Below are 72,089 nucleotides of genomic sequence, written 5' to 3' on the forward strand. Positions count from 1 at the left end.
AGAAGAGTCTCTATTTTTGTACTTAAGGCGGCATTGTGCCTTTTGTATTTAATTCCGATGCGGTTTCTGTGTTTCATCGTCAATGTGAAGGTCCAAGGAATGCATTGAACCTGCAGTGGTGTATCGGAAACTAATACTGGTCTCACAGGGAATGCTCATAGCACCGACTTTAAGAAGAGTCTCTATTCTTGTACTTAAGATGGCATTGGCCTTTTGTATTTAATTCCGATGCGATTTCTGTGTTTCATCGTCATTGTGAAGGTCCTAGAAATACATTGAACCTGCAGTGGTGTATCAGAAACTAATACTGGTCTCACAGGGAATGCTCAAAGCACCGACTGTAAGAAGAGTCTCTATTCTTGTACTTAAGGCGGCATTGTGCCTTTTGTATTTAATTCCGATGCGGTTTCTGTGTTTCATCGTCAATGTGAAGGTCCAAGGAATACATTGAACCTGCAGTGGTGTATCGTGAACTAATACTGGTCTCACAGGGAATGCTCATAGCACCGACTGTAAGAAGAGTCTCTATTCTTGTACTTAAGATGGCATTGGCCTTTTTTATTTAATTCCGATGCGATTTCTGTGTTTCATCGTCAATGTAAAGGTCCAAGGGATACATTTAACCTGCAGTGGTGTATCGGAAACTAATACCGGTCTCACAGGGAATGCTCAAAGCACCGACTGTAAGATAGGCTCTATTCTTGTACTTATGACGGCATTGTGCCTTTTGTAATTAATTCCGATGCGATTTCTGTGTTTCATCGTCAATGTGAAGGTCCAAGGAATACATTGAACCTGCAGTGGTGTACCAGACACTAAAACTGGTCTCACAGAGAATGCTCAAAGCACCGACAGTAAGAAGAGTCTTTATTCTTGTACTTAAGGCGGGATTGTGCCTTTTGTATTTAACTGCGATGCGATTTCTGTGTTTCATAGTCAATGTGAAGGTCCTAGAAATACATTGAACCTGCAGTGGTATATCAGAAACTAATACTGGTCTCACAGGGAATGCTCAAAGCACCGACTGTAAGAAGGGTCACTATTCTTGTACTTAAGGCGGCATTGTGCCTTTTGAATTTAATTCCAATGCGATTTCTGTGTTTCATCGTCAATGTGAAGGTCCAAGGAATACATTGTGCCTGCAATGGTGTATCGGAAACTAATACTTGTCTCACAGGGAATGCTCAAAGCACCGACTGTAAGAATGGTCTCTATTCTTGTACTTAAGGCGGCATTGTGCCTTTTGAATTTAATTCCGATGCGAATTCTGTGTTTCATCGTCAATGTGACGGTCCAAGGGATACATTTAACCTGCAGTGGTGTATCGGAAACTAATACTGGTCTCACAGGGATTGCTCAAAGCACCGACTGTAAGAAGGGTCTCTATTCTTGTACTTAAAGCGGCATTGTGCCTTTTGAATTTAATTCCGATGGTGATTTCTGTGTTTCATCGTCAATGTGAAGGTCCAAGGAATATACTGTGCCTGCAATGGTGTATCGGAAACTAATACTTGTCTCACAGGAAATGCTCAAAGCACCGACTGTAAGAAGAGTCTCTATTCTTGTACTTAAGATGGCATTGTCCTTTTGTATTTAATTCCGATGCGATTTCTGTGTTTCATCGTCAATGTGAAGGTCCAAGGGATACATTTAACCTGCAGTGGTGTATCGGAAACTAATACCGGTCTCACAGGGAATGCTCAAAGCACCGACTGTAAGATAGGCTCTATTCTTGTACTTATGACGGCATTGTGCCTTTTGTAATTAATTCCGATGCGATTTCAGTGTTTCATCGTCAATGTGAACGTCCTAGAAATACATTGAACCTGCAGTGGTGTATCAGAAACTAATACTGGTCTCACAGGGAATGCTCAAAGCACCGACTGTAAGAAGAGTCTCTATTTTTGTACTTAAGGCGGCATTGTGCCTTTTGTATTTAATTCCGATGCGGTTTCTGTGTTTCATCGTCAATGTGAAGGTTCAAGGAATACATTGAACCTGCAGTGGTGTATCGGAAACTAGTACTGGTCTCACAGGGAATGCTCATAGCACCGACTTTAAGAAGAGTCTCTATTCTTGTACTTAAGATGGCATTGGGCTTTTGTATTTAATTCCGATGCGATTTCTGCGTTTCATCGTCAATGTGAAGGTCCAAGGGATACATTTAACCTGCAGTGGTGTATCGGAAACTAATACCGGTCTCACAGGGAATGCTCAAAGCACCGACTGTAAGATAGGCTCTATTCTTGTACTTATGACGGCATTGTGCCTTTTGTAATTAATGCCGATGCGATTTCTGTGTTTCATCGTCAATGTGAAGGTCCAAGGAATACATTAAACCTGCAGTGGTGTACCAGACACTCAAAACTGGTCTCACAGAGAATGCTCAAAGCACCGACAGTAAGAAGAGTCTTTATTCTTGTACTTAAGGCGGGATTGTGCCTTTTGTATTTAACTGCGATGCGATTTCTGTGTTTCATAGTCAATGTGAAGGTCCAAGGAATACATTGAACCTGCAGTGGTGTATCAGAAACTAATACTGGTCTCACAGGGAATGCTCAAAGCACCGACAGTAGGAAGAGTCTCTATTCTTGTACTTAAGCTGGCATTGCGCCTTTTGTAATTAATTCCGATGCGATTTCTGTGTTTCATCGTCAATGTGAAGGTCCAAGGAATACATTGATCCTGCAGTGGTGTATCGGAAACTAATACTGGTCTCACAGGGAATGCTCATGGCACCGACTGTAAAAAGAGTCTCCATTCTTGTACTTAAGGCGGCATTGTGCCTTTTGAATTTAATTCCGATGGTGATTTCTGTGTTTCATCGTCAATGTGAAGGTCCAAGGAATACATTGTGCCTGCAATGGTGTATCGGAAACTAATACTTGTCTCACAGGAAATGCTCAAAGCACCGACTGTAAGAAGAGTCTCTATTCTTGTACTTAAGATGGCATTGTCCTTTTGTATTTAATTCCGATGCGATTTCTGTGTTTCATCGTCAATGTGAAGGTCCAAGGGATACATTTAACCTGCAGTGGTGTATCGGAAACTAATACCGGTCTCACAGGGAATGCTCAAAACACCGACTGTAAGATAGGCTCTATTCTTGTACTTATGACGGCATTGTGCCTTTTAAATTAATTCCGATGCGATTTCAGTGTTTCATCGTCAATGTGAAGGTCCTAGAAATACATTGAACCTGCAGTGGTGTATCAGAAACTAATACTGGTCTCACAGGGAATGCTCAAAGCACCGACTGTAAGAAGAGTCTCTATTTTTGTACTTAAGGCGGCATTGTGCCTTTTGTATTTAATTCCGATGCGGTTTCTGTGTTTCATCGTCAATGTGAAGGTCCAAGGAATGCATTGAACCTGCAGTGGTGTATCGGAAACTAATACTGGTCTCACAGGGAATGCTCATAGCACCGACTTTAAGAAGAGTCTCTATTCTTGTACTTAAGATGGCATTGGCCTTTTGTATTTAATTCCGATGCGATTTCTGCGTTTCATCGTCAATGTGAAGGTCCAAGGGATACATTTAACCTGCAGTGGTGTATCGGAAACTAATACCGGTCTCACAGGGAATGCTCAAAGCACCGACTGTAAGATAGGCTCTATTCTTGTACTTATGACGGCATTGTGCCTTTTGTAATTAATGCCGATGCGATTTCTGTGTTTCATCGTCAATGTGAAGGTCCAAGGAATACATTGAACCTGCAGTGGTGTACCAGACACTAAAACTGGTCTCACAGAGAATGCTCAAAGCACCGACAGTAAGAAGAGTCTTTATTCTTGTACTTAAGGCGGGATTGTGCCTTTTGTATTTAACTGCGATGCGATTTCTGTGTTACATAGTCAATGTGAAGGTCCAAGGAATACATTGAACCTGCAGTGGTGTATCAGAAACTAATACTGGACTCACAGGGAATGCTCAAAGCACGGACTGTAAGAAGGGTCTCTATTCTTGTACGTAAGGCGGCATTGCGCCTTTTGTATTTAATTCCGATGCGATTTCTGTGTCTCATCGTCAATGTGTAGGTCCAAGGAATACATTGAACCTGCAGTGGTGTATCGGAAACTAATACCGGTCTCACAGGGATTGCTCAAAGCACCGACTGTAAGATAGGCTCTATTCTTGTACTTATGACGGCATTGTGCCTTTTGTAATTAATTCCGATGGGATTTCTGTGACTCATCGTCAATGTGAAGGTCCAAGGAATACATTGAACCTGCAGTGGTGTACCAGACACTAATACTGGTCTCACAGGGAATGCTCAAAGCACCGACAGTAAGAAGAGTCTTTATTCTTGTACTTAAGGCGGCATTGTGCCTTTTGTATTTAACTCCGATGCGATTTCTGTGTTTCATAGTCAATGTGAAGGTCCAAGGAATACATTGAACCTGCAGTGGTGTATCAGAAACTAAAACTGATCTGACAGGGAATGCTCAAAGCACCGACTGTAATAAGAGTCTCTATTCTTGTACTTAAAGTGGCATTGCGCCTTTCGTATTTAATTCCGATGCGATTTCTGTGTTTCAACGTCAATGTGAAGGTCCAAGGAATACACTGAACCTGCAGTGGTGCATCGGAAACTAATACTGGTCTCACAGGGAATACTCAAAGCACCGACAGTAAGAAGAGTCTCTATTCTTGTACCTCAGGCACCATTGTGCCATTTGTATTTAACTCCGATGCGATTTCTGTGTTTCATCGTCAATGTGAAGGTCCAAGGAATACACTGATATTGCAATGGTGTATCGGAAACTAATACTGGTCCCACAGGGAATTCTCATGGCACCGACTGTAAAAAGGGTCTCTATTCTTGTACTTAAGACAGCATTGTGCCTTTTGTATTTAATTCCGATGCGATTTCTGTGTTTCATCGTCAATGTGAAGGTCCTAGAAATACATTGAACCTGCAGTGGTGTATCAGAAACTAATACTGGTCTCACAGGGAATGCTCAAAGCACCGACTGTAAGAAGGGTCTCTATTCTTGTACTTATGACGGCATTGTGCCTTTTGTATTTAACTCCGATGCGATTTCTGTGTTTCATAGTCAATGTGAAGGTCCAAGGAATACATTGAACCTGCAGTGGTGTATCGGAAACTAATACTGGTCTCACAGGGAATGCTCAAAACACCGATTCTAAGACGAGTTTCTGTTCTTGTACATAAGGTGGCATTGTGCCTTTTGTACTTAATTCCGATGCGATATCTGTGTTTCATCGTCAATGTGAAGGTCCAAGGAATACATTGATCCTGCAGTGGTGTATCGGAAACTAATACTGGTCTCACAGGGAATGCTCAAAGCACCGACAGTAAGAAGAGTCTCTATTCTTGTACCTCAGGCACCATTGTGCCTTTTGTGTTTAACTCCGATGCGAATTCTGTATATCATCGTCAATGTGAAGGTCCAAGGAATACATTGATCCTGCAGTGGTGTATCGGAAACTAAAACTGGTCTCACAGGGAATTCTCATGGCACCGACTGTAAAAAGAGTCTCTATTCTTGTACTTAAGACAGCATTGTGCCTTTTGTATTTAATTCCGATGCGATTTCTGTGTTTCATCGTCAATGTGAACGTCCTAGAAATACATTGAACCTGCAGTGGTGTATCAGAAACTGATACTGGTCTCACAGGGAATGCTCAAAGCACCGACTGTAAGAAGAGTCTCTATTCTTGTACTTAAGGCGGCATTGTGCCTTTTGTATTTATTTCCGATGCGATTTCTGTGTTTCATCGTCAATGTGAAGGACCAAGGAATACATTGAACCTTCAGTGGTGTATCGGAAACTAATACTGGTCTCACAGGGAATGCTCAAAACACCGACTGTAAGACGAGTCTCTATTCTTGTACATAAGGTGGCATTGTGCCTTTTGTACTTAATTCCGATGCGATTTCTGTGTTTCATCGTCAATGTGAAGGTCCAAGGAATGCATTGAACCTTCAGTGGTGTATCGGAATGTAATACAGGTCTCACAGGGAATGCTCAAAGCACCGACTGTAAGAATGGTCTCTATTCTTGTACTTAAGGCGGCTTTTTCCTTTTAAATTTAATTCCGATGTCATTTCTGTGTTTCATCGTCAATGTGAAGGTCCAAGGAATACATTGTGCCTGCAATGGTGTATCGGAAACTAATACTTGTCTCACAGGAAATGTTCAAAGCACCGACTGTAAGAAGAGTCTCTATTCTTGTACTTACGGCGGCATTGCGCCTTTCGTATTTAATTCCGATGCGATTTCTGTGTTTCATCGTCAGTGTGAATGTCCAAGGAGTACATTGAACCTGCAGTGGTGTATCGGAAACTAATACTGGTCTCACAGGGAATGCTCATAGCACCGACTGTAAGAAGAGTCTCTATTCTTGTACTTAAGATGGCATTGGCCTTTTGTATTTAATTCCGATGCGATTTCTGTGTTTCATCGTGAATGTGAAGGTCCAAGGGATACATTTAACCTACAGTGGTGTATCGGTAACTAATACCGGTCTCACAGGAAATGCTCAAAGCACCGACTGTAAGATAGGCTCTATTCTTGTACTTGTGACGGCATTGTTCCTTTTGTAATTAATTCCGATGCGATTTCTGTGTTTCATCGTCAATGTGAAGGTCCAAGGAATACATCGAATCCGCAGTGGTGTATCTGAAACTAATACTGGTCTCACAGGGAATGCTCAAAGCACCGACTGTAAGAAGGGTCTCTATTCTTGTTCGTAAGGCGGCATTGCGCCTTTTGTATTTAATTCCGATGCGATTTCTGTGTCTCATCGTCAATGTGTAGGTCCAAGGAATCCATTGAACCTGCAGTGGTGTATCGGAAACTAATACCGGTCTCACAGGGAATGCTCAAAGCACCGACTGTAAGATAGGCTCTATTCTTGTACTTATGACGGCATTGTGCCTTTTGAAATTAATTCCGATGCGATTTCTGTGATTCATCGTCAATGTGAAGGTCCAAGGAATACATTGAACCTGCAGTGGTGTACCTGACACTAATACTGGTCTCACAGGGAATGCTCAAAGCACCGACAGTAAGAAGAGTCTTTATTCTTGTACTTAAGGCGGCATTGTGCCTTTTGTATTTAACTCCGATGCGATTTCTGTGTTTCATAGTCAATGTGAAGGTCCAAGGAATACATTGAACCTGCAGTGGTGTATCAGAAACTAAAACTGATCTCACAGGGAGTGCTCCAAGCACCGACTGTAATAAGAGTCTCTATTCTTGTACTTAAGGTGGCATTGCGCCATTTGTATTTAATTCCGATGCGATTACTGTGTTTCAACGTCAATGTGAAGGTCCAAGGAATACATTGAACCTGCAGTGGTGCATCGGAAACTAATACTGGTCTCACAGGGAATGCTCAAAGCACCGACAGTAAGAAGAGTCTCTATTCTTGTACCTCAGGCACCATTGTGCCATTTGTATTTAACTCCGATGCGTTTTCTGTGTTTCATCGTCAATGTGAAGGTCCAAGGAATACACTGATCCTGCAGTGGTGTATCGGAAACTAAAACTGGTCTCACAGGGTATTCTCATGGCACCGACTGTAAAAAGGGTCTCTATTCTTGTACTTAAGACAGCATTGTGCCTCTTGTATTTAATTCCGATGCGAATTCTGTGTTTCATCGTCAATGTGAAGGTCCAAGGGATACATTTAACCTGCAGTATTGTATCGGAAACTAATACAGGTCTCACAGGGATTGCTCAAAGCACGGACTGTAAGAAGGGTCTCTATTCTTGTACTTAAGGCGGCATTGTGCCTTTTGAATTTAATTCCGATGCGATTTCTGTGTTTCATCGTCAATGTGAAGGTCCAAGGAATACATTGTGCCTGCAATGGTGTATCGGAAACTCGTACTTGTCTCACAGGAAATGCTCAAAGCACCGACTGTAAGAAGAGTCTCTATTCTTGTACTTAAGATGGCATTGTCCTTTTGTATTTAATTCCGATGCGATTTCTGTGTTTCATCGTCAATGTGAAGGTCCAAGGGATACATTTAACCTGCAGTGGTGTATCGGAAACTAATACCGGTCTCACAGGGAAAGCTCAAAGCACCGACTGTAACATAGGCTCTATTCTTGTACTTATGACGGCATTGTGCCTTTTGTAATTAATTCCGATGCGATTTCTGGTATTCATCGTCAATGTGAAGGTCCTAGAAATACATTGAACCTGCAGTGGTGTATCAGAAACTAATACTGGTCTCACAGGGAATGCTCAAAGCATCGACTGTAAGAAGGGTCTCTATTCTTGTACTTAAGGCGGCATTGTGACTTTTGAATTTAATTCCGATGCGATTTCTGTGTTTTATCGTCAATGTGAAGGTCCAAGGAATACATTGTGCCTGCAATGGTGTATCGGAAACTAATACTTGTCTCACAGGGAATGCTCAAAGCACCGACTTTAAGAATGGTCTCTATTCTTGTACTTAAGGCGGCATTGTGCCTTTTGAATTTAATTCCGATGCGAATTCTGTGTTTCATCGTCAATGTGAAGGTCCAAGGGATACATTTAACCTGCAGTGGTGTATCGGAAACTAATACTGGTCTCACAGGGATTGCTCAAAGCATCGACTGTAAGAAGGGTCTCTATTCTTGTACTTAAGGCGGCATTGTGCCTTTTGAATTTAATTCCGATGCGATTTCTGTGTTTCATCGTCAATGTGAAGGTCCAAGGAATACATTGTGCCTGCAATGGTGTATCGGAAACTAATACTTGTCTCACAGGAAATGCTCAAAGCACCGACTGTAAGAAGAGTCTCTATTCTTGTACTTAAGATGGCATTGTCCTTTGTATTTAATTCCGATGCGATTTCTGTGTTTCATCGTCAATGTGAATGTCCAAGGGATACATTGAACCTGCAGTAATGTATCGGAAACTAATACCGGTCTCACAGGGAATGCTCAAAGCACCGACTGTAAGATAGGCTCTATTCTTGTACTTATGACGGCATTGTGCCTTTTGTAATTAATTCCGATGCGATTTCTGTGTTTCATCGTCAATGTGAAGGTCCTAGAAATACATTGAACCTGCAGTGGTGTATCAGAAACTAATACTGGTCTCACAGGGAATGCTCAAAGCACCGACTGTAAGAAGAGTCTCTATTCTTGTACTTAAGGCGGCATTGTGCCTTTTGTATTTAATTCCGATGCGGTTTCTGTGTTTCATCGTCAATGTGAGGGTCCAAGGAATACATTGAACCTGCAGTGGTGTATCGTAAACTAATACTGGTCTCACAGGGAATGCTCAAAGCACCGACTGTAAGAAGAGTCTCTATTCTTGTACTTAAGATGGCATTGGCCTTTTTTATTTAATTCCGATGCGATTTCTGTGTTTCATCGTCAATGTAAAGGTCCAAGGGATACATTTAACCTGCAGTGGTGTATCGGAAACTAATACCGGTCTCACAGGGAATGCTCAAAGCACCGACTGTAAGATAGGCTCTATTCTTGTACTTATGACGGCATTGTGCCTTTTGTAATTAATTCCGATGCGATTTCTGTGTTTCATCGTCAATGTGAAGGTCCAAGGAATACATTGAACCTGCAGTGGTGTACCAGACACTAAAACTGGTCTCACAGAGAATGCTCAAAGCACCGACAGTAAGAAGAGTCTTTATTCTTGTACTTAAGGTGCGATTGTGCCTTTTGTATTTAACTGCGATGCGATTTCTGTGTTTCATAGTCAATGTGAAGGTCCTAGAAATACATTGAACCTGCAGTGGTGTATCAGAAACTAATACTGGTCTCACAGGGAATGCTCAAAGCACCGACTGTAAGAAGGGTCACTATTCTTGTACTTAAGGCGGCATTGTGCCCTTTTGAATTTAATTCCGATGCGATTTCTGTGTTTCATCGTCAATGTGAAGGTCCAAGGAATACATTGTGCCTGCAATGGTGTATCGGAAACTAATACTTGTCTCACAGGGAATGCTCAAAGCACCGACTGTAAGAATGGTCTCTATTCTTGTACTTAAGGCGGCATTGTGCCTTTTGAATTTAATTCCGATGCGAATTCTGTGTTTCATCGTCAATGTGACGGTCCAAGGGATACATTTAACCTGCAGTGGTGTATCGGAAACTAATACTGGTCTCACAGGGATTGCTCAAAGCACCGACTGTAAGAAGGGTCTCTATTCTTGTACTTAAGGCGGCATTGTGCCTTTTGAATTTAATTCCGATGGTGATTTCAGTGTTTCATCGTCAATCTGAAGGTCCAAGGAATATATTGTGCCTGCAATGGTGTATCGGAAACTAATACTTGTCTCACAGGAAATGCTCAAAGCACCGACTGTAAGAAGAGTCTCTATTCTTGTACTTAAGATGGCATTGTCCTTTTGTATTTAATTCCGATGCGATTTCTGTGTTTCATCGTCAATGTGAAGGTCCAAGGGATACATTTAACCTGCAGTGGTGTATCGGAAACTAATACCGGTCTCACAGGGAATGCTCAAAGCACCGACTGTAAGATAGGCTCTATTCTTGTACTTATGACGGCGTTGTGCCTTTTGTAATTAATTCCGATGCGATTTCAGTGTTTCATCGTCAATGTGAAGGTCCTAGAAATACATTGAACCTGCAGTGGTGTATCGGAAACTAATACCGGTCTCACAGGGATTGCTCAAAGCACCGACTGTAAGATAGGCTCTATTCTTGTACTTATGACGGCATTGTGCCTTTTGTAATTAATTCCGATGCGATTTCTGTGACTCATCGTCAATGTGTAGGTCCAAGGAATACATTGAACCTGCAGTGGTGCATCGGAAACTAATACTGGTCTCACAGGGAATACTCAAAGCACCGACAGTAAGAAGAGTCTCTATTCTTGTACCTCAGGCACCATTGTGCCATTTGTATTTAACTCCGATGCGATTTCTGTGTTTCATCGTCAATGTGAAGGTCCAAGGAATACACTGATATTGCAATGGTGTATCGGAAACTAATACTGGTCCCACAGGGAATTCTCATGGCACCGACTGTAAAAAGGGTCTCTATTCTTGTACTTAAGACAGCATTGTGCCTTTTGTATTTAATTCCGATGCGATTTCTGTGTTTCATCGTCAATGTGAAGGTCCTAGAAATACATTGAACCTGCAGTGGTGTATCAGAAACTAATACTGGTCTCACAGGGAATGCTGAAAGCACCGACTGTAAGAAGAGTCTCTATTCTTGTACTTAAGGCGGCATTGTGCCTTTTGTATTCAATTCCGATGCGATTTCTGTGTTTCATCGTCAATGTGAAGGTCCGAGGAATGCATTGAACCTTCAGTGGTGTATTGGAAACTAATACTGGTCTCACAGGGAATGCCCAAAACATCGACTGTAAGACGAGTCTCTATTCTTGTACATAAGGTGGCATTGTGCCTTTTGTACTTAATTCAGATGCGATTTCTGTGTTTCATCGTCAATGTGAAGGTCCAAGGAATACATTGAACCTTCAGTGGTGTATCGGAAACTAATACAGGTCTCACAGGGAATGCTCAAAGCACCGACTGTAAGAATGGTCTCTATTCTTGTACTTAAGGCGGCATTGTGCCTTTTGAATTTAATTCCGATGCGAATTCTGTGTTTCATCGTCAATGTGAAGGTCCAAGGGATACATTTAACCTGCAGTGGTGTATCGGAAACTGATACTGGTCTCACAGGGATTGCTCAAAGCACCGACTGTAAGAAGGGTCTCTATTCCTGTACTTAAGGCGGCATTGTGCCTTTTGAATTTAATTCCGATGCGATTTCTGTGTTTCATCGTCAATGTGAAGGTCCAAAGAATACATTGTGCCTGCAATGGTGTATCGGAAACTAATACTTGTCTCACAGGAAATGCTCAAAGCACCGACTGTAAGAAGAGTCTCTATTCTTGTACTTAAGGCGGCATTGCGCCTTTCGTATTTAATTCCGATGCGATTTCTGTGTTTCATCGTCAATGTGAATGTCCAAGGAATACATTGAACCTGCAGTGTTGTATCGGAAACTAATACTGGTCTCACAGGGAATGCTCATAGCACCGACTGTAAGAAGAGTCTCTATTCTTGTACTTAAGATGGCATTGGCCTTTTGTATTTAATTCCGATGCGATTTCTGTGTTTCATCGTCAATGTGAAGGTCCAAGGGATACATTTATCCTGCAGTCATGTATCGGAAACTAATACCGGTCTCACAGGGAATGCTCAAAGCACCGACTGTAAGAAGAGTCTTTATTCTTGTACTTAAGGCGGGATTGTGCCTTTTGTATTTAACTGCGATGCGATTTCTGTGTTTCATAGTCAATGTGAAGGTCCAAGGAATACTTTGAACCTGCAGTGGTGTATCGGAAACTATTACTGGTCTCACAGGGAATGCTCAAAGCACCGACAGTAAGAAGTGTCTTTATTCTTGTACTTAAGGCGGCATTGTGCCTTTTCTATTTAACTCCGATGCGATTTCTGTGTTTCATAGTGAATGTGAAGGTCCAAGGAATACACTGAAACTGCAGTGGTGTATCAGAAACTAATACTGGTCTCACAGGGAATGCTCAAAGCACCGACAGTAGGAAGAGTCTCTAGTCTTGTACTTAAGCTGGCATTGCGACTTTTGTAATTAATTCCGATGCGATTTCTGTGTTTCATCGTCAATGTGAAGGTCCAAGGAATACATTGAACCTGCAGTGGTGTATCGGACACTAATACTGGTCTCACAGGGAATTCTCAAAGCACCGACTGTAAGAAGAGTCTCTATTCTTGTACTTAAGGCGGCATTGTGCCTTTTGTAATTAATACCGATGCGATTTCTGTGTTTCATCGTCAATGTCAGGGTCCAAGGAATACATTGAACCTGCAGTGGTGTATCGGAAACTAATATTGGTCTCACAGGGAATGCTCAAAGCCCCGACTGTAGGAAGAGTCTCTATTCTTGTACTTAAGACGGCATAGTGCCTTTTGAATTTAATTCCGATGCGATTTCTGTGTTTCATCGTCAATGTGAAGGTCCAAGGAATACATTGAACCTGCAGTGGTGTATCGGAAATTAATACTGGTCTCACAGGGAATGCTCAAAACACCGACTGTAAGAAGATTTTCTATTCTTGTACTTAAGGCGCCATTGTGCCGTTTGTATTTAATTCCGATGCGATTTCTGTGTTTCATCGTGAATGTGAAGGTCCAAGGAATACATTGAAACTGCAGTGGTGTATCAGAAACTAATACTGGTCTCACAGGGAATGCTCAGAGCACCGACTGTAAGAAGAGTCTCTATTCTTGTACTTAAGGGGGCATTTCGCCTTTTGTATTTAATTCCGATGTAATTTCTGTGTTTCATCGTCAATGAGAAGGTCCAAGGAATACAATGAACCGGCAGTGGTGTATCGGAAACTAATACTGGTCCCACAGGGAATGCTCAAAGCACCGACAGTAAGAAGAGTCTCTATTCATGTACTTAAGGCGGCATTGTGCCTTTTGTATTAAACTCCGAAGCGATTTCTGTGTTTCATCGTCAATGTGCAGGTCCAACGAATACATTGATCCTGCAGTGCTGTATCGGAAACTAATACCGGTCTCACAGGGAATGCTCAAAGCACCGACGGTAAGAAGAGTCTCTATTCTTGTACTTAAGGCGGCATTGTGCCTTTTGCATTTAATTCCGATGCGATTTCTGTGTTTCATCGTCAATGTGAAGGTCCTAGAAATACATTGAACCTGCAGTGGTGTATCAGAAACTAATACTGGTCTCACAGGGAATGCTCAAAGCACCGACTGTAAGAAGAGTCTCTATTCTTGTACTTAATGCGGCATTGTGCCTTTTGTATTTAATTCCGATGCGATTTCTGTGTTTCATCGTCAATGTGAAGGTCCAAGGAATACATTGAATCTTCAGTGGTGTATCGGAAACTAATACTGGTCTCACAGGGAATGCTCAAAACACCGACTGTAAAACGAGTCTCTATTCTTGTACATAAGGTGGCATTGTGCCTTTTGTACTTAATTCCGATGCGATTTCTGTGTTTCATCGTCAATGTGAAGGTCCAAGGAATACATTGAACCTTCAGTGGTGTATCGGAAACTAAAACAGGTCTCACAGGGAATGCTCAAAGCACTGACTGTAAGAATGGTCTCTATTCTAGTACTTAAAGCGGCATTGTGCCTTTTGAATTTAATTCCGATGTGAATTCTGTGTTTCATCGTCAATGTGAAGGTCCAAGGGATACATTTAACCTGCAGTGGTGTATCGGAAACTAATACTGGTCTCACAGGGATTGCTCAAAGCACCGACTGTAAGAAGGGTCTCTATTCCTGTACTTAAGGCGGCATTGTGCCTTTTGAATCTAATTCCGAGAAGATTTCTGTGTTTCATCGTCAATGTGAAGATCCAAGGAATACATTGTGAATGCAATGGTGTATCGGAAACTAATACTTGTGTCACAGGAAATGCTCAAAGCACCAACTGTAAGAAGAGTCTCTATTCTTGTACTTAAGGCGGCATTGCGCCTTTCGTATTTAATTCCGATGAGATTTCTGTGTTTCATCGTCAATGTGAATGTCCAAGGAATACATTGAACCTGCAGTGTTGTATCGGAAACTAATACTGGTCTCACAGGGAATGCTCATAGCACCGACTGTAAGAAGAGTCTCTGTTCTTGTACCTAAGATGGCATTGGCCTTTTGTATTTAATTCCGATGCGATTTCTGTGTTTCATCGTCAATGTGAAGGTCCAAGGGATACATTTAACCTGCAGTGGTGTATCGGAAACTAATACCGGTCTCACAGGGAATGCTCAAAGCACCGACTGTAAGATAGGCTCTATTCTTGTACTTATGACGGCATTGTGCCTTTTGTAATTAATTCCGATGCGATTTCTGTGTTTCATCGTCAATGTGAAGGTCCAAGGAATACATTGAACCTGCAGTGGTGTACCAGACACTAAAACTGGTCTCACAGAGAATGCTCAAAGCACCGACAGTAAGAAGAGTCTTTATTCTTGTACTTAAGGCGGGATTGTGCCTTTTGTATTTAACTCCGATGCGATTTCTGTGTTTCGTAGTGAATGTGAAGGTCCAAGGAATACATTGAACCTGCAGTGGTGTATCAGAGACAAATAATGGTCTCACAGGGAATGCTCAAAGCACCGACTGTAAGAAGAGTCTCTATTCCTGTACTTAAGACGGCATAGTGCCTTTTGAATTTAATTCCGATGCGATTTCTGTGTTTCATCGTCAATGTGAAGGTCCAAGGAATACATTGAAACTGCAGTGGTGTATCAGAAACTAATAGTGGTCTCACAGGGAATGCTCAGAGCACCGAATGTAAGAAGAGTCTCTATTCTTGTACTTAAGGGGGCATTTCGCCTTTTGTATTTAATTCCGATTCGATTTCTGTGTAACATCGTCAATGAGGAGGTCCAAGGAATACAATGAACCGGCAGTGGTGTATCGGAAACTAATACTGGTCTCACAGGGAATGCTCAAAGCACCGACAGTAAGAAGAGTCACTATTCTTGTACTTAAGGCGGCATTGTGCCTTTTGTATTAAACTCCGATGCAATTTCTGTGTTTCATCGTCAATGTGCAGGTCCAAGGAATACATTGATCCTGCAGTGCTGTATCGGAAACTAATACTGGTCTCACAGGGAATGCTCATGGCACCGACTGTAAAAAGAGTCTCTATTCTTCTACTTAAGACAGCATTGTGCCTTTTGTATTTAATTCCGATGCGATTTCTGCGTATCATCGTCAATGTGAAGGTCCAAGAAATACATTGAACTTGCAGTGGTGTATCAGAAACTAATACTGGTCTCACAGGGAATGCTCAAAGCACCGACTGTAAGAAGAGTCTCTCTTCTTGTACTTAAGGCGGCATTGCGCCTTTTGTATTTAATTCCGATGCGATTTCTGTGTTTCATCGTCAATGTGAAGGTCCTAGAAATACATTGAACCTGCAGTGGTGTATCAGAAACTAATACTGGTCTCACAGGGAATGCTCAAAGCACCGACTGTAAGAAGAGTCTCTATTCTTGTACTTAAGGCGGCATTGTGCCTTTTGTATTTAATTCCGATGCGATTTCTGTGTTTCATCGTCAATGTGAAGGTCCAAGGAATACATTGAACCTTCAGTGGTGTATCGGAAACTAATACTGGTCTCACAGGGAATGCTCAAAACACCGACTGTAAGACGAGTCTCTATTCTTGTACATAAGGTGGCATTGTGCCTTTTGTACTTAATTCCGATGCGATTTCTGTGTTTCATCGTCAATGTGAAGGTCCAAGGAATACATTGAACCTTCAGTGGTGTATCAGAAACTAATACAGGTCTCACAGGGAATGCTCAAAGCACTGACTGTAAGAATGGTCTCTATTCTTGTACTTAAAGCGGCATTGTGCCTTTTGAATTTAATTCCGATGTGAATTCTGTGTTTCATCGTCAATGTGAAGGTCCAAGGGATACATTTAACCTGCAGTGGTGTATCGGAAACTAATACTGGTCTCACAGGGATTGCTCAAAGCACCGACTGTAAGAAGGGTCTCTATTCCTGTACTTAAGGCGGCATTGTGCCTTTTGAATTTAATTCCGAGAAGATTTCTGTGTTTCATCGTCAATGTGAAGATCCAAGGAATACATTGTGAATGCAATGGTGTATCGGAAACTAATACTTGTGTCACAGGAAATGCTCAAAGCACCAACTGTAAGAAGAGTCTCTATTCTTGTACTTAAGGCGGCATTGCGCCTTTCGAATTTAATTCCGATGAGATTTCTGTGTTTCATCGTCAATGTGAATGTCCAAGGAATACATTGAACCTGCAGTGTTGTATCGGAAACTAATACTGGTCTCACAGGGAATGCTCATAGCACCGACTGTAAGAAGAGTCTCTATTCTTGTACCTAAGATGGCATTGGCCTTTTGTATTTAATTCCGATGCGATTTCTGTGTTTCATCGTCAATGTGAAGGTCCAAGGAATACATTGAAACTGCAGTGGTGTATCGGAAACTAATAGTGGTCTCACAGGGAATGCTCAGAGCACCGAATGTAAGAAGAGTCTCTATTCTTGTACTTAAGGGGGCATTTCGCCTTTTGTATTTAATTCCGATTCGATTTCTGTGTAACATCGTCAATGAGGAGGTCCAAGGAATACAATGAACCGGCAGTGGTGTATCAGAAACTAATACTGGTCTCACAGGGAATGCTCAAAGCACCGACAGTAAGAAGAGTCACTATTCTTGTACTTAAGGCGGCATTGTGCCTTTTGTATTAAACTCCGATGCGATTTCTGTGTTTCATCGTCAATGTGCAGGTCCAAGGAATACATTGATCCTGCAGTGCTGTATCGGAAACTAATACTGGTCTCACAGGGAATGCTCATGGCACCGACTGTAAAAAGAGTCTCTATTCTTCTACTTAAGACAGCATTGTGCCTTTTGTATTTAATTCCGATGCGATTTCTGTGTTTCATCGTCAATGTGAAGGTCCAAGAAATACATTGAACTTGCAGTGGTGTATCAGAAACTAATACTGGTCTCACAGGGAATGCTCAAAGCACCGACTGTAAGAAGAGTCTCTCTTCTTGTACTTAAGGCGGCATTGCGCCTTTTGTATTTAATTCCGATGCGATTTCTGTGTTTCATCGTCAATGTGAAGGTCCAAGGAATACATTGAACCTTCAGTGGTGTATCGGAAACTAATACAGGTCTCACAGGGAATGCTCAAAGCACCGACTGTAAGAATGGTCTCTATTCTTGTACTTAAGGCGGCATTGTGCCTTTTGAATTTAATTCCGATGCGAATTCTGTGTTTCATCGTCAATGTGAAGGTCCAAGGGATACATTTAACCGGCAGTGGTGTATCGGAAACTAATACTGGTCTCACAGGGATTGCTCAAAGCACCGACTGTAAGAAGGGTCTCTATTCCTGTACTTAAGGCGGCATTGTGCCTTTTGAATTTAATTCCGATGCGATTTCTGTGTTTCATCGTCAATGTGAAGGTCCAAGGAATACATTGTGCCTGCAATGGTGTATCGGAAACTAATACTTGTCTCACAGGAAATGCTCAAAGCACCGACTGTAAGAAGAGTCTCTATTCTTGTACTTAAGGCGGCATTGCGCCTTTCGTATTTAATTCCGATGCGATTTCTTTGTTTCATCGTCAATGTGAATGTCCAAGGAATACATTGAACCTGCAGTGTTGTATCGGAAATTAATACTGGTCTCACAGGGAATGCTCATAGCACCGACTGTAAGAAGAGTCTCTATTCTTGTACTTAAGATGGCATTGGCCTTTTGTATTTATTTCCGATGCGATTTCTGTGTTTCATCGTCAATGTGAAGGTCCAAGGGATACATTTATCCTGCAGTGGTGTATCGGAAACTAATACCGGTCTCACAGGGAATGCTCAAAGCACCGACTGTAAGATAGGCTCTATTCTTCTACTCATGACGGCATTGTGCCTTTTGTAAATAATTCCGATGCGATTTCTGTGTTTCATCGTCAATGTGATGGTCCAATGAATACATTGAACCTGCAGTGGTGTACCAGACACTAAAACTGGTCTCACAGAGAATGCTCAAAGCACCGACAGTAAGAAGAGTCTTTATTCTTGTACTTAAGGCGGGATTGTGCCTTTTGTATTTAACTGCGATGCGATTTCTGTGTTTCATAGTCAATGTGAAGGTCCAAGGAATACATTGAACCTGCAGTGGTGTATCGGAAACTAATACTGGTCTCACAGGGAATGCTCAAAGCACCGACAGTAAGAAGTGTCTTTATTCTTGTACTTAAGGCGGCATTGTGCCTTTTGTATTTAACTCCGATGCGATTTCTGTGTTTCATAGTGAATGTGAAGGTCCAAGAAATACACTGAAACTGCAGTGGTGTATCAGAAACTAATACTGGTCTCACAGGGAATGCTCAAAGCACCGACAGTAGGAAGAGTCTGTATTCTTGTACTTAAGCTGGCATTGCGACTTTTGTAATTAATTCCGATGCGATTTCTGTGTTTCATCGTCAATGTGAAGGTCCAAGGAATACATTGAACCTCCAGTGGTGTATTGGACACTAATACTGGTCTCACAGGGAATTCTCAAAGCACCGACTGTAAGAAGAGTCTCTATTCTTGTACTTAAGGCGGCATTGTGCCTTTTGTAATTAATACCGATGCGATTTCTGTGTTTCATCGTCAATGTCAGGGTCCAAGGAACACATTGAACCTGCAGTGGTGTATCGGAAACTAATAATGGTCTCACAGGGAATGCTCAAAGCACCGACTGTAAGAAGACTCTCTATTCTTGTACTTAAGACGGCATAGTGCCTTTTCAATTTAATTCCGATGCGATTTCTGTGTTTCATCGTCAATGTGAAGGTCCAAGGAATACATTGAACCTGCAGTGGTGTATCGGAAATTAATACTGGTCTCACAGGGAATGCTCAAAACACCGACTGTAAGAAGATTTTCTATTCTTGTACTTAAGGCGCCATTGTGCCGTTTGTATTTAATTCCGATGCGATTTCTGTGTTTCATCGTCAATGTGAAGGTCCAAGGAATACATTGAAACTGCAGTGGTGTATCAGAAACTAATACTGGTCTCCCAGGGAATGCTCAGAGCACCGACTGTAAGAAGAGTCTCTATTCTTGTACTTAAGGGGGCATTTCGCCTTTTGTATTTAATTCCGATGTAATTTCTGTGTTTCATCGTCAATGAGAAGGTCCAAGGAATACAATGAACCGGCAGTGGGGTATCGGAAACTAATACTGGTCTCACAGGGAATGCTCAAACCACCGACAGTAAGAAGAGTCTCTATTCATGTACTTAAGGCGGCATTGTGCCTTTTGTATTAAACTCCGAAGCGATTTCTGTGTTTCATCGTCAATGTGCAGGTCCAACGAATACATTGATCCTGCAGTGCTGTATCGGAAACTAATACTGGTCTCACAGGGAATGCTCAAAGCACCGACTGTAAGAAGAGTCTCTATTCTTGTACTTAAGGCGGCATTGTGCCTTTTGCATTTAATTCCGATGCGATTTCTGTGTTTCATCGTCAATGTGAAGGTCCTAGAAATACATTGAACCTGCAGTGGTGTATCAGAAACTAATACTGGTCTCACAGGGAATGCTCAAAGCACCGACTGTAAGAAGAGTCTCTATTCTTGTACTTAAGGCGGCATTGTGCCTTTTGTATTTAATTCCGATGCGATTTCTGTGTTTCATCGTCAATGTGAAGGTCCAAGGAATACATTGAACCTTCAGTGGTGTATCGGAAACTAATACTGGCCTCACAGGGAATGCTCAAAACACCGACTGTAAGACGAGTCTCTATTCTTGTACATAAGGTGGCATTGTGCCTTTTGTACTTAATTCCGATGCGATTTCTGTGTTTCATCGTCAATGTGAAGGTCCAAGGAATACATTGAACCTTCAGTGGTGTATCGGAAACTAATACAGGTCTCACAGGGAATGCTCAAAGCACTGACGGTAAGAATGGTCTCTATTCTTGTACTTAAGGCGGCATTGTGCCTTTTGAATTTAATTCCGATGTGAATTCTGTGTTTCATCGTCAATGTGAAGGTCCAAGGGATACATTTAACCTGCAGTGGTGTATCGGAAACTAATACTGGTCTCACAGGGATTGCTCAAAGCACCGACTGTAAGAAGGGTCTCTATTCCTGTACTTAAGGCGGCATTGTGCCTTTTGAATTTAATTCCGAGAAAATTTCTGTGTTTCATCGTCAATGTGAAGGTCCAAGGAATACATTGTGAATTCAATGGTGTATCGGAAACTAATACTTGTCTCACAGGAAATGCTCAAAGCACCAACTGTAAGAAGAGTCTCTATTCTTGTACTTAAGGCGGCATTGCGCCTTTCGTATTTAATTCCGATGCGATTTCTATGTTTCATCGTCAATGTGAATGTCCAAGGAATACATTGAACCTGCAGTGTTGTATCGGAAACTAATACTGGTCTCACAGGGAATGCTCATAGCACCGACTGTAAGAAGAGTCTCTATTCTTGTACCTAAGATGGCATTGGCCTTTTGTATTTAATTCCGATGCGATTTCTGTGTTTCATCGTCAATGTGAAGGTCCAAGGGATACATTTAACCTGCAGTGGTGTATCGGAAACTAATACCGGTCTCACAGGGAATGCTCAAAGCACCGACTGTAAGATAGGCTCTATTCTTGTACTTATGACGGCATTGTGCCTTTTGTAATTAATTCCGATGCGATTTCTGTGTTTCATCGTCAATGTGAAGGTCCAAGGAATACATTGAACCTGCAGTGGTGTACCAGACACTAAAACTGGTCTCACAGAGAATGCTCAAAGCACCGACAGTAAGAAGAGTCTCTATTCTTGTACTTAAGACGTCATAGTGCCTTTTGAATTTAATTCCGATGCGATTTCTGTGTTTCATCGTCAATGTGAAGGTCCAAGGAATACATTGAAACTGCAGTGGTGTATCGGAAATTAATACTGGTCTCACAGGGAATGCTCAAAACACCGACTGTAAGAAGATTTTCTATTCTTGTACTTAAGGCGGCATTGTGCCGTTTGTATTTAATTCCGATGCGATTTCTGTGTTTCATCGTCAATGTGAAGGTCCAAGGAATACATTGAAACTGCAGTGGTGTATCAGAAACTAATAGTGGTCTCACAGGGAATTCTCAGAGCACCGAATGTAAGAAGAGTCTCTATTCTTGTACTTAAGGGGGCATCTCGCCTTTTGTATTTAATTCCGATTCGATTTCTGTGTAACATCGTCAATGAGGAGGTCCAAGGAATACAATGAACCGGCAGTGGTGTATCGGAAACTAATACTGGTCTCACAGGGAATGCTCAAAGCACCGACAGTAAGAAGAGTCACTATTCTTGTACTTAAGGCGGCATTGTGCCTTTTGTATTAAACTCCGATGCGATTTCTGTGTTTCATCGTCAATGTGCAGGTCCAAGGAATACATTGATCCTGCAGTGCTGTATCGGAAACTAATACTGGTCTCACAGGGAATGCTCATGGCACCGACTGTAAAAAGAGTCTCTATTCTTCTACTTAAGACAGCATTGTGCCTTTTGTATTTAATTCCGATGCGATTTCTGTGTTTCATCGTCAATGTGAAGGTCCAAGAAATACATTGAACTTGCAGTGGTGTATCAGAAACTAATACTGGTCTCACAGGGAATGCTCAAAGCACCGACTGTAAGAAGAGTCTCTCTTCTTGTACTTAAGGCGGCATTGCGCCTTTTGTATTTAATTCCGATGCGATTTCTGTGTTTCATCGTCAATGTGAAGGTCCAAGGAATACATTGAACGTTCAGTGGTGTATCGGAAACTAATACTGGTCTCACAGGGAATGCTCAAAACACCGACTGTAAGACGAGGGCCTATTCTTGTACTTAAGGCGGCATTGCGCCTTTTGAATTTAATTCCGATGCGATTTCTGTGTTTCATCGTCGATGTGAAGGTCCAAGGAATACATTGTGCCTGCCGTGGTGTATCGGAAATTAATACTTGTCTAACAGGGAATGCTCAAAGCACCGACTGTAAGAAGAGTCTCTATTCTTGTACTTAAGCTGGCATTGTGCCTTTTGTATTTAATTCCGATGCGATTTCTGTGTTTTATCGTCAATGTGAAGGTCCAAGGAATACATCGAACCAGCAGTGGTGTATCAGAAACTAATACTGTACTCACAGGGATTGCTCAAAGTACCGACTGTAAGAAGGGTCTCTATTCTTGTACGTAAGGCGGCATTGCGCCTTTTGTATTTAATTCCGATGCGATTTCTGTGTCACATCGTCAATGTGTAGGTCCAAGGAATACATTGAACCTGCAGTGGTGTATCGGAAACTAATACCGGTCTCACAGGGAATGCTCAAAGCACCGACTGTAAGATAGGCTATATTCTTGTACTTATGACTTCATTGTGCCTTTTGTATTTAACTCCGATGCGATTTCTGTGTTTCATAGTCAATGTGAAGGTCCAAGGAATACATTGAACCTGCAGTGGTGTATCAGAAACTAAAACTGATCTCACAGGGAATGCTCAAAGCACCGACTGTAATAAGAGTCTCTATTCTTGTACTTAAGGTGGCATTGCGCCTTTTGTATTTAATTCCGATGCGATTTCTGTGTTTCAACGTCAATGTGAAGGTCCAAGGAATACATTGAACCTGCAGTGGTGTATCGGAAACTAATACTGGTCTCACAGGGAATGCTCAAAGCACCGAAAGTAAGAAGAGTCTCTATTCTTGTACCTCAGGCACCATTGTGCCTTTTGTATTTAACTCCGATGCGATTTCTGTGTTTCATCGTCAATGTGAAGGTCCAAGGAATACATTGATCCTGCAGTGGTGTATCGGAAACTAATACTGGTCTCACAGGGAATTCTCATGGCACCGACTGTAAAAAGAGTCTCTATTCTTGTATTTAAGACAGCATTGTGCGTTTTGTATTTAATTCCGGTGCGATTTCTGTGTTTCATCGTCAATGTGAACGTCCTAGAAATACATTGAACCTGCAGTGGTGTATCAGAAACTAATACTGGTCTCACAGGGAATGCTCCAAGCACCGACTGTAAGAAGAGTCTCTATTCTTGTACTTAAGGCGGCATTGTGCCTTTTGTATTTAATTCCGATGCGATTTCTGTGTTTCATCGTCAATGTGATGGTCCAAGGAATACATTGAACCTTCAGTGGTGTATCGGAAACTAATACTGGTCTCACAGGGAATGCTCAAAACACCGACTGTAAGACGAGTCTCTATTCTTGTACATAAGGTGGCATTGTGCCTTTTGTACTTAATTCCGATGCGATTTCTGTGTTTCATCGTCAATGTGAAGGTCCAAGGAATACATTGAACCTTCAGTGGTGTATCGGAAACTAATACAGGTCTCAGAGGGAATGCTCAAAGCACCGACTGTAAGAATGGTCTCTATTCTTGTACTTAAGGCGGCATTTGCCTTTTGAATTTAATTCCGATGCGATTTCTGTGTTTCATCGTCAATGTGAAGGTCCAAGGAATACATTGTGCCTGCAATGGTGTATCGGAAACTAATACTTGTCTCACAGGAAATGCTCAAAGCACCGACTGTAAGAAGAGTCTCTATTCTTGTACTTACGGCGGCATTGCGCCTTTCGTATTTAATTCCGATGCGATTTCTGTGTTTCATCGTCAGTGTGAATGTCCAAGGAATACATTGAACCTGCAGTGGTGTATCGGAAACTAATACTGCTCTCACAGAGAATGCTCATAGCACCGACTGTAAGAAGAGTCTCTATTCTTGTACTTAAGATGGCATTGGCCTTTTGTATTTAATTCCGATGCGATTTCTGTGTTTCATCGTCAATGTGAAGGTCCAAGGGATACATTTAACCTGCAGTGGTGTATCGGTAACTAATACCGGTCTCACAGGAAATGCTCAAAGCACCGACTGTAAGATAGGCTCTATTCCTGTACTTATGACGGCATTGTGCCTTTTGTAATTAATTCCGATGCGATTTCTGTGTTTCATCGTCAATGTGAAGGTCCAACGAATACATTGAACCTGCAGTGGTGTACCAGACACTGAAACTGGTCTCACAGAGAATGCTCAAAGCACCGACAGTAAGAAGAGTCTTTATTCTTGTACTTAAGGCGGGATTGTGCCTTTTGTATCTAACTGCGATGCGATTTCTGTGTTTCATAGTCATGTGAAGGTCCAAGGAATACATTGAACCTGCAGTGGTGTATCGGAAACTAATACTGGTCTCACAGGGAATGCTCAAAGCACCGACAGTAAGAAGTGTCTTTATTCTTGTACTTAAGGCGGCATTGTGCCTTTTGTATTTAACTCTGATGCGATTTCTGTGTTTCATAGTCAATGTGAAGGTCCAAGGAATACATTGAACCTGCAGAGGTGTATCGGACACTAATACTGTTCTCACAGGGCATGCTCAAAGCACCGACTGTAAGAAGAGTCTCTATTCTTGTACTTAAGGCGGCATTGTGCCTTTTGTATTTAATACCGATGCGATTTCTGTGTTTCATCCTCAATGTCAAGGTCCAAGGAATTCATTGAACCTGCAGTGGTGTATCGGAAACTAATACTGGTCTCACAGGGAATGCTCAAAGCACCGACAGTAAGAAGAGTCTTTATTCTTGTACTTAAGGCGGGATTGTGCCTTTTGTATCTAACTGCGATGCGATTTCTGTGTTTCATAGTCATGTGAAGGTCCAAGGAATACATTGAACCTGCAGTGGTGTATCGGAAACTAATACTGGTCTCACAGGGAATGCTCAAAGCACCGACAGTAAGAAGTGTCTTTATTCTTGTACTTAAGGCGGCATTGTGCCTTTTGTATTTAACTCTGATGCGATTTCTGTGTTTCATAGTCAATGTGAAGGTCCAAGGAATACATTGAACCTGCAGAGGTGTATCGGACACTAATACTGTTCTCACAGGGCATGCTCAAAGCACCGACTGTAAGAAGAGTCTCTATTCTTGTACTTAAGGCGGCATTGCGCCTTTCGTATTTAATTCCGATGCGATTTCTTTGTTTCATCGTCAATGTGAATGTCCAAGGAATACATTGAACCTGCAGTGTTGTATCGGAAATTAATACTGGTCTCACAGGGAATGCTCATAGCACCGACTGTAAGAAGAGTCTCTATTCTTGTACTTAAGATGGCATTGGCCTTTTGTATTTATTTCCGATGCGATTTCTGTGTTTCATCGTCAATGTGAAGGTCCAAGGGATACATTTATCCTGCAGTGGTGTATCGGAAACTAATACCGGTCTCACAGGGAATGCTCAAAGCACCGACTGTAAGATAGGCTCTATTCTTGTACTCATGACGGCATTGTGCCTTTTGTAAATAATTCCGATGCGATTTCTGTGTTTCATCGTCAATGTGATGGTCCAATGAATACATTGAACCTGCAGTGGTGTACCAGACACTAAAACTGGTCTCACAGAGAATGCTCAAAGCACCGACAGTAAGAAGAGTCTTTATTCTTGTACTTAAGGCGGGATTGTGCCTTTTGTATTTAACTGCGATGCGATTTCTGTGTTTCATAGTCAATGTGAAGGTCCAAGGAATACATTGAACCTGCAGTGGTGTATCGGAAACTAATACTGGTCTCACAGGGAATGCTCAAAGCACCGACAGTAAGAAGTGTCTTTATTCTTGTACTTAAGGCGGCATTGTGCCTTTTGTATTTAACTCCGATGCGATTTCTGTGTTTCATAGTGAATGTGAAGGTCCAAGAAATACACTGAAACTGCAGTGGTGTATCAGAAACTAATACTGGTCTCACAGGGAATGCTCAAAGCACCGACAGTAGGAAGAGTCTGTATTCTTGTACTTAAGCTGGCATTGCGACTTTTGTAATTAATTCCGATGCGATTTCTGTGTTTCATCGTCAATGTGAAGGTCCAAGGAATACATTGAACCTCCAGTGGTGTATTGGACACTAATACTGGTCTCACAGGGAATTCTCAAAGCACCGACTGTAAGAAGAGTCTCTATTCTTGTACTTAAGGCGGCATTGTGCCTTTTGTAATTAATACCGATGCGATTTCTGTGTTTCATCGTCAATGTCAGGGTCCAAGGAACACATTGAACCTGCAGTGGTGTATCGGAAACTAATAATGGTCTCACAGGGAATGCTCAAAGCACCGACTGTAAGAAGACTCTCTATTCTTGTACTTAAGACGGCATAGTGCCTTTTCAATTTAATTCCGATGCGATTTCTGTGTTTCATCGTCAATGTGAAGGTCCAAGGAATACATTGAACCTGCAGTGGTGTATCGGAAATTAATACTGGTCTCACAGGGAATGCTCAAAACACCGACTGTAAGAAGATTTTCTATTCTTGTACTTAAGGCGCCATTGTGCCGTTTGTATTTAATTCCGATGCGATTTCTGTGTTTCATCGTCAATGTGAAGGTCCAAGGAATACATTGAAACTGCAGTGGTGTATCAGAAACTAATACTGGTCTCCCAGGGAATGCTCAGAGCACCGACTGTAAGAAGAGTCTCTATTCTTGTACTTAAGGGGGCATTTCGCCTTTTGTATTTAATTCCGATGTAATTTCTGTGTTTCATCGTCAATGAGAAGGTCCAAGGAATACAATGAACCGGCAGTGGGGTATCGGAAACTAATACTGGTCTCACAGGGAATGCTCAAACCACCGACAGTAAGAAGAGTCTCTATTCATGTACTTAAGGCGGCATTGTGCCTTTTGTATTAAACTCCGAAGCGATTTCTGTGTTTCATCGTCAATGTGCAGGTCCAACGAATACATTGATCCTGCAGTGCTGTATCGGAAACTAATACTGGTCTCACAGGGAATGCTCAAAGCACCGACTGTAAGAAGAGTCTCTATTCTTGTACTTAAGGCGGCATTGTGCCTTTTGCATTTAATTCCGATGCGATTTCTGTGTTTCATCGTCAATGTGAAGGTCCTAGAAATACATTGAACCTGCAGTGGTGTATCAGAAACTAATACTGGTCTCACAGGGAATGCTCAAAGCACCGACTGTAAGAAGAGTCTCTATTCTTGTACTTAAGGCGGCATTGTGCCTTTTGTATTTAATTCCGATGCGATTTCTGTGTTTCATCGTCAATGTGAAGGTCCAAGGAATACATTGAACCTTCAGTGGTGTATCGGAAACTAATACTGGCCTCACAGGGAATGCTCAAAACACCGACTGTAAGACGAGTCTCTATTCTTGTACATAAGGTGGCATTGTGCCTTTTGTACTTAATTCCGATGCGATTTCTGTGTTTCATCGTCAATGTGAAGGTCCAAGGAATACATTGAACCTTCAGTGGTGTATCGGAAACTAATACAGGTCTCACAGGGAATGCTCAAAGCACTGACGGTAAGAATGGTCTCTATTCTTGTACTTAAGGCGGCATTGTGCCTTTTGAATTTAACACTCTCTGTACCAGGCCTATTTTATGCACCCGTCCCTAGAAACCGGGCAATTTTACCAATATTAAAAAAATTACTGCATCAAATCTACTGTTTGGATTGTGGCAAATTTGGTACCATCTTGAAGCTGCACATTTCTACTTTAATTCTGAGTGAAAGAAACTACTTTACAATGCACAGCTTTAAGGTACAGTTATAGAAATCACTTAGATGTTTTAAGAATTTAGAAAAAGTCATACGAATAAGGGAATACAATTGTGATTTATTTTTAACCAAAATTGTGGCACTACATTACATGTTTCTGATAGTATACAGTATTACATATAAATTTCACACAGAATCATATTGTTTTTTAGTGTGGAAAATTTTAAAGCAAGGTTCCAGGCAGAGTGCAACGCCACACTGTTCACATTCGTATCGTGTCTCTTTGCGAGAAGCCTTGCCACTCTGTTTCTTGCTCCTGGAACTGCACACGTGACACACACGAGCAGCATACTTCTTAGTAGTTGCAGGTATGTGCTGCAAAAAATGTCTCTTTGTTAGCCGACCTACAGTTCCTTCATTTCTTGGAATGAATTCAAGTGTGTCGTCTTCAACAAGCTGAACTGCAAGCACTGTTATAAAGTCTGTTATTGTAATTTTCTTCCTGTGCACTGCATTGTACAGCCAAAATGCATTTGATACTCCCATAAGCAGCAAATGGAAATATAATTTTCGCCACCATTTCACAGTTCTGTGCTGGAACGGATTGTACTGCAGGCGTTGGTCTCCAATATCCACTCCAATTTTATTGAGGTTGTAATCAAGTACCTGAAGTGGTTTCAATACTACAGACCCATTTCTCTTAGTATGCGTACCAAATGTTGCTTGATGCCTTGTAGACAATGTATACACATCTCTCTTATCTTTCCACTTCATTGCCAATACATTATCTTTACGCCGAAAAGACATTTCGCCCTTTTTCAGCTTAGCAGATACTAAATCTTTAGGCAATCCTTTCCTGGATTTGTTCACAGTACCAACAGCTCCAGTGCCTTTCTCTGCCAGTTGCTGAAATAGCTCTGGACTGGAATAAAATCGATCTAAATACACAGTGTGGCCTTTGTTCAGCAAGCTGCTGTCAGACAACAATCGCAAAATAACCGCAGACGAAGAATTGTCAACAATATGCTTACCAGCATAAACTTCAAAATTTACAACATAGCCACTACTGGCTTCAGCAACAGCATATACTTTCAGTCCATACTTATGAGGCTTATTTTGCATGTAAACACGGAAACTCACACGACCTCGAAATGGGCAAATTCCTTCATCAATTGTCACTTTTTCTGAGGGACGATATGCCTGGATACATCGCTCCTTCAAATTATTATAATATGGCAAAACTTTGTAAAGTGGATGAAATCCATCTTCGCCTGGTTTTTTCTGATTTGAATTGTCAACAAGATGCAAGCATGACAGTATCTGAGTGAAACGCAAACGGCTCATGACATGGGGACAAAAGTTACAACTAAGAACAGGATTAGTGCTCCAATGGTCCGCAATTTTTGGCTTTTTCGAAACACACATGTGGAAAATAATACCCAAGAAACGCCTCATCTCACTTATAGTCACTGGCTTCCACGAACTCAAAACTGAATGGGGCTTCAGATTATTTCCTCTTCTTTTCTTCTGTATTGTCTGTGATGCATACAAATTTGTCTGTCTCTTGAGTTCATTTACGTCACTGTCAGTAAGGAACACTTTACTGCAATCCAGTACAGAACTCGACTCATCAATATCCACTAGTATCTGCCTGGGTGTCGTGTTGACAGGCAGAGGTCGGTAGGTGTCAACTGCAGTCCACTCACTGTCTTTCGGATACGGCACAGCTGCTGGATTTGAAGCAACACCTTCAACATCATTCTCGTCTTCATCTGAAGACAAACTGTCATCAATCTCGTCTTCTAAAAAGAATATCACATTATGTGTAACTACATACATCGTTTACACATGTTCAACAGATATGTGCGTACTGCACAATTACGTGGAAAATTCGGAAATACGTACCTTCAAACACACCATTGCATTCAGAATCGTCTGAATCACTCTCTACATTATCCAGAGTGTCGCTATGATTGATCAAATCCGCAATTTCTGCGTCTGATAAACCGCGCCGAAACATGATGACAAACAACTGAATGATATACAGACTGAGAACGCAAAGATAAGTTTTAACATGAATTACAGCGCTGCCGTGACATCTATGGACGCATTTTGTTAATAAACATCTGAAAAACGTATAGCGCTGGCCAAACCCGTAGAAATAACGTTGCAGTGTTTTGAATGAAATTAAATGTAGCGGCCCGTAAATTTTACGGGCTTGGTGATTTTCGCGCGATCCCAGGCCCGTAAATTTTACGGGCTTGGCGCTTAGAGTGTTAATTCCGATGTGAATTCTGTGTTTCATCGTCAATGTGAAGGTCCAAGGGATACATTTAACCTGCAGTGGTGTATCGGAAACTAATACTGGTCTCACAGGGATTGCTCAAAGCACCGACTGTAAGAAGGGTCTCTATTCCTGTACTTAAGGCGGCATTGTGCCTTTTGAATTTAATTCCGAGAAAATTTCTGTGTTTCATCGTCAATGTGAAGGTCCAAGGAATACATTGTGAATTCAATGGTGTATCGGAAACTAATACTTGTCTCACAGGAAATGCTCAAAGCACCAACTGTAAGAAGAGTCTCTATTCTTGTACTTAAGGCGGCATTGCGCCTTTCGTATTTAATTCCGATGCGATTTCTATGTTTCATCGTCAATGTGAATGTCCAAGGAATACATTGAACCTGCAGTGTTGTATCGGAAACTAATACTGGTCTCACAGGGAATGCTCATAGCACCGACTGTAAGAAGAGTCTCTATTCTTGTACCTAAGATGGCATTGGCCTTTTGTATTTAATTCCGATGCGATTTCTGTGTTTCATCGTCAATGTGAAGGTCCAAGGGATACATTTAACCTGCAGTGGTGTATCGGAAACTAATACCGGTCTCACAGGGAATGCTCAAAGCACCGACTGTAAGATAGGCTCTATTCTTGTACTTATGACGGCATTGTGCCTTTTGTAATTAATTCCGATGCGATTTCTGTGTTTCATCGTCAATGTGAAGGTCCAAGGAATACATTGAACCTGCAGTGGTGTACCAGACACTAAAACTGGTCTCACAGAGAATGCTCAAAGCACCGACAGTAAGAAGAGTCTCTATTCTTGTAGTTAAGACGTCATAGTGCCTTTTGAATTTAATTCCGATGCGATTTCTGTGTTTCATCGTCAATGTGAAGGTCCAAGGAATACATTGAAACTGCAGTGGTGTATCGGAAATTAATACTGGTCTCACAGGGAATGCTCAAAACACCGACTGTAAGAAGATTTTCTATTCTTGTACTTAAGGCGGCATTGTGCCGTTTGTATTTAATTCCGATGCGATTTCTGTGTTTCATCGTCAATGTGAAGGTCCAAGGAATACATTGAAACTGCAGTGGTGTATCAGAAACTAATAGTGGTCTCACAGGGAATTCTCAGAGCACCGAATGTAAGAAGAGTCTCTATTCTTGTACTTAAGGGGGCATCTCGCCTTTTGTATTTAATTCCGATTCGATTTCTGTGTAACATCGTCAATGAGGAGGTCCAAGGAATACAATGAACCGGCAGTGGTGTATCGGAAACTAATACTGGTCTCACAGGGAATGCTCAAAGCACCGACAGTAAGAAGAGTCACTATTCTTGTACTTAAGGCGGCATTGTGCCTTTTGTATTAAACTCCGATGCGATTTCTGTGTTTCATCGTCAATGTGCAGGTCCAAGGAATACATTGATCCTGCAGTGCTGTATCGGAAACTATACTGGTCTCACAGGGAATGCTCATGGCACCGACTGTAAAAAGAGTCTCTATTCTTCTACTTAAGACAGCATTGTGCCTTTTGTATTTAATTCCGATGCGATTTCTGTGTTTCATCGTCAATGTGAAGGTCCCAAGAAATACATTGAACTTGCAGTGGTGTATCAGAAACTAATACTGGTCTCACAGGGAATGCTCAAAGCACCGACTGTAAGAAGAGTCTCTCTTCTTGTACTTAAGGCGGCATTGCGCCTTTTGTATTTAATTCCGATGCGATTTCTGTGTTTCATCGTCAATGTGAAGGTCCAAGGAATACATTGAACGTTCAGTGGTGTATCGGAAACTAATACTGGTCTCACAGGGAATGCTCAAAACACCGACTGTAAGACGAGGGCCTATTCTTGTACTTAAGGCGGCATTGCGCCTTTTGAATTTAATTCCGATGCGATTTCTGTGTTTCATCGTCGATGTGAAGGTCCAAGGAATACATTGTGCCTGCCGTGGTGTATCGGAAATTAATACTTGTCTAACAGGGAATGCTCAAAGCACCGACTGTAAGAAGAGTCTCTATTCTTGTACTTAAGCTGGCATTGTGCCTTTTGTATTTAATTCCGATGCGATTTCTGTGTTTCATCGTCAATGTGAAGGTCCAAGGAATACATTGAACCTGCAGTGGTGTATCGGAAACTAATACTGGTCTCACAGGAAATGCTCATAGCACCGACTGTAAGAAGAGTCTCTATTCTTGTACTTAAGACGGCATTGTGCCTTTTGTATTTAATTCCGATGCGATTTCTGTGTTTTATCGTCAATGTGAAGGTCCAAGGAATACATCGAACCAGCAGTTGTGTATCAGAAACTAATACTGTACTCACAGGGATTGCTCAAAGTACCGACTGTAAGAAGGGTCTCTATTCTTGTACGTAAGGCGGCATTGCGCCTTTTGTATTTAATTCCGATGCGATTTCTGTGTCACATCGTCAATGTGTAGGTCCAAGGAATACATTGAACCTGCAGTGGTGTATCGGAAACTAATACCGGTCTCACAGGGAATGCTCAAAGCACCGACTGTAAGATAGGCTATATTCTTGTACTTATGACTTCATTGTGCCTTTTGTATTTAACTCCGATGCGATTTCTGTGTTTCATAGTCAATGTGAAGGTCCAAGGAATACATTGAACCTGCAGTGGTGTATCAGAAACTAAAACTGATCTCACAGGGAATGCTCAAAGCACCGACTGTAATAAGAGTCTCTATTCTTGTACTTAAGGTGGCATTGCGCCTTTTGTATTTAATTCCGATGCGATTTCTGTGTTTCAACGTCAATGTGAAGGTCCAAGGAATACATTGAACCTGCAGTGGTGTATCGGAAACTAATACTGGTCTCACAGGGAATGCTCAAAGCACCGAAAGTAAGAAGAGTCTCTATTCTTGTACCTCAGGCACCATTGTGCCTTTTGTATTTAACTCCGATGCGATTTCTGTGTTTCATCGTCAATGTGAAGGTCCAAGGAATACATTGATCCTGCAGTGGTGTATCGGAAACTAATACTGGTCTCACAGGGAATTCTCATGGCACCGACTGTAAAAAGAGTCTCTATTCTTGTATTTAAGACAGCATTGTGCGTTTTGTATTTAATTCCGGTGCGATTTCTGTGTTTCATCGTCAATGTGAACGTCCTAGAAATACATTGAACCTGCAGTGGTGTATCAGAAACTAATACTGGTCTCACAGGGAATGCTCCAAGCACCGACTGTAAGAAGAGTCTCTATTCTTGTACTTAAGGCGGCATTGTGCCTTTTGTATTTAATTCCGATGCGATTTCTGTGTTTCATCGTCAATGTGATGGTCCAAGGAATACATTGAACCTTCAGTGGTGTATCGGAAACTAATACTGGTCTCACAGGGAATGCTCAAAACACCGACTGTAAGACGAGTCTCTATTCTTGTACATAAGGTGGCATTGTGCCTTTTGTACTTAATTCCGATGCGATTTCTGTGTTTCATCGTCAATGTGAAGGTCCAAGGAATACATTGAACCTTCAGTGGTGTATCGGAAACTAATACAGGTCTCAGAGGGAATGCTCAAAGCACCGACTGTAAGAATGGTCTCTATTCTTGTACTTAAGGCGGCATTTGCCTTTTGAATTTAATTCCGATGCGATTTCTGTGCTTCATCGTCAATGTGAAGGTCCAAGGAATACATTGTGCCTGCAATGGTGTATCGGAAACTAATACTTGTCTCACAGGAAATGCTCAAAGCACCGACTGTAAGAAGAGTCTCTATTCTTGTACTTACGGCGGCATTGCGCCTTTCGTATTTAATTCCGATGCGATTTCTGTGTTTCATCGTCAGTGTGAATGTCCAAGGAATACATTGAACCTGCAGTGGTGTATCGGAAACTAATACTGCTCTCACAGAGAATGCTCATAGCACCGACTGTAAGAAGAGTCTCTATTCTTGTACTTAAGATGGCATTGGCCTTTTGTATTTAATTCCGATGCGATTTCTGTGTTTCATCGTCAATGTGAAGGTCCAAGGGATACATTTAACCTGCAGTGGTGTATCGGTAACTAATACCGGTCTCACAGGAAATGCTCAAAGCACCGACTGTAAGATAGGCTCTATTCCTGTACTTATGACGGCATTGTGCCTTTTGTAATTAATTCCGATGCGATTTCTGTGTTTCATCGTCAATGTGAAGGTCCAACGAATACATTGAACCTGCAGTGGTGTACCAGACACTGAAACTGGTCTCACAGAGAATGCTCAAAGCACCGACAGTAAGAAGAGTCTTTATTCTTGTACTTAAGGCGGGATTGTGCCTTTTGTATCTAACTGCGATGCGATTTCTGTGTTTCATAGTCATGTGAAGGTCCAAGGAATACATTGAACCTGCAGTGGTGTATCGGAAACTAATACTGGTCTCACAGGGAATGCTCAAAGCACCGACAGTAAGAAGTGTCTTTATTCTTGTACTTAAGGCCGCATTGTGCCTTTTGTATTTAACTCTGATGCGATTTCTGTGTTTCATAGTCAATGTGAAGGTCCAAGGAATACATTGAACCTGCAGAGGTGTATCGGACGCTAATACTGTTCTCACAGGGCATGCTCAAAGCACCGACTGTAAGAAGAGTCTCTATTCTTGTACTTAAGGCGGCATTGTGCCTTTTGTATTTAATACCGGTGCGATTTCTGTGTTTCATCCTCAATGTCAAGGTCCAAGGAATTCATTGAACCTGCAGTGGTGTATCGGAAACTAATACTGGTCTCACAGGGAATGCTCAAAGCACCGACTGTAAGAAGAGTCTCTATTCTTGTACTTAAGGCGGCATAGTGCCTTTTGAATTTAATTCCGATGCGATTTCTGTGTTTCATCGTCAATGTGAAGGTCCAAGGAACACATTGAACCTGCAGTGGTGTATCGGAAATTAATACTGGTCTCACAGGGAATGCTCAAAACACCGACTGTAAGAAGATTTTCTATTCTTGTACTTAAGGCGGCATTGTGCCGTTTGTATTTAATTCCGATGCGATTTCTGTGTTTCATCGTCAATGTGAAGGTCCAAGGAATACATTGAAACTGCAGTGGTGTATCAGAAACTAATACTGGTCTCACAGGGAATGCTCAGAGCACCGACTGTAAGAAGAGTCTCTATTCTTGTACTTTAGGGGCATTTCGCCTTTTGTATTTAATTCCGATGCGATTTCTGTGTTTGATCGTCAATGAGAAGGTCCAAGGAATACAATTAACCGGCAGTGGTGTATCGGAAACTAATACTGGTCTCACAGGGAATGCTCAAAGCACCGACAGTAAGAAGAGTCTCTATTCTTGTACTTATGACAGCATTGTGCTTTTGTATTTAATTCCGATGCGATTTCGGTGTTTCATCATCAATGTGAAGGTCCAAGAAATACATTGAACTTGCAGTGGTGTATCAGAAACTAATAATGGTCTCACAGGGAATGCTCAAAGCACCGACTGCAAGAAGAGTCTCTCTTCTTGTACTTATGGCGGCATTGCGCCTTTTGTATGAAATTCCGATGCGATTTCTGTGTTTCATCGTCAATGTGAAGGTCCAAGGAATATATTGAACCTGCAGTGGTGTATCGGAAACTAATACTGGTCTCACAGGGAATGCTCAAAGCATCGACTATAAGAAGAGTCTCTATTATTGTACTTAAGGCGGCATTGCGCCTTTTGTATTTAATTCAGATGCGATTTCTGTGTCACATCGTCAATGTGTAGGTCCAAGGAATACATTGATGTTGCAGTGGTGTATCGGAAATTAATACTGGTCTTACAGGGAATGCTCATGGCACCGACTGTAAGAAGAGTCTCTATTCTTGTACTTAAGACAGCATTGTGCCTTTTGTATTTAATTCCGATGCGATTTCTGTGTTTCTTCGTCAATGTGAGGGTCCAAGGAATACATTGAACCTGCAGTGGTTTATCAGAAACTAATACTGGTCCCACAGGGAATGCTCAAAGCACCGACTGAAAGAAGAGGCTCTATTCTTGTACTTACGGCGGCATTGCGCCTTTTGTATTTAATTCCGATGCGATTTCTGTGTTTCATCGTCAATGTGAAGGTCCAAGAAATACATTGAACCTGCAGTGGTGTATCGGAAACTAATACTGGTCTCACAGGGAACGCTCAAAGCATCGACTGTAAGAAGAGTCACTATTATTGTACTTAAGGCGGTATTGCGCCTTTTGTATTTAATTCCGATGCGATTTCTGTGTCACATCGTCAATGTGTAGGTCCAAGGAATACATTGAACCTGCAGTGGTGTATCGGAAACTAATACCGGTCTCACAGGGAATGCTCAAAGCACCGACTGTAAGATAGGCTATATTCTTGTACTTATGACGGCATTGTGCTTTTTGTATTTAACTCCGATGCGATTTCTGTGTTTCATAGTCAATGTGAAGGTCCAAGGAATACATTGAACCTGCAGTGGTGTATCAGAAACTAAAACTGATCTCACAGGGAATGCTCAAAGCACCGACTGTATTAAGAGTCTCTATTCTTGTACTTAAGGTGGCATTGCGCCTTTTGTATTTAATTCCGATGCGATTTCTGTGTTTCAACGTCAATGTGAAGGTCCAAGGAATACATTGAACCTGCAGTGGTGTATCGGAAACTAATACTGGTCTCACAGGGAATGCTCAAAGCAACGAAAGTAAGAAGAGTCTCTATTCTTGTACCTCAGGCACCATTGTGCCTTTTGTATTTAACTCCGATGCGATTTCTGTGTTTCATCGTCAATGTGAAGGTCCAAGGAATACATTGATCCTGCAGTGGTGTATCGGAAACTAATACTGGTCTCACAGGGAATTCTCATGGCACCGACTGTAAAAAGAGTCTCTATTCTTGTACTTAAGACAGCATTGTGCGTTTTGTATTTAATTCCGATGCGATTTCTGTGTTTCATCGTCAATGTGAACGTCCTAGAAATACATTGAACCTGCAGTGGTGTATCAGAAACTAATACTGGTCTCACAGGGAATGCTCAAAGCACCGACTGTAAGAAGAGTCTCTATTCTTGTACTTAAGGCGGCATTGTGCCTTTTGTATTTAATTCCGATGCGATTTCTGTGTTTCATCGTCAATGTGAAGGTCCAAGGAATACATTGAACCTTCAGTGGTGTATCGGAAACTAATACTGGTCTCACAGGGGATGCTCAAAACACCGACTGTAAGACGAGTCTCTATTCTTGTACATAAGGTGGCATTGTGCCTTTTGTACTTAATTCCGATGCGATTTCTGTGTTTCATCGTCAATGTGAAGGTCCAAGGAATACATTGAACCTGCAGTGGTGTATCGGAAATTAATTCTGGTCTCACAGGGAATGCTCAAAACACCGACTGTAAGAAGATTTTCTATTCTTGTACTTAAGGCGGCATTGTGCCGTTTGTATTTAATTCCGATGCGATTTCTGTGTTTCATCGTCAATGTGAAGGTCCAAGGAATACATTGAAACTGCAGTGGTGTATCAGAAACTAATACTGGTCTCACAGGGAATGCTCAGAGCACCGACTGTAAGAAGAGTCTCTATTCTTGTACTTAAGACAGCATTGTGCTTTTGTATTTAATTCCGATGCGATTTCTGTGTTTCTTCGTCAATGTGAGGGTCCAAGGAATACATTGAACCTGCAGTGGTTTATCAGAAACTAATACTGGTCCCACAGGGAATGCTCAAAGCACCGACTGAAAGAAGAGTCTCTATTCTTGTACTTACGGCGGCATTGCGCCTTTTGTATTTAATTCCGATGCGATTTCTGTGTTTCATCGTCAATGTGAAGGTCCAAGAAATACATTGAACCTGCAGTGGTGTATCGGAAACTAATACTGGTCTCACAGGGAACGCTCAAAGCATCGACTGTAAGAAGAGTCACTATTATTGTACTTAAGGCGGTATTGCTCCTTTTGTATTTAATTCAGATGCGATTTCTGTGTTTCATTGTCAATGTGAATGTCCAACGAATAAATTGAACACGCAGTGGTGTATCGGAAACTAATACTGGTCTCACTGGGAATGCTCAAACCACCGACTGTAAGAAGAGTCGCTATTCTTGTACTTATGACGGCATTGTGCCTTTTGGATTTAATTAGGGTGCGATTTCTGTGTTTCATCGTCAATGTGAAGGTCCAAGGAATACATTGAACCTGCAGTGGTGTATCAGAAAGTAATACTGGTCTCACAGGGAATGCTCAAAGCACCGACTGTAAGAAGAGTCTCTATTGTTGTACTTAAGGCGGCATTGCGCCTTTTGTATTTAATTCCGATGCGATTTCTGTGTTTCATCGTCAACGTGAAGGTCCAAGGAATACATGAACCTGCAGTGGTGTATCGGAAACTAATACTGGTCTCACAGGGAATGCTCAAAGCACCGACAGTAAGAAGAGTCTCAATTCTTGTACTTAAGGCGGCATTGTGCCTTTTGTATTTAACTCCGATGCGATTTCTGTGTTTCATTGTCAATGTGAAGGTCCAAGGAATACATGGAACCTGCAGTGGTGTACCAGAAACTAATACTGGTCTCACAGGAAATGCTCAAAGCACCGACTGTAAGAAGAGTCTCTATTCTTGTACTTAAGGAGGCATTGCGCCTTTTGTAATTAATTCCGATGCGATTTCTGTGTTTCATCGTCAATGTAAAGGTCCAAGGAATACATTGAAACTGCAGTGGTGTATCGGAAACTAATACTGGTCTCACAGGGAATGCTCTAAGCACCGACTGTTAGAAGAGTCTCTATTCTTGTACTTAAGACGGCATAGTGCCTTTTGAATTTAATTTCGATGCGATTTCTGTGTTTCATCGTCAATGTGAAGGCCCAAGGAATACATTGAAACTGCAGTGGGCTATCGGAAACTAATCCTGGTCTCACAGGAAAGGATCAAAGCACAGACTGTAAGAAGAGTCTCTTTTCTCGCACTTAAGGCGGCATTGTGCCTTTTGTATTTAATTCCGATGCGATCTCTGTGATTCGTCGTCCAAATAAAGGACCAAGGAACACATTGAACGTGCAGTGGTGTATCGGAAACTAATACTGGTCTCACAGAAAAGGATCATATCACAGACTCTAAGAAATCTCACTCTTCGTGCACTTAAGGCGGCTTTGTGCCTTTTGTATTTAATTAAGATGCGATTTCTGTGTTTCATCGTCAATGTGTATGTCCAAGGCATACATTGAACCTGCAGTGGTGAATCGGAAACTAATACTGGTCTCACAGGAAAGGATCAAAAGACAGACTCTAAGATGTCTCACTCTTCTTGCACTTAAGGCGGCTATGTGGCTTTTGTATTTAAATCCGATGTAATTTGAGTGTTCATCGTCAATGTGTATGTCCAAGGAATACATTGAACCAGCAGTGGTGTATCGGAAACTAATACTGGTCTCACAGGGAACGCTTAAATCACCGACTGTAAGAAGAGTCTCTATTGTTGTACTTAAATCGGCATTGTGCCTTTTGTATTTAATTCCGATGTGATATATATGTTTCATCGTCAATGTGAGGTCCAAGGAACCCATTGAACCTGCAGTGGTGTATCGGAAACTAATACTGGTCTCACAGGAAAAGGTCAAAGCAAAGACTCGAAGAAGTCTCACTCTTCCTGCACTTAATGCAGCATTGCGCCTTTTGTATTTAATTCCAATGTAACTTCAGTGGTTCATCGTCAATGTGTATGTCCTAGGAATACATTGTACCTGCAGTGGTAAATCGGAAACTAATACTGGTCTCACAGGGAATGCCCAAAGCACCGACTGTAAGAAGAGTCTCTATTCTTGTACTTAAGGAGGCATTGTACCTTTTATATTTTATTCCGATGCGATTTCTGTGTTTCATCGTCAATGTGTATGTCCAAGGAATACATTGAACCTGCAGTGGTGCATCGGAAACTAATACTGGTCTCACAGGGAATGCTCAAAACACCGACTGAAAGAAGAGTCTCTGTTCTTGTACTTAAGGCGGCATTGTGCCTCTTGTATTTAATTCCGATGCGATTTCTATGTATCATCGTAAATGTGATTTTCCAAGGAATACATTGAAGAGTGCAGTGGTGTATCGGAAACTATTACTGGTTTCACAGGGAATGCTCAAAGCACCGACTGTAAGAAGAGTCTCTTTTCTTGTACTTAAGGCGGCATTGTGCCTTTTGTATTTCATTCCGATGCGATTTCTGTGTTTCGTCGTCAATGTGTAAATCCAAGGAATACATTGAACCTGCAGTGGTCTTTCTGAAACTAATACTCGTCTCACAGGGAATGCTCAAAGCACCGACTGTAAGAAGAGTCTCTATTCTTGTACTAAGGCGGCATTGTGCCTTTTGTATTTCATTCCAATGCGATATCTGTGTATCATCGTCAATGTGTATGTCCAAGGAATACATTGAACCTGCAGTGGTGTATCGGAAACTAATACTGGTCTCACAGTGAATGCTCAAAGCACCGACTGTAAGAAGAGTCTCTATTCTTGTACTTAATGCGGTATTGTGCCTTTTGTATTTATTTCCGATGCGATTTCAGTGATTCATCGTCAATGTGTATGTCCGAGGAATACATTGAACCTGCAGATGTGTATCGGAAAGTAATACTGGTCTCACAGGGAATGCTCAAAGCACCGACTGTAAGAAGAGTCACTATTCTTGTACTTAAGGGGGTATTGTTCCATTTGTATTTAATTCCGATGCAATTTCAGTGTTCATCGTCAATGTGTATGTCCGAGGAATACATTGAACCTGCAGAGGTGTATCGGAAACTAATACTGGTCTCACAGGGAATGCTCAAAGCACCGACTGTAAGAAGAGTCTCTATTCTTGTACTTAAGGCGCCATTGTGTCATTTGTTTTTAATTCCGATGCGAATTCTGTGTTTCATCGTCAATGTGAAGCCCCAAGGAATACATTGAACGTGTAGTGGTCTATCGGAAACTAATACTGGTCTCACAGGATAGGATCAAACACAGACTCTAAGAAGTCTCCCTCTTCTTGCACATAAGTCGGCATTGTGCCTTTTGTATTTAATTTCGATGTAACTTCATTGTTTGATCGACAATGTGTATGTCCAAGGAATACATTGAACCCGCAGTGGTGTATCGGAATCTAATACTGGTCTCACAGGAAAGGATCAAAGGACAGACTCTAAGAAGTCTCACTCTTCGTGCACTTAAGGCGGCATTGCGCCTTTAGTATTTAATTCCAATGTAATTTCAGTGGTTCATCGTCAATGTGTATGTCCTAGGAATACATTGAACCTGCAGTGGTGTATCAGAAACTAATACAGATCTCGCAGGGAACGCTCAAAGCACCGACTGTAAGAAGAGTCTCTATTCTTGTACTTAAGGCGGCATTGCGCCTTTTGTATGTAATACCGATGTGATTTCTGTGTTTCATCGTCAATGTGAAGGTCCAAGGAATATATTGAACCTGCAGTGGTGTATCGGAAATTAATACTGGTCTTACAGGGAATGCTCATGGCACCGACTGTAAGAAGAGTCTCTATTCTTGTACTTAAGACAGCATTATGCCTTTTGTATTTAATTCCGATGCGATTTCTGTGTTTCTTCGTCAATGTGAGGGTCCAAGGAATACATTGAACCTGCAGTGGTTTATCAGAAACTAATACTGGTCCCACAGGGAATGCTCAAAGCACCGACTGAAAGAAGAGTCTCTATTCTTGTACTTACGGCGGCATTGCGCCATTTGTATTTAATTCCGATGCGATTTCTGTGTTTCATCGTCAATGTGAAGGTCCAAGAAATACATTGAACCTGCAGTGGTGTATCGGAAACTAATACTGGTCTCACAGGGAACGCTCAAAGCATCGACTGTAAGAAGAGTCACTATTATTGTACTTAAGGCGGTATTGCTACTTTTGTATTTAATTCAGATGCGATTTCTGTGTTTCATTGTCAATGTGAATGTCCAACGAATAAATTGAACACGCAGTGGTGTATCGGAAACTAATACTGGTCTCACTGGGAATGCTCAAACCACCGACTGTAAGAAGAGTCGCTATTCTTGTACTTATGACGGCATTGTGCCTTTTGGATTTAATTCCGATGCGATTTCTGTGTTTCATCGTCAATGTGAAGGTCCAAGGAATACATTGAACCTGCAGTGGTGTATCAGAAAGTAATACTGGTCTCACAGGGAATGCTCAAAGCACCGACTGTAAGAAGAGTCTATATTCTTGTACTTAAGGCGGCATTGCGCCTTTTGTATTTAATTCCGATGCGATTTCTGTGTTTCATCGTCAATGTGAAGGTCCAAGGAATACATGAACCTGCAGTGGTGTATCGGAAACTAATACTGGTCTCACAGGGAATGCTCAAAGCACCGACAGTAAGAAGAGTCTCAATTCTTGTACTTAAGGCGGCATTGTGCCTTTTGTATTTAACTCCGATGCGATTTCTGTGTTTCATTGTCAATGTGAAGGTCCAAGGAATACATGGAACCTGCAGTGGTGTACCAGAAACTAATACTGGTCTCACAGGAAATGCTCAAAGCACCGACTGTAAGAAGAGTCTCTATTCTTGTACTTAAGGAGGCATTGCGCCTTTTGTAATTAATTCCGATGCGATTTCTGTGTTTCATCGTCAATGTAAAGGTCCAAGGAATACATTGAAACTGCAGTGGTGTATCGGAAACTAATACTGGTCTCACAGGGAATGCTCTAAGCACCGACTGTTAGAAGAGTCTCTATTCTTGTACTTAAGACGGCATAGTGCCTTTTGAATTTAATTTCGATGCGATTTCTGTGTTTCATCGTCAATGTGAAGGCCCAAGGAATACATTGAAACTGCAGTGGGCTATCGGAAACTGATCCTGGTGTCACAGGAAAGGATCAAAGCACAGACTGTAAGAAGAGTCTCTTTTCTCGCACTTAAATCGGCATTGTGCCTTTTGTATTTAATTCCGATGTGATATATATGTTTCATCGTCAATGTGAGGTCCAAGGAACCCATTGAACCTGCAGTGGTGTATCGGAAACTAATACTGGTCTCACAGGAAAAGGTCAAAGCAAAGACTCGAAGAAGTCTCACTCTTCCTGCACTTAATGCGGCATTGCGCCTTTTGTATTTAATTCCAATGTAACTTCAGTGGTTCATCGTCAATGTGTATGTCCTAGGAATACATTGTACCTGCAGTGGTAAATCGGAAACTAATACTGGTCTCACAGGGAATGCCCAAAGCACCGACTGTAAGAAGAGTCTCTTTTCTTGTACTTAAGGCGGCATTGTGCCTTTTGTATTTCATTCCGATGCGATTTCTGGGTTTCGTCGTCAATGTGTAAATCCAAGGAATACATTGAACCTGCAGTGGTCTTTCTGAAACTAATACTCGTCTCACAGGGAATGCTCAAAGCACCGACTGTAAGAAGAGTCTCTATTCTTGTACTAAGGCGGCATTGTGCCTTTTGTATTTAATTCCAATGAGATATCTGTGTATCATCGTCAATGTGTATGTCCAAGGAATACATTGAACCTGCAGTGGTGTATCGGAAACTAATACTGGTCTCACAGTGAATGCTCAAAGCACCGACTGTAAGAAGAGTCTCTATTCTTGTACTTAAGGCGGTATTGTGCCTTTTGTATTTATTTCCGATGCGATTTCAGTGTTTCATCGTCAATGTGTATGTCCGAGGAATACATTGAACCTGCAGATGTGTATCGGAAACTAATACTGGTCTCACAGGGAATGCTCAAAGCACCGACTGTAAGAAGAGTCACTATTCTTGTACTTAAGGGGGTATTGTTCCATTTGTATTTAATTCCGATGCGATTTCAGTGTTCATCGTCAATGTGTATGTCCAAGGAATACATTGAACCTGCAGTGGTGTATCGGAAACTAATACTGGTCTCACAGTGAATGCTCAAAGCACCGACTGTAAGAAGAGTCTCTATTCTTGTACTTAAGGCGGTATTGTGCCTTTTGTATTTATTTCCGATGCGATTTCAGTGTTTCATCGTCAATGTGTATGTCCGAGGAATACATTGAACCTGCAGATGTGTATCGGAAACTAATACTGGTCTCACAGGGAATGCTCAAAGCACCGACTGTAAGAAGAGTCTCTATTCTTGTACTTAAAGCGGCATTGTGCGTTTTGTATTTAATTCCGATGTGATATCTGTGTTTCATTGTCAATGTGAAGGTCCAAGGAACACATCGAACCTGCAGTGGTGTACCGGAAACAAATTCTGGTCTCACAGGAAAAGATCAAAGCACAGACTCGAAGAAGTCTCACTCTTCCTGCACTTAAGGCGGCATTGCGCCTTTAGTATTTAATTCCAATGTAATTTCAGTGGTTCATCGTCAATGTGTATGTCCTAGGAATACATTGAACCTGCAGTGGTGTATCGGAAACTAATACTGGTCTCACAGGGAATGCTCAAAGCACCGACTCTAAGAAGAGTCTCTATTCTTGTACTTAAGGCGGCATTGCGCCTTTCGTATTTAATTCCGATGCGATTTCTGTGTTTCATCGTCAATTTGAAGGTCCAAGGAATACATTGAACCTGCAGTGGTGTATCGGAAACTAATACTAGTCTCACAGGAAAGGATCACAGCACAGACTCTAAGCAGCCTCACTCTTCTTGCACTTAAGGCGGCATTGTGCCTTTTGTATTTTATTTCGATGCGATTTCTGTGTTTCATCGTCAATGTGAAGGACCAAGGAATACATTGAACCTGCAGTGGTGAATCGGAAACTAATACTGGTCTCACAGGAAAGGATCAAAGCACAGACTCTAAGAAGTCACACTCTTCTTGCACTTAAGGCGGCATTGTGCCTTTTGTGTTTAATTCCGTTGCGATATCTGTGTTTCATCGTCAATGTGAATGTCCAAGGAATACATTGAAGCTGCAGTGGTGTATCGGAAACTAATACTGGTCTCACAGGAAAGGATCAAAGCACAGGTTCTAAGAAGTCTCACTCTTCTTGCACTTAAGTCGGCATTGCGCTTTTGTATTTAATTTCGATGTAATTTCAGTGTTTCATCGTCAATGTGTATGTCCAAGGAATACATTGAACCTGCAGTGGTGTATCGGAAACTAATACTGGTCTCACAGGTAAGGATCAAAAGACAGACTCTATGATGTCTCACTGTTCTTGCACTTAAGGCGGCATTGTGGCTTTTGTATTTAATTCCGATGTAATTTGAGTGTTTCATCGTCAATGTGTATGTCCAAGGAATACATTGAACCAGCAGTGGTGTTTCGGAAACTAATACTGGTCTCACAGGGAACGCTCAAAGCACCGACAGTAAGAAAACTCTCTATTGTTGTACTTAAAGCGGCATTGTGCCTTTTGTATTTAATTCCGATGTGATATATATGTTTCATCGTCAATGTGAGGTCCAAGGAACCCATTGAACATGCAGTGGTGTATCGGAAACTAATACTGGTCTCACAGGAAAAGGTCAAAGCACAGACTCGAAGAAGTCTCACTCTTCCTGCACTTAAGGCGGCATTGCGCCTTTTGTATTTAATTCCAATGTAATTTCAGTGGTTCATCGTCAATGTGTATGTCCAAGGAATACATTGTACCTGCAGTGGTGAATCGGAAACTAATACTGGTCTCACATGGAATGCTCAAAGCACCGACTATAAGATGAGTCTCTATTCTTGTACTGAAGGAGGCATTGTGCCTTCTGTATTCATTCCGATGCGATTTCTGTTTTTCCTCGTCAATGTGAAGGTCCAAGGAATACATTGAACCTTCAGTGGTGTATCGGAAACTAATACTGGTCTCACAGGGAAACCTCAAAGAACCGCCTGTAAGAACAGTCTCTATTCTTGTACTTAATGCGGCATTGTGCCTTTTGTATTTAATTCCGATGCGATTTGTGTTTCATCGTCAATGTGAAGGTCCAAGAAATACATTGAACCTGAAGTGGTGTATCGGAAATCAATACTGGTCTCACAGGAAAGGATCAAAGCACAGACTCTAAGAAGTCACACTCTTCTTGCACTTAAGGCGGTATTGTGCGTTTTGTATTTAATTCCGATCTAATTTCAGTATTTCATCACCAACGTGTACGTCCAAGGAATACATTGAATTTGCAGTGGTGTATCGGAAACTAATACTGGTCTCACAGAGAATGCTCAAAACACCGACAGTAAGAAGAGTCTCTATTCTTGTACTTAAGGCGGCATTGTGCCTTTTGTATTTAATTCCGATGCGATTTCTGTGTTTCATCGTCAATGTGTATGTCCAAGGAGTACATTGAACCTGCAGTGTTGTATCGGAAACTAATACTGGTCTCACAGGGAATGCTCAAAGCACCGACTGTAAGATGAGTCTCTATTCTTGTACTAAAGGCGGCATTGTGCCTTTTGTATATAATTCCGATGTGATTTCTGTGTTTCATCGTCAATGTGTATGTCCAAGGCATACATTGAACCTGTAGTGGTCTATCGGAAACTAATACTGGTCTCACAGGAAAGGATCAAAGCACAGACTCTAAGAAGTCTCACTCTTCTTGCACTTTAGTCGGCATTGTGCCTTTTGTATTTAATTCCGATGCGATCTCTGTGTTTCGTCGTCCATGTGAAGGTCCAAGGAATTCATTGAACGTGCAGTGCTGTATCGGAAACTAATACTGGTCTCACAGAAAAGGATCATATCACAGACTCTAAGAAATCTCACTCTTCGTGCACTTAAGGCGGCATTGTGCCTTTTGTATTTAATTCCGATGCGATTTCTGTGTTTCATCGTCAATGTGTATGTCCAAGGAATACATTGAACCTGCAATGGTGTATCGGAAACTAATACTGGTCTCACAGGAAAGGATCAAAAGACAGACTCTAAGATGTCTCACTCTTCTTGCACTTAAGCCGGCATTGTGGCTTTTGTATTTAAATCCGATGTAATTTGAGTGTTTCATCGTCAATGTGTATGTCCAAGGATTACATTGAACCAGCAGTGGTGTATCGGAAACTAATACTGGTCTCACAGGGAACGCTCAATTCACCGACTGTAAGAAGAGTCTCTATTGTTGTACTTAAAGCGGCATTGTGACTTTTGTATTTAATTCCGATGTGATATATATGTTTCATCGTCAATGTGAGGTCCAAGGAACCCATTGAAACTGCAGTGGTGTATCGGAAACTAATACTGGTCTCACAGGAAAAGATCAAAGCACAGACTCGAAGAAGTCTCACACTTCCTGCACTTAATGCGGCATTGCGCCTTTTGTATTTAATTCCAATGTAATTTCAGTGGTTCATCGTCAATGTGTATGGCCTAGGAATACATTGCACCTGCAGTGGTGAATCGGAAACTAATACTGGTCTCACAGGGAATGCCCAAAGCACCGACTGTAAGAAGAGTCTCTATTCTTGTACTTAAGGAGGCATTGTGCCTTTTAAAATTAATTCCGATGCGATTTCTGTATTTCATCGTCAATGTGTATGTCCAAGGAATACATTGAACCTGCAGTGGTGCATCGGAAACTAATACTGGTCTCACAGGGAATGCTCAAAACACCGACTGTAAGAAGAGTCTCTATTCTTGTACTTAAGACGGTATTGTGCCTTTTGTATTTATTTCCGATGCGATTTCAGTGTTTCATCGTCAATGTGTATGTCCGAGGAATACATTGAACCTGCAGAGGTGTATCGGAAACTAATACTGGTCTCACTGGGAATGCTCAAAGCACCGACTGTAAGAAGAGTCACTATTCCTGTACTTAAGGGGGTATTGTTCCTTTTGTATTTAATTCCGATTCGATTTCAGTGTTCATCGTCAATGTGTATGTCCGAGGAATACATTGAACCTGCAGAGGTGTATCGGAAACTAATACTGGTCTCACAGGGAATGCTCAAAGCACCGACTGTAAGAAGAGCCTCTATTCTTGTACTTAAGGCGGCATTGTGTCTTTTGTTTTTAATTCCGATGCGATTTCTGTGTTTCATCGTCGATGTGAAGCTCCAAGGAATACATTGAACCTGTAGTGGTCTATCGGAAACTAATACTGGTCTCACAGGAAAGGATCAAAGCACACACTCTAAGAAGTCTCCCTCTTCTTGCACTTAAGTCGGCATTGTGCCTTTTGTATTAAATTTCGATGTAACTTCATTGTTTGATCGACAATGTGTATGTCCAAGGAATACATTGAACCTGCAGTGGTGTATCGGAATCTAATACTGGTCTCACAGGAAAGGATCAAAGGACAGACTCTAAGAAGTCTCACTCTTCCTGCACTTATGGCGGCATTGCGCCTTTAGTATTTAATTCCAATGTAATTTCAGTGGTTCATCGTCAATGTGTATGTCCTAGGAATATATTGAACCTGCAGTGGTGTATCAGAAACTAATACTGATCTCGCAGGGAACGCTCAAAGCACCGACTGTAAGAAGAGTCTCTATTCTTGTACTTAAAGGGGCATTGTGCGTTTTGTATTTAATTCCGATGTGATATCTGTGTTTCATTGTCAATGTGAAGGTCCAAGGAACACATTGAACCTGCAGTGGTGTATCGGAAACTAATACTGGTCTCACAGGAAAGGATCACAGCACAGACTCTAAGCAGCCTCACTCTTCTTGCACTTAAGGCGGCATTGTGCCTTTTGTATTTTATTCCGATGCGATTTCTGTGTTTCATCGTCAATGTGAAGGACCAAGGAATACATTGAACCAGCAGTGGTGAATCGGAAACTAATACTGGTCTCACAGGAAAGGATCAAAGCACAGACTCTAAGAAGTCACACTCTTCTTGCACTTAAGGCGACATTGTGCCTTTTGTGTTTAATTCCGTTGCGATATCTGTGTTTCATCGTCAATGTGAATGTTCAAGGAATACATTGAAGCTGCAGTGGTGTATCGGAAATTAATACTGGTTTCACAGGAAAGGATCAAAGCACTGACTCTAAGAAGTCTCACTCTTCTTGCACTTATCTCGGCATTGTGTCTTTTGTAATTAATTCCCATGCGATTTCTGTGTTTCATCGTCAATATGAAGGTCCAAGGAATTCATTGAACCTGCTGTGGTGTATCGGAAACTAATACTGGTCTCACAAAAAAGGATCAAAACACAAAGAAGTCTCACTCTTCTTGCACTTAAGTCGGCATTGTGCTTTTGTATTTACTTTCGATGTAATTTCAGTGTTTCATCGTCAATGTGTATGTCCAAGGAATACATTGAACCTGCAGTGGTGTATCGGAAACTAATACTGGTCTCACAGGAAAGGATCAAAAGACAGACTCTATGATGTCCCACTGTTCTTGCACTTAAGGCGGCATTGTGGCCTTTGTATTTAATTCCGATGTAATTTGAGTGTTTCATCGTCAATGTGTATGTCCAAGGAATACATTGAACCAGCAGTGGTGTTTCGGAAACTAATACTGGTCTCACAGGGAACGCTCAAAGCACCGACTGTAAGAAGACTCTCTATTGTTGTACTTAAAGCGGCATTGTGCCTTTTGTATTTAATTCCGATGTGATATATATGTTTCATCGTAAATGTGAGGTCCAAGGAACCCATTGAACATGCAGTGGTGTATCGGAAACTAATACTGGTCTCACAGGAAAAGGTCAAAACACAGACTCGAAGAAGTCTCACTCTTCCTGCACTTAAGGCGGCATTGCGCCTTTTGTATTTAATTTCAATGTAATTTCAGTGGTTCATCGTCAATGTGTATGTCCTAGGAATACATTTTACCTGCAGTGGTTAATCGGAAACTAATACTGGTCTCACAGGGAATGCTCAAAGCACCGACTATAAGAAGAGTCTCTATTCTTGCACTTAAGGCGGCATTGTGGGTTTTGTATTTCATTCCGTTGCGATATCTGTGTTTCATCGACAATGTGAATGTCCAAGGAATACATTGAACCTGCAGTGGTGTATCGGAAACTACTGCTGGTCTCACAGGAAAGGATCAAAGCACAGGTTCTAAGAAGTCTCACTCTTCTTGCAGTTAAGGCGGCATTGTGCCTTTTGTATTTAATTCCGATCTAATTTCAGTATTTCATCACCAACGTGTACGTCCAAGGAATACATTGAATCTGCAGTGGTGTATCGGAAACTAATACTGGTATCACAGAGAATGCTCAAAACACCGACAGTAAGAAGAGTCTCTATTCTTGTACTAAAGGCGGCATTGTGCCTTTTGTATATAATTCCGATGTGATTTCTGTGTTTCATCGTCAATGTGTATGTCCAAGGCATACATTGAACCTGTAGTGGTCTATCGGAAACTAATACTGGTCTCACAGGAAAGGATCAAAGCACAGACTCTAAGAAGTCTCACTCTTCTTGCACTTTAGTCGGCATTGTGCCTTTTGTATTTAATTCCGATGCGATCTCTGTGTTTCGTCGTCCATGTGAAGGTCCAAGGAATACATTGAACGTGCAGTGCTGTATCGGAAACTAATACTGGTCTCACAGAAAAGGATCATATCACAGACTCTAAGAAATCTCACTCTTCGTGCACTTAAGGCGGCATTGTGCCTTTTGTATTTAATTCCGATGCGATTTCTGTGTTTCATCGTCAATGTGTATGTCCAAGGAATACATTGAACCTGCAATGGTGTATCGGAAACTAATACTGGTCTCACAGGAAAGGATCAAAAGACAGACTCTAAGATGTCTCACTCTTCTTGCACTTAAGCCGGCATTGTGGCTTTTGTATTTAAATCCGATGTAATTTGAGTGTTTCATCGTCAATGTGTATGTCCAAGGATTACATTGAACCAGCAGTGGTGTATCGGAAACTAATACTGGTCTCACAGGGAACGCTCAATTCACCGACTGTAAGAAGAGTCTCTATTGTTGTACTTATAGCGGCATTGTGACTTTTGTATTTAATTCCGATGTGATATATATGTTTCATCGTCAATGTGAGGTCCAAGGAACCCATTGAAACTGCAGTGGTGTATCGGAAACTAATACTGGTCTCACAGGAAAAGATCAAAGCACAGACTCGAAGAAGTCTCACACTTCCTGCACTTAATGCGGCATTGCGCCTTTTGTATTTAATTCCAATGTAATTTCAGTGGTTCATCGTCAATGTGTATGGCCTAGGAATACATTGCACCTGCAGTGGAGAATCGGAAACTAATACTGGTCTCACAGGGAATGCCCAAAGCACCGACTGTAAGAAGAGTCTCTATTCTTGTACTTAAGGAGGCATTGTGCCTTTTAAAATTAATTCCGATGCGATTTCTGTATTTCATCGTCAATGTGTATGTCCAAGGAATACATTGAACCTGCAGTGGTGCATCGGAAACTAATACTGGTCTCACAGGGAATGCTCAAAACACCGACTGTAAGAAGAGTCTCTATTCTTGTACTTAAGACGGTATTGTGCCTTTTGTATTTATTTCCGATGCGATTTCAGTGTTTCATCGTCAATGTGTATGTCCGAGGAATACATTGAACCTGCAGAGGTGTATCGGAAACTAATACTGGTCTCACTGGGAATGCTCAAAGCACTGACTGTAAGAAGAGTCACTATTCCTGTACTTAAGGGGGTATTGTTCCTTTTGTATTTAATTCCGATTCGATTTCAGTGTTCATCGTCAATGTGTATGTCCGAGGAATACATTGAACCTGCAGAGGTGTATCGGAAACTAATACTGGTCTCACAGGGAATGCTCAAAGCACCGACTGTAAGAAGAGCCTCTATTCTTGTACTTAAGGCGGCATTGTGTCTTTTGTTTTTAATTCCGATGCGATTTCTGTGTTTCATCGTCGATGTGAAGCTCCAAGGAATACATTGAACCTGTAGTGGTCTATCGGAAACTAATACTGGTCTCACAGGAAAGGATCAAAGCACAGACTCTAAGAAGTCTCCCTCTTCTTGCACTTAAGTCGGCATTGTGCCTTTTGTATTAAATTTCGATGTAACTTCATTGTTTGATCGACAATGTGTATGTCCAAGGAATACATTGAACCTGCAGTGGTGTATCGGAATCTAATACTGGTCTCACAGGAAAGGATCAAAGGACAGACTCTAAGAAGTCTCACTCTTCCTGCACTTATGGCGGCATTGCGCCTTTAGTATTTAATTCCAATGTAATTTCAGTGGTTCATCGTCAATGTGTATGTCCTATTAATATATTGAACCTGCAGTGGTGTATCAGAAACTAATACTGATCTCGCAGGGAACGCTCAAAGCACCGACTGTAAGAAGAGTCTCTATTCTTGTACTTAAAGGGGCATTGTGCGTTTTGTATTTAATTCCGATGTGATATCTGTGTTTCATTGTCAATGTGAAGGTCCAAGGAACACATTGAACCTGCAGTGGTGTATCGGATACTAATACTGGTCTCACAGGAAAGGATCACAGCACAGACTCTAAGCAGCCTCACTCTTCTTGCACTTAAGGCGGCATTGTGCCTTTTGTATTTTATTCCGATGCGATTTCTGTGTTTCATCGTCAATGTGAAGGACCAAGGAATACATTGAACCAGCAGTGGTGAATCGGAAACTAATACTGGTCTCACAGGAAAGGATCAAAGCACAGACTCTAAGAAGTCACACTCTTCTTGCACTTAAGGCGACATTGTGCCTTTTGTGTTTAATTCCGTTGCGATATCTGTGTTTCATCGTCAATGTGAATGTTCAAGGAATACATTGAAGCTGCAGTGGTGTATCGGAAATTAATACTGGTTTCACAGGAAAGGATCAAAGCACTGACTCTAAGAAGTCTCACTCTTCTTGCACTTATCTCGGCATTGTGTCTTTTGTAATTAATTCCCATGCGATTTCTGTGTTTCATCGTCAATATGAAGGTCCAAGGAATACATTGAACCTGCTGTGGTGTATCGGAAACTAATACTGGTCTCACAAGAAAGGATCAAAACACAAAGAAGTCTCACTCTTCTTGCACTTAAGTCGGCATTGTGCTTTTGTATTTACTTTCGATGTAATTTCAGTGTTTCATCGTCAATGTGTATGTCCAAGGAATACATTGAACCTGCAGTGGTGTATCGGAAACTAATACTGGTCTCACAGGAAAGGATCAAAAGACAGACTCTATGATGTCCCACTGTTCTTGCACTTAAGGCGGCATTGTGGCCTTTGTATTTAATTCCGATGTAATTTGAGTGTTTCATCGTCAATGTGTATGTCCAAGGAATACATTGAACCAGCAGTGGTGTTTCGGAAACTAATACTGGTCTCACAGGGAACGCTCAAAGCACCGACTGTAAGAAGACTCTCTATTGTTGTACTTAAAGCGGCATTGTGCCTTTTGTATTTAATTCCGATGTGATATATATGTTTCATCGTAAATGTGAGGTCCAAGGAACCCATTGAACATGCAGTGGTGTATCGGAAACTAATACTGGTCTCACAGGAAAAGGTCAAAACACAGACTCGAAGAAGTCTAACTCTTCCTGCACTTAAGGCGGCATTGCGCCTTTTGTATTTAATTTCAATGTAATTTCAGTGGTTCATCGTCAATGTGTATGTCCTAGGAATACATTTTACCTGCAGTGGTTAATCGGAAACTAATACTGGTCTCACAGGGAATGCTCAAAGCACCGACTATAAGAAGAGTCTCTATTCTTGCACTTAAGGCGGCATTGTGGGTTTTGTATTTCATTCCGTTGCGATATCTGTGTTTCATCGACAATGTGAATGTCCAAGGAATACATTGAACCTGCAGTGGTGTATCGGAAACTACTGCTGGTCTCACAGGAAAGGATCAAAGCACAGGTTCTAAGAAGTCTCACTCTTCTTGCAGTTAAGGCGGCATTGTGCCTTTTGTATTTAATTCCGATCTAATTTAAGTATTTCATCACCAACGTGTACGTCCAAGGAATACATTGAATCTGCAGTGGTGTATCGGAAACTAATACTGGTATCACAGAGAATGCTCAAAACACCGACAGTAAGAAGAGTCTCTATTCTTGTACTTAAGGCGGCATTGTGCCTTTTGTATTTAATTCCGATGCGATTTCTGTGTTTCCTCGTCAATGTGTATCTCCATGGAGTACATTGAACCTGCAGTGGTGTATCGGAAACTAATACTGGTCTCACAGGGAATGCTCAAAGCACCGACTGTAAGAAGAGTCTCTATTCTTGTACGTAAGGCGGTATTGTGCCTTCTGTATTTAATTCCGATGCGATATCTGTGTTTCATCGTCAATGTGAAGGTCCAAGGAATACATTGAACCTGCAGTGGTGTATCGGAAACTAATACTGGTCTCACAGGAAAAGATCAAAGCACAGACTCGAAGAAGTCTCACTCTTAATGCACTTAAGGCGGCATTGCGCCTTTTGTATTTAATTCCGATGCCATTTCTGTGTTTCATCGTCAATATGAAGGTCCAAGGAATACATTGAACCTGCTGTGGTGTATCGGAAACTAATACTGGTCTCACAGGAAAGGATCACAGCACAGACTCTAAGCAGCCTCACTCTTCTTGCACTTAAGGCGGCATTGTGCCTTTTGTATTTAATTCCGATGCGATTTCTGTGTTTCATCGTCAATGTGAAGGTCCAAAGAATACATTGAACCAGCAGTGGTGAATCGGAAACTAATACTGGTCTCACAGGAAAGGATCAAAGCACAGACTCTAAGAAGTCACACTCTTCTTGCACTTAAGGCGGCATTGTGCCTTTTGTATTTTATTCCGATGCGATTTCTGTGTTTCATCGTCAATGTGAAGGACCAAGGAATACATTGAACCAGCAGTGGTGGATCGGAAACTAATACTGGTCTCACAGGAAAGGATCAAAGCACAGACTCTAAGAAGTCACACTCTTCTTGCACTTAAGGCGACATTGTGCCTTTTGTGTTTAATTCCGTTGCGATATCTGTGTTTCATCGCCAATGTGAATGTCCATGGAATACATTGAAGCTGCAGTGGTGTATGGAAACTAGTACTGGTCTCACAGGAAAAGATCAAAGCACAGACTCGAAGAAGTCTCACTCTTAATGCACTTAAGGCGGCATTGCGCCTTTTGTATTTAATTCCGATGCCATTTCTGTGTTTCATCGTCAATATGAAGGTCCAAGGAATACATTGAACCTGCTGTGGTGTATCGGAAACTAATACTGGTCTCACAGGAAAGGATCACAGCACAGACTCTAAGCAGCCTCACTCTTCTTGCACTTAAGGCGGCATTGTGCCTTTTGTATTTAATTCCGATGCGATTTCTGTGTTTCATCGTCAATGTGAAGGTCCAAGGAATACATTGAACCTGCAGTGGTGTATCGGAAACTAATACTGGTCTCACAGGAAAAGATCAAAGCACAGACTCGAAGAAGTCTCACTCTTAATGCACTTAAGGCGGCATTGCGCCTTTTGTATTTAATTCCGATGCCATTTCTGTGTTTCATCGTCAATATGAAGGTCCAAGGAATACATTGAACCTGCTGTGGTGTATCGGAAACTAATACTGGTCTCACAGGAAAGGATCACAGCACAGACTCTAAGCAGCCTCACTCTTCTTGCACTTAAGGCGGCATTGTGCCTTTTGTATTTAATTCCGATGCGATTTCTGTGTTTCATCGTCAATGTGAAGGTCCAAAGAATACATTGAACCAGCAGTGGTGAATCGGAAACTAATACTGGTCTCACAGGAAAGGATCAAAGCACAGACTCTAAGAAGTCACACTCTTCTTGCACTTAAGGCGGCATTGTGCCTTTTGTATTTTATTCCGATGCGATTTCTGTGTTTCATCGTCAATGTGAAGGACCAAGGAATACATTGAACCAGCAGTGGTGGATCGGAAACTAATACTGGTCTCACAGGAAAGGATCAAAGCACTGACTCTAAGAAGTCTCACTCTTCTTGCACTTATCTCGGCATTGTGTCTTTTGTATTTAATACCCATGCGATTTCTGTGTTTCATCGTCAATATGAAGGTCCAAGGAATACATTGAACCTGCTGTGGTGTATCGGAAACTAATACTGGTCTCACAGGAAAGGATCAAAACACAGACTCTAAGAAGTCTCACTCTTCATGCACTTAAGTCGGCATTGTGCTTTTGTATTTAGTTTCGATGTAATTTCAGTGTTTCATCGTCAATGTGTATGTCCAAGGAATACATTGAACCTGCAGTGGTGTATCGGAAACTAATACTGGTCTCACAGGAAAGGATCAAAACACAGACTCTAAGAAGTCTCACTCTTCTTGCACTTAAGGCGGCATTGTGGCTTTTTTATTTACTTCCCATGTAATTTGAGTGTTTTATCGTCAATGTGTATGTCCAAGGAATACATTGAACCAGCAGTGGTGTTTCGGAAACTAATACTGGTCTTGTGGTGTCACCGCCAGACACCACACTTGCTAGGTGGTAGCTTAAATCGGCCGCGGGCCATTTAGTACATGTCGGACCCGCGTGTCGCCACTGTGTAATCGCTGACCTAGCGCCACCACCAAGGCAGGTCTCGTGATACGAGAGAACACTCGCCCCAGTTGTACGAGAACCTAGCTACCGACCAGATGTACGAAGCCTTTCTCTCTCATTAGCCGAGAGACAGAATAGCCATCAGCTAAGTTAATGGCTACGAACTAGCAAGGCGCCATTAGCCATACAGTGATTGTACTTAAAGTCTCCTGTGTATCGTCAAGATCGAAGTACCACAATGCTTGAGTAAAGTTAAGTATTAAACCTGTTCCGTACTTTTCTTCCTAACATTAATTACGTATCCTGTTCCAGTACTTCACGCCTGTCTGCGTTAGTCTAGCTTGCCTTTTCAGCCATCTCAACTTCACGGTGTCGGCCCAGATACCGACACAACAGGTCTCACAGGGAACGCTCAAAGCACCGACTGTAAGAAGACTCACTATTGTTGTACTTAAAGCGGCATTGTGCCTTTTGTATTTAATTCCGATGTGATATATATGTTTCATCGTGAATGTGAGGTCCAAGGAACCCATTGAACATGCAGTGGTGTATCGGACACTAATACTGGTCTCACAGGAAAAGGTCAAAGCACAGACTAGAAGAAGTCTCACTCTTCCTGCACTTAAGGCGGCATTGCGCCTTTTGTATTTAATTCCAATGTAGTTTCAGTGGTTCATCGTCAATGTGTATGTCCTAGGAATACATTGTACCTGCAGTGGTGAATCGGAAACTAATACTGGTCTCACAGGGAATGCTCAAAGCACCGACTATAAGAAGAGTCCCTATTCTTGTACTTAAGGCGGCATTGTGCCTTCTGTATTTCATTCCGATGCGATTTCTGTGTTTCATCGTCAATGTGAAGGTCCAAGGAATACATTGAACCTTCAGTGGTGTATCGGAAACTAATACTGGTCTCACAGGGAAACCTCAAAGCACCGCCTGTAAGAACAGTCTCTATTCTTATACTTAATGCGGCATTGTGCCTTTTGTATTTAATTCCGTTGCGATATCTGTGTTTAATCGCAATGTGAATGTCCAAGGAATACATTGAACCTGCAGTGGTGTATCGGAAACTACTGCTGGTCTCACAGGAAAGGATCAAAGCACAGGTTCTAAGAAGTCTCACTCTTCTTGCAGTTAAGGCGGCATAGTGCCTTTTGTATTTAATTCCGATCTAATTTCAGTATTTCATCACCAACGTGTACGTCAAAGGAATACATTGAATCTGCAGTGGTGTATCGGAAACTAATACTGGTCTCACAGAGAATGCTCAAAACACCGACAGTAAGAAGAGTCTATATTCTTGAACTTAAGGCGGCATTGTGCCTTTTGTATTTAATTCCAATGCGATTTCTGTGTTTCATCGTCAATGTGTATGTCCAAGGAATACATTGAACCTGCAGTGGTGTATAGGAAACTAATCCTGGTCTCACAGGGAATGCTCAAAGCACCGACTGTAAGATGAGTCTCTATTCTTGTACTAAGGGCGGCATTGTGCCTTTTGTATTTAATTCCGATGCGATATCTGTGTATCATCGTCAATGTGTATGTCCAAGGAATACATTGAACCTGCAGTGGTGTAGCGGAAACTAATACTGGTCTCACAGGGAATGCTCAAAGTACCGACTGTAAGAAGAGTCTCTATTCTTGTACGTAAGGCGGTATTGTGCCTTCTGTATTTAATTCCGATGCGATTTCAGTGTTTCATCGTCAATGTGTATGTCCAAGGAATACATTGAACCTGCAGAGGTGTATCGGAAACTAATACAGGTCTCACAGGGAATGCTCAAAGCACCGACTGTAAGAAGAGTCTCTATTCTTGTACTTAAGGCGGCATTGTGCCTTTGGTATTTAATTCCGATGCGATTTCTGTGTTTCATCGTAAATGTGTATGTCCAAGGAATACATTGAACCTGCAGTGGTGTATCGGAAACTAATACTGGTCTCACAGGGAATGCTCAAAGCACCGACTGTAAGAAGAGTCTCTATTCTTGTACTAAAGGCGATATTGTGCCTTTTGTATTTAATTTCGATGCGATTTCTGTGTATCATCGTCAATGTGTATGACCAAGGAATACATTGAGCCTGCAGGGGTGTATCGGAAACTAATACTGGTCTCACAGGGAATGCTCAAAGCACCGACTGTAAGAAGAGACTCTATTCTTGTACTTAAAGCGGTATTGTGCCTTCTGTATTTAATTCCGATGCGATTTCAGTGTTTCATCGTCAATGTGTATGTCCAAGGAATACATTGAACCTGCAGAGGTGTATCGGTAACTAATACTGGTCTCACAGGGAATGCTCAAAGCACCGACTGTAAGAAGAGTCTCTATTCTTGTACTTATGGTGGATTGTGCCTTTTGTACTTAATTCCGATGCGATTTCTGTGTTTCATCGTCAATGTGTATGTCCAAGGAATACATTTAACCTGCAGTGGTGTATCAGAAACTAATACTTGTCTCACAGGGAATGCTCAAAGCACCGACAGTAATAAGAGTCTCTATTCTTGTACTTAAGGGGGCATTGTGCTTTTTTTGTATTTAATTCCGTTGCGATTTCTATGTATCATCGTCAATCTGAAGGTCCAAGGAATACATTGAACCTGCAGTGGTGTATTGGAAACTAATACTGGTCTCGCAGGGATTGCTCAAAGCACCGACTGTAAGAAGAGTCTCTATTCTTGTGCTTAAGGCGGGATTGTGCCTTTTGTATTTAATTCCGATGCGATTTCTGTGTTTCATCGTCAATGTGTATGTCCAAGGAATACATTGAACCTGCAACGGGCTATCGGAAACTAATACTGGTCTCACAGGGAATGCTAAAAGCACCGACTGTAAGAAGAGTCCCTATTCTTGTATTTAAGGCGGCATTGTGTCTTTTTTATTTCATTCAGATGCGTTTTCTGTGTTTCATCGTCAATGTGAAGGTCGAAGGAATACATTGAACCTGCAGTGGTGGATCGCAAACTAATACTGGTCTCACAGGAAAGGATCAATGCACAGACTCCAAGAAGTCTCACTCTTCTTGCACTTAAGGCGGCATTGTGCCTTTTGTATTTAATTTCGATTTAATTTCAGTGTTTCATCGTCAATGTGTATGTCCAAGGAATACATTGAACCTGCAGTGGTGTATCGGAAACTAATACTGGTCTCACAGGAAAGGATCAAAGGACAGACTCTGAAAAGTATCACTCTTCATGCACTTAAGGCGGCATTGTGGCTTTTGTATTTAATTCCGATGAAATTTCAGTGTTTCATCATCAATGTGTATGTCCAAGGAATACATTGAACCAGCAGTGGTGTATCGGATACTAATACTGGTCTCACAGGGAACGCTCAAAGCACCGACTGTAAGAAGTGTCTCTATTCTTGTACTTAAGGCGGCATTGTGAACTTTGTATTTAATTCCGATGCGATTTCTGTGTTTCATCGTCAATGTGAAGGTCCAAGGAATACATTGAACCTGCAGTGGTGTAACGGAAACGAATACTGGTCTCACAGGGAATGCTCAAAGCACCGACTGTAAGAAGAGTCTCTATTCTTGTACTTAAGGCGGCATTGTGCCTTTTGTATTTAATTCCGATGCGACTTCTGTAGTTCTTCGACAATGTGTATGTCCATGGAATACATTGAACCTGCAGTGGTGTATCGGATACTAATACCGGTCTCACAGGAAAGGATCAAAGCACAGACTCTAAGAAGTCTCACTCTTCTTGTACTTAAGGCGGCATTGTGCCTTTTGTATTTAATTCCGATGCGATTTCTGTGTTTCATCGTCAATGTGAAGGTCCAAGGAATACATTGAACCTGCAGTGGTGTATCGGAAACTAATACTGGTCTCACAGGAAAGGATCAAAGCACAGACTCTAAGAAGTCTCACTCTTCTTGCACTTAGGGCGGCATTGTGCTTTTGTATTTAATTCCGATGCGATTTCAGTGTTTCATCGTCAATGTGAAGGTCCAAGGATCACATTGAACCTGCAGTGGTGTATCGGAAACTAATACTGGTCTCACAGGAAAGGGTCAAAGCACAGACTCTAAGAAGTCACGCTCTTCTCGCACTTAAGGCGGCATTGTGCCTTTTGTATTTATTTCCGTTGCGATATCTGTGTTTTATCGTCAATGTGAATAGCCAAGGAATACATTGAACCTGCAGTGGTGTATCGGAAACTAATACTGGTCTCACAGGAAAGGATCAAAGCACAGACTCTAAGAAGTCTCACTCTTCTTGCACTTATGGCGCCATTGTGCCTTTTGTATTTAATTACGAAGCGATTTCTGTGTTTCATCGTCAATGTGAAGGTCCAAGGAATACATTGAACCTGCAGTGGTGTATCGGAAACTAGTACTGGTCTCACAGAAAGGATCAAAGCACAGACTCTAAGAAGTCTCACTCTTCTTGCACTGAAGGCGGCATTGTGCCTTTTGTATTTAATTCCGATCTAATTTCAGTTTTTCATCACCAACGTGTACGTCCAAGGAATACATTGAACCTGCAGTGGTGTATCGGAAACTAATACTCATCTCACAGAGAATGCTAAAAACACCGACTGTAAGAAGAGTTCTATTCTTGTACTAAAGGCGGCATTGTGCCTTTTGTATATAATTCCGATGCGATTTCTGTGTTTCTTCGTCAATGTGTATGTCCAAGGAATACATTGAACCTGCAGTGGTGCATCGGAAACTAATACTGGTCTCACAGGAAAGGATCACAGACCAGACGCTAAGACGTCTCACTCTTCTTGCAATGAAGGTTGCAATGAGCCTTTTGTATTTAATTCCGATGCGATTTCTGTGTTTCATCGTCAATGTGAAGGTCCAAGGAATACATTGAACCTGCAGTGGTGTATCGGAAACTAGTACTGGTCTCACAGAAAGGATCAAAGCACAGACTCTAAGAAGTCTCACTCTTCTTGCACTGAAGGCGGCATTGTGCTTTTGTATTTAATTCCGATCTAATTTCAGTTTTTCAACACCAACGTGTACGTCCAAGGAATACATTGAACCAGCAGTGGTGTATCGGAAACTAATACTGGTCTCACAGGAAAGGATCAAAGCAAGGACTCTAAGAAGTCTCACTCTTCTTGCACTTAAGGCGGCTTTGTGCCTTTTGTATTTAATTCCGATCTAATTTCAGTTTTTCATCACCAACGTGTACGTCCAAGGAATACATTGAACGTGCACTGATGTATCGGAAAGTAATACTGGTCTCACAGGAAAGGATCAAAGCACAGACTCTAAGAAGTCTCACTCTTCTTGCACTTAAGGCGGCATTGTGTCTTTTGTATTTAATTCCGATGCGATTTCTGTGTTTCATCGTGAATGTGAGGTCCAAGGAACACATTGAACCTGCAGTGGTGTATCGGAAACTAATACTGGTCACACAGGAAAAGATCAAATCACAGACTCGAAGAAGTGTCACTCTTCCTGCACTTAAGGCGGCATTGCGCCTTTTGTATTTAATTCCAATGTAATTTCAGTGGTTCATCGTCAATGTGTAAGTCCTAGGAATACATAGAACCAGCAGTGGTGCATCGGAAATTAATACTGGTCTCACAGGAGAGGATCAAAGCACAGACTCTAAGACGTCTCACTCTTCTTGCACTTAAGGTTGCTATGAGCATTTTGTATTTAATTCCGATGCGATTTCTGTGTTTCATCGTCAATGTGAAGGTCCAAGGAATACATTGAACCTGCAGTGGTGTATCGGAAAATAATACTGGTCTCACAGGAAAGGATCAATGCACAGACTCTAAGAAGTGTCACTGTACTTGCACTTAAGGCGGCATTGAGCCTTTTTTATTTAATTCCGATGCGATTTCTGTGTTTCATCGTCCATGTGTATGTCCAAGAAATACATTGAACCTGCAGTGGTGTATCGGAAGCTAATACTGGTCTCACAGGGAATGCTCTAAGCACCGACAGTAGGATTAGTCTCTATTCTTGTACTTAAGGCGGCATTGTGCCTTTTGTATTAAGTTCCGTTGCGATTTCTGTGTTTCATCGTCAATGTGTACGTACAAGGAATTCATTGAACCTCCAGTGGTGCATCGGAAACTAATACTGGTCTCATAGGATAGGATCAACGCCCAGACTCTAAGACGTCTCACTCTTCTTGCACTTCAGTTTGCATGGAGTCGTTTGTATTTAATTCTGATGCGATTTCTGTGTTTCATCGTCAATGTGAAGGTCCAAGGAACACATTAAACCTGCAGTGGTGTATCGGAAACTAACATTGGTCTCACAGGGAATGCTCAAAGCACCGACTGTAACCAGAGTATCTATTCTTGTACTTAAGGCCGTATTGTGCCTTCTGTATTTAATTCCGAAGCGATTTCAGCGTTTGATCGTCACTGTGTATGTCCAAGGAATACATTGAACCTGCAGGGGTGTATCGGAAACTAATACTGGTCTCACAGGGAATGCTCAAAGCACCGACTGTAAGAAGAGTCTCTATTCTTGTACTTAAGTCGGCATTGTGCCTTTTGTATTTAATTCCGATGCGATTTCTGTGTTTCATCGTCGATGTGTATGTCCAAGGAATACATTGAACCTGCAGTGGTGTATCGGAAACTAATACTGGTCCCACAGGCAATGCTAAAAGCACCGACTGTAAGAAGAGTCTCTATTCTTGTACTTAAGGCGGCATTGTGCCTTTTGTATTCAGTTCCGATGCGATATCTGTGTCTCATCGTCAATCTGAAGGTCCAAGAAATACATTGTGCCTGCAGTGGTGTATCGGAAACTAATACTGGTCTTGCAGTGAATGCTCAGAGCACCCACTGTAAGAAGAGTCTCTATTCTTGTACTTAAGGCTGTATTGTGCCTTCTGTATTTAATTCCGACGCGATTTCAGTGTTTCATCGTCAATGTGTATGTCCAAAAAATACTTTGAACCTGCAGAGGTGTATCGGAAAGTAATACTGGTCTCACAGGGAATGCTCAAAGCACCGACTGTAAGAAGAGTCTCTATTCTTGTACTTAAGGCGGCATTGTGCCTTTTGTATTTAATTCCGATGCGTATCCTGTGTTTCATGGTCAAAGTGTATGTATAAGGAATACATTGAACCTGCAGTGGTGTATCGGAAACTAATACTGGTCCTACAGGGAATGCTCAAAGCACCGACTGTAAGAAGAGTCTCTATTCTTGTACTTATGGCAGCATTGAGCCTTTTGTATTTAATTCCGATGCGATATCACTGTTTCATCGTCAATGTGAAGGTCCAAGGTATACATTGAACCTGCAGTGGTGTATCGGAAACTAATACTGGTCTCACAGGAAAGGATCAAAGCACAGACTCTAAGAAGTCTCACTCTTCTTGCACTTAAGGCGGCATTGTGCCTTTTGTATTTAATTCCGATCTAATTTCAGTTTTTCATCACCAACGTGTACGTCCAAGGAATACATTGAACCTGCAGTGGTGTATCGGAAACTAATACTGGTCTCACACAGAATGCTAAAAACACCGACTGTAAGAAGAGTTTCTACTCTTGTACTTAAGGCGGCATTGTGCCTTTTGTATTTAATTCCGATGCGATTTCTGTGTTTCATCGTCAATGTGTATGTCCAAGGAATACATTGAACCTGCAGTGGTGCATCGGAAACTAATACTGGTCTCACAGGAAAGGATCACAGACCAGACTCTAAGACGTCTCACTCATCTTGCAATGAGGGTTGCAATGAGCCTTTTGTATTTAATTCCGATGCGATTTCTGTGTTTCATCGTCAATGTGAAGGTCCAAGAAATACATTGAACCTGCAGTGGTGTATCGGAAACTAATACTGGTCTCACAGGAAAGGATCAAAGCACAGACTCTAAGAAGTCTCACTCTACTTGCACTTAAGGTGGCATTGAGCTTTTTTTATTTAATTCCGATGCGATTTCTGTGTTTCATCGTCAATGTGTATGTCCAAGGAAAACATTGAACCTGCAGTGGTGTATCGGAATCTAATACTGGTCTCACAGGGAATGCTGTAAGCACCGAGTGTGGGAAGAGTCTCTATTCTTGTACTTAAGGCGGCATTGTGCCTTTTGTATCTAATTCCGTTGCGATTTCTGTGTTTCATCGTCAATGCGTATGTCCTAGGAATACATTGAACCTGCAGTGGTGCATCGGAAATTAATACTGGTCTCACAGGAAAGGATCAAAGCCCAGACTCTGAGACGTCTCACTCTTCTTGCACTTCAGGTTGCATGGAGCCTTCTGAATTTAATTCCGATGCGATTTCTGTGTTTCATCGTCAATGTGGAGGTCCAAGGAATACATTGAACCTGCAGTGGTGTATCGGAAACTAATACTGGTCTCACAGAAAGGATCAAAGCACAGACTCTAAGAAGTCTCACACTTCTTGCACTTAAGGCGGCATTGTGCCTTTTGTATTTAATTCCGATCTAATTTCAGATTTTCAACACCAACGTGTACGTCCAAGGAATACATTGAACCTGCAGTGGTGTATCGGAAACTAATACTGGCCTCACAGGGAATTTTCAAAACACCGACTGTAAGAAGAGTCTCTATTCTTGTACTTAAGGCGGCATTGTGCCTTTTGTATTTAATTCCGATATAATTTCAGTTTTTCATCACCAACGTGTACGTCCAAGGAATACATTGAACGTGCACTGATGTATCTGAAAGTAATACTGGTCTCACAGGAAAGGATCAAAGCACAGACTGTAAGAAGTCTCGCTCTTCTTGCACTTAAGGCGGCATTGTGTCTTTTGTATTTAATTCCGATGCGATTTCTGTGTTTCATCGTGAATGTGAGGTCCAAGTAACACATTGAACCTGCAGTGGTGCATCGGAAACTAATACTGGTCTCACAGGAAAGGATCAACGCCCAGACTCTAAGACGTCTCACTCTTCTTGCACTTCAGTTTGCATGGAGTCGTTTGTATTTAATTCTGATGCGATTTCTGTGTTTCATCGTCAATGTGAAGGTCCAAGGAACAGATTGAACCTGCAGTGGTGCATCGGAAATTAATACTGGTCTCACAGGAAAGGATCAAAGCCCAGACTCTGAGACGTCTCACTCTTCTTGCACTTCAGGTTGCATTGAGACTTTTGAATTTAATTCCGATGCGATTTCTGTGTTTCATCGTCAATGTGGAGGTCCAAGGAATACATTGAACCTGCAGTGGTGTATCGGAAACTAATACTGGTCTCACAGAAAGGATCAAAGCACAGACTCTAAGAAGTCTCACACTTCTTGCACTTAAGGCGGCATTGTGCCTTTTGTATTTAATTCCGATGCGATTTCTGTGTTTCCTTGTCAATGTGAAGGTCCAAGGAATACATTAAACCTGCAGTGGTGTATCGGAAACTAATACTATTCTCCCAGGAAAGGATCAAATCACAGACTCTAAGCAGTCACACTTTTATGGCACTTAAGGCGGCATTGTGCCTTTTGTATTTAATTCCGTTGCGACATCTGTGTTTCATCGTCAATGTGAAGGTCCTAGGAATACACTGAACCTGCAGTGGTGTATCGGAAACTAATACTGGTCTCTCAGAAAAGGATCAAAGCACAGACTCTAAGAAGTCTTACTCTTCTTGCACTTAAGGCGGCATTGTGCCTTTTGTATTTAATTACGATGCGATTTCTGTGTTTCAACGTCAATGTTAAGGTCCAAGGAATACATGGAACCGCAGTGGTGTATCGGAAACTAATACTGGTCTCACAGCAAAGGATCAAAGCACAGACTCTAAGAAGGCTCACTCTTCTTGCACTTAAGGCGGCATTGTGCATTTTGTATTTAATTCCGATCTAATTTCAGTTTTTCATCACCAACGTGTAAGTCCAAGGAATACATTGAACCTGCAGTGGTGTATCGGAAACTAATACTGGTCACAAAGAGAATGCTCAAATCACCGACTGTAAGAAGAGTCTCTATTATTGTACTTAATTCGGCATTGTGCCTTTTGTATTTAATTCCGATGCGATTTCTGTGTTTCATCGTCAATGTTTATGTCCAAGGAATACATTGAACCTGCAGTGGTGAATCGGAAGCTAATACTGGTCTCACAGGAAAGCGCCAAGCACAGACTCTAAGACGTCTCACTCTTCTTGCACTTAAGGATGCAATGAGCCTTTTGTGTTATATTCCGATGCGATATCTGTGTTTCATCGTCAATGTGAACGTCCAAGGAATACATTGAACCTGCAGTGGTGTATCGGAAACTAATACTGGTCTCACAGGAAAGGATCAAAGCACAGACACTAAGAAAACTCACTCTACTTGCACTTAAGGCGGCATTGAGCCATTTTTTATTTAATTCCGATGCGATTTCTGTGTTTCATCGTCAATGTGTATGTCCAAGGAAAACATTGAACCTTGCAGTGGTGTATCGGAAGCTAATACAGGTCTCACAGGGAATGCTCTAAGCACCGACTGTAGGAAGAGCCTCTATTCTTGTACTAAAGGCGGCATTGTGCTTTTTGTATTTAATTCCGATGCGATTTCTGTGTATCATCGTCAATGTGTATGTCCAAGTAATACATTGAACCTGCAGTGGTGTATCGGAAACTAATACTTGTCTCACAGGGAATGCTCAAAGCACCGACTGTAAGAAGAGCCTCTATTCTTGTACTTAGGGCGGCATTGTAAATTTTGTATTTAAATCCGATGCGATTTCTGTGTTTCATCGTCAACGTGTATTTCCAAAGAATACATTGAACCTGCAGTGGTGCATCGGAACCTAATACTGGTATCACAGGGAACGCTCAAAACACCGACAGTAAGGAGAGTCTCCATTCTTGTACTTAAGGCGGCATTGTGCCATTTGTATTTAATTCAGATGCGATTTCTATGTATCATCGTCAATGCTATGGTTCAAGGAATACATTGATCCTGCAGTGGTGTATCGGAAACTATTACAGGTCTCACAGGGAAAGCTCAAAGCACCGACTGTAAGAAGAGCCTCTATTCTTGTACTTAAGGCGGTATTGTGCCTTCTGTATTTAATTCCGATGCGATTTCTGTGTTTCATCGTCAATGTGTATGTCCAAGGAATTCACTGAACCGGCAGTGGTGCATCGGAACCTAATACTGGTCTCGCAGGGAATGCTCAAAACACCGACTGTAAGAAGAGTCTCTTTTCTTGTACTTAAGGCGGCATTGTGCCTTTTGTATTTAATTCCGATGCGATTTCTATGTATCATCGTCAATGCTAAGGTTCAAGGAATACATTGATCCTGCAGTGGTGTATCGGAAACTATTACAGGTCTCACAGGGAAAGCTCAAAGCACCGACTGTAAGAAGAGCCTCTATTCTTGTACTGAAGGCGGTATTGTGCCTTCTGTATTTAATTCCGATGCGATTTCTGTGTTTCATCGTCAATGTGAAGGTCCAAGGCATACATTGAACCTGCAGTGGTGTATCGGAAACTAATACTGGTCTCACAAGAAAGGATCAAAGCACAGACTCCAAGAAGTCTCACTCTTCTTGCACTTAAGGCGGCATTGTGCCTTTTGTATTTAATTCCGATGCGTTTTCTGTGTTTCATCGTCAATGTGAAGGTCCAAGGAATACATTGAACTTGCAGAGGTGTATCGGAAACGAATACTGGTCTCACAGGAAAGGATCAAAGCACAGACTCTAAGAAGTCACACTCTTCTTGCACTTCAGGTTGCATTGAGCCTTTTGTATTTAATTCCGATGCGATTTCTGTGTTTCATCGTCAATGTGAAGGTCCAAGGAATACATTGAACCGGCAGTGGTGTATCGGAAACTAAAATTGGTCTCACAGGGAATGCTCAAAGCACCGACTGTAAGAAGAGTCTCTATTCTTGTACTTAAGGCGGCATTGTGCCTTTTGTATTTAATTCCGATGCGATTTCTGTGTTTTATCGTCAATGTGTATGTCCAAGGATTACATTGATCCTGCAGTGGTGTATCGGAAACTAATACTGGTCTCACAGGGAATGCTTAAAGCACCGACTGTAAGAAGGGTCTCTTTTCTTGTACTTAAGGCGGCATTGTGCCTTTTGTATTTAATTCCGATGCGATTTCTGTGTTTCATCGTCAATGTGTATGTCCAAGGAATACATTGAACCTGCAGTGGTGCATCGGATCCTAATACTGGTCTCCCAGCGAATGCTCAAAACACCGACTGTATGAAGCGTCTCTATTGTTGTACTTAAGGCGGCATTGAGCCTTTTGTATTTAATTCCGATGCGATTTCTATGTATCATCGTCAATGTGAAGGTCCAAGGAATCCATTGAACCTGCAGTGGTGTATCGGAAAATAATACTGGTCTCACAGGGAATGCTCAAAGCACCCACTGTAAGAAGAGTCCCTATTCTTGTACTTAAGGCGGCATTGTGCCTTTGGTATTTAATTACGATGCGATTTCTGAGTTTCATCGTCAATGTGAATGTCCAAGGAATACATTGAACTTGCAGTGGTGTATCGGAAACTAATACTGGTCTCACAGGGAAGGATCAAAGCACAGACTCTAAGAAGTCACACTCGTCTTGCACTTAAGGCGGCATTGAGCCTTTTGTATTTAATTCCGATGCGATTTCTGTGTTTCATCGTCAATGTGAAGGTCCAAGGAATACATTGAACCTGCAGTGGTGTATCGGAAACTAATACTAGTCTCACAGGGAAAGCTCAAAGCACTGGCTGTAAGAAGAGTCTCTATTCTTGTACTTGAGGCGCCATTGTGCCTTTTGAATTTAATTCCGATGCGATTTCTGTGTTTCATCGTCATTGTGAAGGTCCAAGGATAACATTGGACATGCAGTGGTGTATCGGAAACTAATACCGATCTCAAAGGTAAGGATCAAAGCACAGACTCTAAGAAGTCTCACTCTTCTTGCACATAAGGCGGCATTGTGCCTTTTGTATTTAATTCCGATGCGATTTCTGTGTTTCATCGTCAATGTGAAGGTCCAAGGAATACATTAAACCTGCAGTGGTGTATCGGAAACTAATACTGGTCTCACAGGGAAAGCTCAAAGCACCGCCTGTAAGAAGAGTCTCTATTGTTGTACTTAATGCGGCATTGTGCCTTTTGTATTTAATTCCGATGCGATTTCTGTGTTTCATCGTCAATGTGAAGGTCCAAGGAATACATTGAACTTGCAGAGGTGTATCGGAAACGAATACTGGTCTCACAGGAAAGGATCAAAGCACAGACTCTAAGAAGTCACACTCTTCTTGCACTTCAGGTTGCATTGAGCCTTTTGTATTTAATTCCGATGCGATTTCTGTGTTTCATCGTCAATGTGAAGGTCCAAGGAATACATTGAACCGGCAGTGGTGAATCGGAATCTAAAATTGGTCTCACAGGGAATGCTCAAAGCACCGACTGTAAGAAGAGTCTCTATTCTTGTACTTAAGGCGGCATTGTGCCTTTTGTATTTAATTCCGATGCGATTTCTGTGTTTTATCGTCAATGTGTATGTCCAAGGAATCCATTCATCCTACAGTGGTGTATCGGAAACTAATACTGGTCTCACAGGGAATGCTTAAAGCACCGACTGTAAGAAGGGTCTCTTTTCTTGTACTTAGGGCGGCATTGTGCCTTTTGTATTTAATTCCGATGCGATTTCTGTGTTTCATCGTCAATGTGTATGTCCAAGGAATACATTGAACCTGCAGTGGTGCATCGGATCCTAATACTGGTCTCCCAGCGAATGCTCAAAACACCGACTGTATGAAGCGTCTCTATTGTTGTACTTAAGGCGGCATTGTGCCTTTTGTATTTAATTCCGATGCGATTTCTATGTATCATCGTCAATGTGAAGGTCCAAGGAATCCATTGAACCTGCAGTGGTGTATCGGAAAATAATACTGGTCTCACAGGGAAGGCTCAAAGCACCCACTGTAAGAAGAGTCCCTATTCTTGTACTTAAGGCGGCATTGTGCCTTTGGTATTTAATTACGATGCGATTTCTGAGTTTCATCGTCAATGTGAATGTCCAAGGAATACATTGAACTTGCAGTGGTGTATCGGAAACTAATACTGGTCTCACAGGGAAGGATCAAAGCACAGACTCTAAGAAGTCACACTCGTCTTGCACTTAAGGCGGCATTGAGCCTTTTGTATTTAATTCCGATGCGATTTCTGTGTTTCATCGTCAATGTGAAGGTCCAAGGAATACATTGAACCTGCAGTGGTGTATCGGAAACTAATACTAGTCTCACAGGGAAAGCTCAAAGCACTGGCTGTAAGAAGAGTCTCTATTCTTGTACTTGAGGCGCCATTGTGCCTTTTGAATTTAATTCCGATGCGATTTCTGTGTTTCATCGTCATTGTGAAGGTCCAAGGATAACATTGGACATGCAGTGGTGTATCGGAAACTAATACCGATCTCAAAGGTAAGGATCAAAGCACAGACTCTAAGAAGTCTCACTCTTCTTGCACATAAGGCGGCATTGTGCCTTTTGTATTTAATTCCGATGCGATTTCTGTGTTTCATCGTCAATGTGAAGGTCCAAGGAATACATTAAACCTGCAGTGGTGTATCGGAAACTAATACTGGTCTCACAGGGAAAGCTCAAAGCACCGCCTGTAAGAAGAGTCTCTATTGTTGTACTTAATGCGGCATTGTGCCTTTTGTATTTAATTCCGATGCGATTTCTGTGTTTCATCGTCAATGTGAAGGTCCTAGGAATACACTGAACCTGCAGTGGTGTATCGGAAACTAATACTGGTCTCACAGGAAAGGATCAAAGCACAGACTCTAAGAAGTCTTACTCTTCTTGCACTTAAGGCGGCATTGTGCCTTTTGTATTTAATTACGATGCGATTTCTGTGTTTCATCGTCAATGTGAAGGTCCAAGGAATACATTGAACCTGCAGTGGTGTATCGGAAACTAATACTATTCTCCCAGAAAAGGATCAAAAAAATACTCTAAGAAGTCACACTCTTATTGCACTTAAGGCGGCATTGTGCCTTTTGTATTTAATTCCGTTGCGATATCTGTGTTTCATCGTCAATGTGAAGGTCCTAGGAACACACTGAACCTGCAGTGGTGTATCGGAAACTAATACTGGTCTCACAGGAAAGGATCAAAGCACAGACTCTAAGAAGTCTTACTCTTCTTGCACTTAAGGCGGCATTGTGCCTTTTGTATTTAATTACGATGCGATTTCTTTGTTTCATCGTCAATGTGAAGGTCCAAGAAATAGATTGAACCTGCAGTGGTGTATCGGAAACTACCACTGGTCTCACAGCAAAGGATCAAAGCACAGACTCTAAGAAGCCTCACTCTTCTTGCACTTAAGGATGCAATGAACCTTTTGTATTTAATTCCGATGCGATTTCTGTGTTTCATCGTCAATGTGAAGGTCCAAGGAATACATCTACATCTACATCTATACTCCGCGAGCCACCTTACGGTGTGTGGCGGAGGGTACTTATTGTACCACTATCTGATCCCCCCTTCCCTGTTCCATTCACGAATTGTGCGTGGAAAGAACGACTGCTTGTAAGTCTCCGTATTTGCTCTAATTTCTCGGATCTTTTCGTTGTGATCATTACGCGAGATATATGTGGGCG

At 41.8% G+C, this 72,089-nt stretch overlaps 1 protein-coding gene across 1 annotated transcript; it reads right to left on the minus strand.

Moving 5' to 3' along the window:
* Positions 1 to 28,206: 28,206 nt before the first annotated feature.
* Positions 28,207 to 29,859, minus strand: LOC124564244 (piggyBac transposable element-derived protein 4-like). The gene has a single exon (XM_047130998.1). It carries the CDS (start codon positions 29,857 to 29,859, stop codon positions 28,207 to 28,209), a length of 1,653 nt encoding a protein of 550 aa, XP_046986954.1.
* Positions 29,860 to 72,089: the final 42,230 nt, after the last annotated feature.

The sequence above is a fragment of the Schistocerca americana genome, unplaced genomic scaffold (assembly GCF_021461395.2).
Source record: "Schistocerca americana isolate TAMUIC-IGC-003095 unplaced genomic scaffold, iqSchAmer2.1 HiC_scaffold_13, whole genome shotgun sequence".
NCBI lineage: Eukaryota > Metazoa > Arthropoda > Insecta > Orthoptera > Acrididae > Schistocerca > Schistocerca americana.

Excerpts from the sequence above, each read along its gene's own strand:
- LOC124564244 (XM_047130998.1), bottom strand. The coding sequence starts at position 29,859 with ATGTATGTAGTTACACATAATGTGATATTCTTTTTAGAAGACGAGATT.